This window comes from Adiantum capillus-veneris, chromosome 24 (genome assembly GCF_014529385.1).
Source record: "Adiantum capillus-veneris isolate H3 chromosome 24, ASM1452938v2, whole genome shotgun sequence".
NCBI classification, from domain to species: Eukaryota; Viridiplantae; Streptophyta; class Polypodiopsida; order Polypodiales; family Pteridaceae; genus Adiantum; species Adiantum capillus-veneris.
In genome coordinates, this window is record NC_140954.1 from 6373783 (window position 1) to 6445871 (window position 72089).

General features: G+C 41.3%; 2 pseudogenes; both read left to right on the top strand.

Moving 5' to 3' along the window:
• The first annotated feature begins 25893 nt into the window (after window positions 1-25893).
• On the top strand, window positions 25894-31520 carry LOC147425878 (uncharacterized; annotated as a pseudogene).
• Window positions 31521-31536: 16 nt separating this feature from the next.
• Window positions 31537-32135, top strand: LOC147425879 (uncharacterized; annotated as a pseudogene).
• The last annotated feature ends 39954 nt before the right edge of the window (window positions 32136-72089 follow it).

Genomic DNA, 72089 nt, shown 5'->3' on the forward strand with positions numbered 1-72089 from the left:
ATATGATTTTGGATTGTCCTAAGAATCCAAGAAAAAAAGGTAAAATGCAACCACATGTTACCTTTCCTTCTACCATCAAATCAGAGAAAGAACGAGCCGCAACAAAAGGAGAGACGACAACAACAACAGAGCAAGAAACAATTGCAAAAGAACATGTTCTTAAACAACAAGAAGATGAAAGTAATCAAGTTGCTCCAGTAAACGTTGTCACAAGAGCACAAGCAAAAGTGCAAGAGCAGAAGCCTACAGATGGAGAGACTAGTAAGAGTTCCAAAAGCCGTAGAAACTCTAGACGAGCAAGAAGGACTAGAATGAAAGCGAGACTAGAAAGGGAGAAAGAAGTGTTACCATATACATGTGGTAGTGATGTGTGTGAACACACTAGGACCGCCGGGGCATTTTTTCCCTCTTTAGGAAGTTTTTTCCCCCGTGCATTGTATATACGCCCATCACTCTAGGGCTATCTATCTTTCCATTGCACACTAAGTAACACACTCGCTATTGTGTGCCTTGAGCTTCCTTCATCTTCTCCAAGCTGTGTGTGTTTCTCTACAACCCTAATTCCAACAATTGGTATCAGAGCAGGTTACGTCCTCCCGGGCTTAGTCGCCAGCTGCTCCAGCACACGCCTGCTCACTTTCTTCGATTTCAGTGACCTTTGGCGAGCGTTCGCAGGTCGACAAAAATTTTGGGCAAGCTCGAAGAGCTTGGTCTGCTCAGAATTTTGATTTGGTCTCATTTCGGCCTCCGTTTCCACTACAAGCAATACTGCACATGCTATTTTGTCATTTTGTGCAAAATTTTTGTCAGTGCTATTTCCTGCATTACAGGTGCCTTATAGTCTTCTATGGTTTGTGCTATATAGCACAGGTTGTTCCCGCTCCGTTTGTCCTATTTTCGGGCAGTTTTCACATCAGGTGCAACATTTATCATGGCTGACAACAACAACACAGATGTGTTCAAGATGTTTGCTACTGAGGACAGGTTGGATGGGGACAACTACCCTATGTGGGCTTATATGATGCAACATGTTCTTGTGTCAAAGGGTGTCTGGAACATTGTGCAAGTCATTGATGCACGTCCTGGTTCTAATGATGTAGGCGATGTTGAGGATGTTGTAGGTCTTGCTGCAAGGATTGCAGCTGTTAGAGTTGTTTTGCCTACAACAGAACAAGCTCATTGGGATGTTAAGGATGCGCAGGCTCATGCATTGATTGCGTTGTCTGTGAAGCGCACCATTGTTCCTCACATCCGTTCAGCAAAATCTGCAAAACAGGCTTGGGATATTTTAGCAAGTCTTTATGCAAGCCGCAATGAGGCTAAAATTGCTTTGCTGCGTAAAAAGATGGAGTCGAAGATTATGCATGAGGAAGATGATATGGACACTTTCCTTGCTAGTGTCAAGGATATCAATGAGCAGCTTATTTCTGCAGGTGAAGTCATTTCAGACAGTTTCCTTGTGCAGACTGTTCTTGATGCCTTACCAAATTCCTACCAGACTTTTGCTAGTACTTGGAGACTGATGACCCAAGGAAATCCTGAAGTTGTCAAGTTTGATGCATTATGCACATTGTTGTTGCAAGAGTCACTTTCTAGAAAAAACAGGACTAGGCAGCGTGCAGTTGAATAGGCTTTTATTGCTTCTCAAAGAAAGGGTGGTAACAGTAATGTACCCACTTCTTATGGTTCTGCTGCGAGTGGCAAAAATTCTGTTCCTAATGCTTCTGCTGGCAGTACTTCGTCTGGCAATTCTAGTGATAAGGGCAAAAAGAAGATGCGTTGCCATTATTGTAAAGCCAATGATCACTTGATCAAGTCATGTCCTAAGTTGAAGGCCAAAGAGGCTAAGAAGAAAGAGGGTGGTTCCACTGCAAATGCTGGCTCCACTACAAATGCAACCATTGTTGAGTCTTCTGTGAAAGGAGACTGTGTTGCTAATGTTGATGCAGAATGGGCTTTTAGCGCAGAGTGCACTTACAATCCTGCTGTCCATGATGCATGCTTGTCAGTTGCTGCAGATTCACATGTGTGGTATTTCGACAGTGGTGCTACAAAGCACATTACCTCACATCGTGAATTGTTTACCTCTCTTGAGTCTGTCCCTCATGGAAATTCAGTCACTTGTGCCAACAACACCTCTTATCCAGTTCAGGGAGTTGGAAAGATTGTGCTCACTGCTGCTAATGGCAGTTCCTTCACACTTGTTGATGCACCTTATGTACCTGGGATAAAGAAGAATCTCTTGTCTGTATCCGCACTTGCTAGACTTGGACTTGTAGTCAAATTTGTGGATGACAGATGTACAATTCATGATCTCAGTTTTGGTGATGAAATTGTTGCAACTGGGCTTTTGTGCCGTGGGTTGTATAAGCTCACTTTGTATGACAAGTGTGGACAAAATTTTGCAAATGCTGTTGCAGATTCAAGGGCTATTTCAGATGTAAAACTTTGGCATGCACGTTTTGGTCATCTGAATTTTGCTAGTTTGCTGCGTTTGCAGAAATCTGATATGGTTGCTTCTTTGCCACCTCTTGAAGCACCTGTCAAACATGTTTGTGAAGGTTGTATTTTGGGTAAGATGAAGCGTTCTAAGTTTCCAAAGGATGGTTCAGTTCGAGCCACATGCAGGTTGCAGCTTGTGCATAGTGATGTTTGTGGGCCCATGCAAACTCCGTCCTTGGGCAATTACTTGTACTTCGTGACTTTCATTGATGATTACTCCAGGCATGCATGGGTATTTCCGCTTAAAGTGAAGTCTGAAGTTTTTATGTGCTTCAAACAATTTCTGGCTATGGCTGAAAATGTCTCGAAATGTACTATGGGCACCCTCCGTTCTGATAGAATTTAATGCATTTCTGGCTAGTTGTGGGATAAAACACCAATGTACAGTGCCTTATACACTTCAGCAAAATGGTGTTGCTGAGAGGAAAAACAGGTCACTGACGGAAATGGCACGATGTATGGTCAAAAGTCAAGCTTTGCCGCATTCTTTTTGGCTTGAGGCCATTATGTGTGCCACTTATGCACTTAACAGGTGTCCTATGAAAGCTTTGCAGTGTATTACTCCATATGAAGCATGACATGATAGAAAGCCTTCTATTGAGAACATGCGTGTTTTTGGCTGTTTGGCATATGCTTTGGTGCCACAAGTGCAGCATAGAAAATTGGATGATAAGGCTGTCAAATGTATTTTTGTTGGTTATAGTGCTGAAAGCAAAGGTTACAGGTTGTATTATTTGCAAACAAAACGTATTCTGGTTTCACGGGATGTAGTGTTTGTGGAAGATTCTGTTCAGCCCTTGCTGTAATGTACTAGAGACAGTAATGTAAGCTCACAAGACATTTATGACACTTTGTTGCCTCTTTTCAGTGGTGGAAATACGAATGTAAGTTCCAATGAGGCAAATGTACAGCCTATGGGGGTTTCTGAAAATGTTCTAGATCAGCCTATTACTAATGCAGATGTACATGATGTACTTGATGAGGAAAGGGCTGAAAATGAGCAGGCTAGAGGTATGCCAAAATGGCTGGTGCACACTTTGCGTGATAGTAAATTGGATGTGAAGGAGTACGAGCGGAAGTGCGACGCGAGAGAGAGTGCGAGAAGAAGAGCACGACGATATGGTGAACTCGCTCTACTGTAATGTGTAGAGCATAGTGAGTTCTTATTAGGTTTTTACAAAAGAATATGTGTACATACCTGGCGGCCCGCCCACTTACCTGGGCGACCACATTGGGCTTTATACCCCAACAACCTCCCACTTAAAGTCCAATGTGGTACTTTAAGTGTGAGAGAAGCTACTATACAAGCTAATATACAAGAGATGTAGAGAAGTGATGTACTACCCTAAACCTAACTGCTTGCGAAAATGCGCAAAGCTCTCTTAGGGAAGTCCTTTTGTAAGCAGATCAGCAGGATATTCTGTGGTGTGAACTTTGACAAGCTGAAGTTGCTTATCCTCGAGCATTTCCCTGATGAAATGATACTTCACATCCACATGCTTTGTCTTTGAGTGATAAACTGGATTGCGAGCCAATTGTATAGCACTTTGACTATCACAATATAACACATGCATCTCTTCTTTGATTCCCAAATCTTTTACTAGTCGATTAAGCCAAATTGATTATTTTCATGCCTCTGATGCTGCAACATATTCAGCCTCTGTAGTAGACTGAGTAACACAATCTTGTAATCTAGAACGCCATGATACTGCTCCACCAGCCAATGTTAAGACATACCCTGACGTAGACCTTCAGTTGTCTAAGTCACCTGCATAATTTGAGTCTGTAAAACCCTTTACACTTAGCTCCTGACTCCCATAGCATATACGCATACTCTTTGTAGCTTTCAGGTATCTCAATATTCCTTTCACTGCCTCCCAATGTTTCTTGCCTGGGTTTGACATGCATCGACTTACTACTCCCACTGCAAATGCAATGTCTGGGCGAGTAGCAATCATTGCATACATCAAACTACCCACTGCAGATGCATATGGAATCTTATCCATTTTAGCATGTTCTTCCTCAGACACAGGACAATCTTGTTTGCTAAGTTTCACATATGGTGGCAATGGAACACTCAATGCCTTTCCCTTCTCCATATTGAAACGTTGCAAAACCTTGTCAATATACTCTGTTTGAGATAACCAAATCAACTTCTTTGATCTGTCTCTCTCAATGCACATACCAAGTATATGACTTGCCTCACCCATGTCTTTCATGTCAAACAATTTTGCCATCTTTGACTTCAAAGCTAAAATTTCTTCCAAGTGCTTGCCAGCAATCAACATGTCATCCACATACAAAATAAGGATCAGCCAACTACCATCCTTAGCCTTCTTTGTATATAGACAATGATCGAACTCACTACGTTTGTAGCCTTGAGAAAGCATAAACTTGTGGAATTTATGGTACCATGCCCTCGGTGATTGTTTTAAGCCATAAAGACTCTTTAACAACTGGCATACCCAATCTTCCTTGCCTTTCTCAACAAACCCTTCTGGCTGCTGCATGTAAATTTCCACATCTAAATCACCATGCAAGAACGCTGTCTTGACATCCATTTGGTGCAACACCAAATCTAATATGGCAACCAATGCAAGAAAGCATCTCAATGTAGTCATCTTGACCACCGGAGAGAAGACTTCATCAAAGTCAATGCCTTGTTCTTGCTTAAAGCCCTTGGCAACAAGCCCTGCTTTGTACTTTGGCTGACTATCATGAGCGGTGATCTTATACCTGTAAACCCATTTACAAGGTAGAGCCTTTTTGCCATGTGGTAATTTAACTAGCTTCCATGTCTTGTTTTCATGCAGAGCTGTCATCTCTGACTGCATGGCCAATTACCAATTCTTGGAGTCCTTCATTTGCACTGCTTCCTTGTAACATGAAGGCTCATTGTAATCAGTCAACATGACATAGTTCATAGATGGAACAAACCTATCAGGAGGTCGCGTGACACGTCCATATCTATGCACAATAGGTGGCTCAGGCTCAACCACAACCTGTGGTTCCACTCTATCCTGTCCTTGCTCCTCTTGAGCCTTGACATTTTGTCTTGCACGTGCAGGTCCATCTTCTTGGAAGACAACTCTTCTAATCTCCTCAACCCTCTCTGGTTTAGAATGATATTTGGATTCATTAAAGTGAACATCATTGCTGCGGACAACCTTTCTGGATTCGGGATCCCAAAGTCTGTACCCCATCTCACCAAAATTACCATAGCCTAGAAAGATGCACTTTCTACTCTTTGGCTCAAGTTTGTTCCTAAATTCCTTTGGAACGTGAGTATATGCCTCACAGCCAAAGACTCTGAGATGCTTGTATGAGGGCATTTTGCCTGAACATACCATCTCTGGCACTGAATCCTTCTGCAAAACCTTGCTAGGAGATCTAATACAAGATGAACAGCTGTTGATACAACTTCAGCCCAAAACCCATTTGGCAGCTGTGCATTAGACAACATACTTCTGACCTTCTCTTGTATGGTCCTATTCATCCTCTCAGCAACACCATTTTGAGGAGGATTGTAAGGAGCAGTAAGTTCACGTTTTATACCTTTTGACTCACAAAAGTCCTGAAAGGCCTTTGAAACATACTCTCCACCATTGTCAGTGCGTAAGCATTTAAGCTTCTTGCCACTCTGATTCTCCACAAGTGTCACAAACGTTTTGAAAACACTAAACGCTTCATCCTTGTGCTTGAGAAAGTAAACCCATACTTTCCTCGAGTAATCATCTATAAATGTCATAAAGTAAGAAGCTCCCCCTAGAGATAGGTTAGGCATAGGTCCACACAAATCACTATGAACAAGTGCCAACTGTGTATCTCTTCTACTGCTTCTATGCTTACGTGGCTGCTGTATTTTCTTACCATACAGACAATGTTCACAGAATTCAAAATCATTAAATGAAAAGCCAGGAAAATAACCAGAACGAGACAAGATTTCCATTCCCTTCTTGGACATATGTCCTAACCAGCTATGCCACAAAGAAACGTTCGGCTGCTCGGTTACATTGATTACATTTTTAGAGACATTTGATACATAAATCATGTAAAGTCCTCCAGACTTTACTCCATGTGCTACTGTCATCGAACCCTTGGATATCTTCCACATGTTTTGTCCAAAAGTGGTGACGTATCCAGCATCATCAAGTAAACCTATGCTGATCAAGCTCTTTGTAATTGCGGAAACATGTCTCACATTCTTCAGCGTGAAAGAAGAGCCATTCTGAAACTTCAATTGAACATCTCCAACACCTAAGATCTCACATGTCTGCCCATTGCCTAGCCGAACATGATCTTTAGTGGGCACATAAGAGGTAAACCACTCCTTGTTTGGAGACACATGAAGTGATGCCCCTGAGTCTATAATCCAGTCACTCAGTGCATTTCCATCAGATGCTGTAAGAAGAGCTGAGTCCATTGTATTCTTCAAGAAGTATATGTCTCCTGACACTAGACTGTCATCCACTGCAACAGTGTTTGTCACATTTATTTCTTGAATCTTCAATGAGGACTTGTTCTTCTCACCATGGTCTTCAGCTTTCTCTTTGCCTTTTTCTGCTTTCCATTATTTGCAGTCTCTTTTCATGTGACCCTTCTTGCCACAATGGTAGCATTCTACGTCACTCTTGCCTTTAGCACTGCGGGACTTGCTACGAGACTGATTCCTCTTTCCACCTTTGTACTTTTCTTTGGTCCTTCCCCTGACAACTAAGGCTGTTCCTTTGCCTTTGTCCATTGTCTTTCTATTGGTTTCTTCAGTAAGCAGACTTCCTTCTACACCTGCTATGTTCAAACCATCTGGAGGTGCAGAATTACTCAAAGCTGTGCGAAAAGTGTCCCAACTTTTCGGCAATGTGATCAACAGGAACATAGCTCTAACAGGTTCATCAAACTTGACACCTTGAGCTGACAACTGACTGTAGATTGTGTTGAATTCATTCAGATGATTGGACATAGGTGTCCCTTCTTTCATCTTCAAGTCAAAAAGCTTCTTAAGCCAGTATACCTGTGAAGCTGCACTCTGATTCTCATAAAGATCACTCAGCTTTAACCATGCTTGATAAGCCGACATCTCGTCTGCTACATTGAAGTAAACGCTTTCTGCCAAAGTCAGCATAATGGTAGAAAGTGCCAATTCATCCATTTCGCTCCATTCATCTTCGTCCATATCTTCTGGTTTTATCCCCTTGAGCTTTATAGGTTTTATCTGCTTCTTTTGTACCAACACGTGCCAAATCTGCTTCTTCCACAATGGGAAATTGGTTCCATCTAGCTTCTTGATATTGTAAAGAGCAGTGTCCTGTGATCCAGCCATAGCTACGCTTCACAGTGGTTTACTTTCCTGGGAAAAATTCGGCAGAGTTTCCCCTGTAAACTGACCTCTGAACCAATATCAACCTGTCAAATGAACCAAGAAAGCTTCAGATTCTGCATAAATTTTGGCAGAGTCTCCTTTGTAAAATGGCTATGGTGTACTCAAAAACAGACCAAAAACCAGCTCAAAAAACACTGTCTCTCTGACACTGTAAGCTGCGGGTAAACGTGTCCTGCACCTGTACTATCTCTCACTGTCTTGTCACTGTCATGTAAGCATAGACTAGGACAATGCCTCAACGGTAGTAAAGCAAAGATGCAATCCCAACTGTCTAACTCACAGTCAATACATCCTAGCTGCCTATCTAAGGGTGCTCGAGGGATCGCTCCAAGACCTGTATCAGCGAAAGGATCTCAACATTCGAGAATCCCCTAGCTCAATAAAACCTCACTCGACCCTCAACAAAGGCTGTAGTAAATCTGACAGTACGTAGACTTCCCACAAAGTCTTACATCCACAAATTTCCCACTATATGTTGTAACCGCTGCGGCGGTTGTTTGCTGCGTGACTCACAGCCAGCAGACCCTCAACAAACATACATCATCTCTGACAATACATCCCATGTGGAAGTACCTGCAATGTCAGGATGAAATCTGGAATATCAAGCAGCAAACACAAGCTACCTGATGAACTAGTGGATGTCGCCTACAGTCTGTGTGTAGATGCGCCCGTGTCGTATGTGACACGCCTCCAAGAACTGTGAGCCGTCCTTCGATGTGTAGACAGCCACAAATCAACACTCTGGGAGTGTCGATATCCTCAGCACCTGCAGTCGTAGGCCGAAAACCCCAAATTTGCAGAGTCGGATTTGCACCCGCCGAGACCACGTAGTCGAAAATGGCCTGCGCAGACCTTTGTTGAAGCCGAACGGTGACCGAGATGACCTCAGAATGAAATTCTGAGCACACCAAGTCCTTCGGGCACTCCCACAAGATTTGGGGCCGTGTCTTTGCCTGAAGAATTTCACTCCAATCTGAGCTGGTGACTCTAGCCTCCTGCAGTGCTGCCGCGAGCCTCGATCTGAGCTCTGATACCAGTTGAAGGAGTACGAGCGGAAGTGCGACGCGAGAGAGAGTGTGAGAAGAAGAGCACGACGATATGGTGAACTCGCTCTACTGTAATGTGTAGAGCATAGTGAGTTCTTATTAGGTTTTTACAAAATAATATGTGTACATACCTGGCGGCCCACCCACTTACCTGGGCGACCACATTGGGCTTTATACCCCAACAGGATGCACCTTTGTCTAGTTGTACTCATTCAAGCTCTCGCCATGCATCTTATGCATCAGATTGTTATGCTTTGTCTGTGTCTAGCTTACATGATGTTGAGGAGCCTCTGACTTTTGATGAAGCACAAAATTCAGAAAATTGGATGGCTGCCATGCAATCAGAATATGATGCACTTATAGAAAATGACACATGGACTTTATGTGATTTTCCTCCTGGCAAAAAGGCCATTGGTACGAAGTGGGTTTACAAGTTGCAACGCAAGCTGGATGGTGAGATCGATCGCCATAAGGCTCGACTTGTTGCAAAGGGTTATGCACAACAAAAAGGCATAGATTATGAAGAGACTTTTGCTCCCACTTGTCACTACTGTGTGTTTTGTATGTGCATTGGCAGCTCATTTTGGTTGGGATGTACATCAATCAGACATTGTTACTGCTTTCTTGAATAGTGACATATTTGAGGAAGTTTATGTAACGCAGCCTCGCGGTTTTGTCTAAAAGGGCAAGAGGACAAAGTGTGCAAATGTAACAAGGCTTTGTATGGGTTGAAGCAATCTCCTCGTGCTTGGTATGAGAAAGCTGACACTCATTTGGTCAAACAAGGCTTTTGTAACACTCCAACAGAAAGCACATTGTATGTAAAGCGTGAGGGTGATGTACTTCTCATTGTGGTTCTTTATGTTGATGATTTGCTGATCACTGGACCAAATGAGAGACATATTGCTGAATTTAAGGCTGATTTTAATGCTACTTTCAAGATGAAAGATTTGGGGCTGTTGCATCATTATTTGGGTATACAATTTAAGCAGTGTGATGGTGGTATTGCCTTGTGTCAGAAAAGTTACATAGAGACATTGCTATGTAAGTTTGGACTTGAGGATTGCAAACCTATTGCCACTCCCATGGAAACAGGTTTGAAGTTGAGTCTACATGATGCTGGTGATCCTACTGATGTCACTCTTTACCAAACTGATGTTGGCTGCCTCATTTATGTATGCAACACGAGGCCAGATATTCAGTTTGTAGTCTCACAGGTTAGTAGATTTATGCATAGCCCAGGGTCTAAGCATTGGCAGGCTGTCAAGAGGATTTTTCGCTACCTTAGTGGCACTTTACATCTTGGCTTGTTTTATCCCAAGGGGGGATCATTGCCGCCAGACTTACATGCTTTTTCATGACTCAGATTGGGCTGGTTGTTTTGACACGCGAGTGTCCACAAGTGGTTTTTGTTTCATGCTTGGCAATTCATGTATATCATGGTTGAGCAAGAAGCAACCTACTATGGCCACTTCGAGTTGTGAGGTTGAGTACAGGGCAGTCTTCATAGCTACGGTTAAGTGTGTATGGCTCAGATGCCTTATGGCTGATTTGGGTGTTGGACGGGACACTGCCAACACTATCTACACTGACAGTCAGAGCACATTGGCAGTTGCGAGGAACCCAGTTTTTCATGCTCGCACAAAGCACATTGAGGTGCATTACCACTATGTCATGGAGAGGCTCTCAGCAGGAGCGATCAGCTTGGCTTATGTGCCAACACAGGACAACCTTGCATATCTTTTCACAAAGGCATTGTCTTGTGAGAAGCTTGAAGCTTTCCGCAAAGCTTTGGGCTTACTCCCCTTTGTGGACTCATCCTGTCCTCAGGGCATGGCACTTCCCTTTACTCATGTGCCAGCTCTCATTCACCGCATCACTCCAGGGGGGATTTGTTACCATATATGTGGTAGTGATGTGTGTGAACACACTAGGATCGCCGGGGCATTTTTTCCCTCTTTAGGAGGTTTTTTCCCCCGTGTATTGTATATACGCCCATCACTCTAGGGCTATCTATCTTTCCATTGCACACTATGTAACACACTCTCTATTGTGTGCCTTGAGCTTCCTTCGTCTTCTGCAAGCTGTGTGTGTTTCTCTGCAACCCTAATTCCAACAAGGAGAAGAAAAGGCTGTTACAACTGAGTTGGAAACAACTCAAGAGCAACAGACACAACAAAGGGAAGCTGAAACCCTTAAACCAGTCGAAGCACCCAAGAGTGCTAGTTCAGGAGGATCTGTCCTAGTGGACAAAGTGAATGAGCCTTTAGACGCGATTTTATAGGCTTATGAGGCTAGATTGAAAAATAGACAGACCTTAGAACAAAGTTGGATGACCCATCCTTATCCTGAACTAGAGAAGCAGAGGCTAGAAATGTGTAAGCAGCTCATTGAAACTGCTCAAGCATTGCTAGAACCACCTCCACCAGAATTGAAGGATAGGATAGTCACCCCAGTGCACAAAGACGAGAGCATTAAAGTAGACGAATTGCCTAGAGAAGAAGTGGATCATAGGGAAGAACCACTGCCAAGGTCGCAAGACTCGAGGGTAGTCCAAAATACAACAGATGAATCAATGAGGGATTTCCCACCCTATGTTCCTATAGTTGAGGAGCAGTGGCCAGAGGAGTTATGGAAGGCTGTCCGAGATGCCCAAAAAAGAGAAGAGGATGCTGGACCAGCACCATTTCCTGAAATCACATTAGATAGACCACAAATGAGTGTTGATGCAAGGTCATATCATGGTGACGTAGGATCGATAGCCTCTGAAGACAGTAGACCTGCATCGTTAAGAACTTTGCCACAGTACATGGGAGATTTTGAGGCAAAGTCTGAGATTGTGAGAGTTCCATCACGAAGGCTAGGGGGGACAAAAGAATTGGACACAAAAATTTTGACTGACTTGCTATCCACGCCAGTGAACTGCACAATTACGTTGGCAGAACTTTTGAAAATCAGGCCAAGTGTGTGGACGGATATAGGAAAATGCTTGGAAAAAATTGGGATCAAAAGCCCGTTAAGGTTCCTGCAAAAAGAGCTAGATGAGATCGAGAAGCCTAGATCAAATGTAAGACCGATACCTCTGAACAAAGTAGGAGAGTACTGTGAAGGAGAAGATGGTAATGCCACTTTGCCTATCGAGTACAATGGGATTGAAACGAAAGCTATACTTGACAGCGGAGCAGGAATTTCCATAGCAACAAAATGAATATGGGAGAAATGGGGTAGGCCTGCCTTTAGAACAACCAGAATAAAATTATAGTTAGTTGATGGGCATGTGGAAAGACCCATGGGATTGCTAGAAGTGATAGTGGTGTCTTCTTGTGGTATAGAGTATGCACATACTTTTGCCATAGTTGACTTTGGCAAGAAAAATAACTATGAAATCATCCTTGGAAGACCATTCATGAGGCACCTCAAGATGGTACAAGATTGGGGTTATGATTATCTATACTTTGAGACATGTTGAAACCACAACACGTGTAAATATGAGAAATCATAGTTACCGAGATGTAACTAGAACGCCCGTGGAAGATTTTGATTCTGCAACACAAAGTGGATCAACAGACCATACGTGGATGGGCAAAAAGAAAGAAATTTGGATGTGAGGAGCATCGGAGTGTAGTGACTTTGGGAGAAATGAGAATGCCTTAGAAAGGGTCTTAGAAGATGATGCTTACATAAGAGAACCTTTTCCGGAAGAGGCGTTAGAACCGCTAGAGTGGACTTAGATATTGGCTACTTTGGATGTCTGTGTTAATGAGACCACACCAACAAAATTTTGCGATGAGAATGGGTATGCCATAGTCCCCTACTACATGCTAAGGGTTATGTGTGAGACAGATGAAGAATCTGAGTATGATGAACTCAAAGTCAAGACAAATGACTGTATGGGTGATCCTGCTTGTGATTCATATAATGAAGGGTCAGATAGACAAGAAGTGAATACCTCAATGATGTCTACAATATCATTGGGTGGTATTGCTACACTTGCTACAACGGAGGGAGGTATGAGAGCTATCCAAAGTGCTAGATGCAAGTCACCACCACATGATGCATCTCTCACCACTGGAACCTCAGACGCAAGGAGCCCAAACAAGGAAGATAATCAGCCAGGAGAAGACAAAGATGGATTAGATAAGATGCAACAAAGTCAAAGAGGTGCATCTACCTCATTCATGAAAGTCAAAGTAGAAGGGATACGACTGACATTAGTGGGTTTCCACAAGGAAATACCATGCTATGTGTTGGGGTATAAAGCCCAATGTGGTCACCCAGGTAAGTGGGCGGGCCGCCAGGTATGTACACATATTCTTTTGTAAAACCTAATAAGAACTCACTATGCTCTACGCATTACAGTAGAGCGAGTTCACCATATCGTCGTGCTCTTCTTCTCGCACTCTCTCTCGCGTCGCACTTTCGCTCGTACTCCTTCAACTGGTATCAGAGCTCAGATCGAGGCTCGAGGCAGCATTTGCAGGTAGCTAGAGTCACCTGCTCAGATTGGAGTGAGATTCGACAGGCGAAGACACGGCCCAAATCTTGTGGGTGAGCCCGAAGGGCTCGGTGTTCTCAGAATTTCATTATGAGGTCATCTCGTCCACCGTTCGGCTTCGAAAAAGTTCTACGCAAGCCATTTTCGACTACGTGGTCTCAGCGGGTGCAGATCTGACTCTGCAAATTTGGGGTTTCGGCCTACGACTGCAGGTGCTGAGGATATCGGCACTCCCAGAGTGTTGATTTGTGGCTGTCTACACATCGAAGGACGGCTCACAGTTCTTGGAGGCGTGTCACATACGACACGGGCGCATCTACACACGGACTATAGTAGGCGACATCCACTAGTTCATCAGGTAGCTTGTGTTTGCAGCTTGATATTCCAGATTTCATCCTGACATTGCAGGTACTTCCACATGGGATGTATTGTCAGAGATGATGTATGTCTGTTGAGGGTTTGCTGGCTGTGAGTCACGCAGCAAACAACCGCCGCAGCGGTTACAGCATATAGTGGGAAATTTGTGGATGTATGATTTTGTGGGAAGTCTATGTATTGTCAGATTTACTGCAGCCTTTGTTGAGGGTTGAGTGAGGTTTTATTGAGTTGGGGGATTCTCGAATGTTGAGATCCTTTCGGTGATACAGGTCTTGGAGCGATCCCTCGAGCACCCTTAGATAGGCAGCTAGGATGTATTGACTGTGAGTTAGACAATTGGGATTGCATCTTTGCTTTACTGCCGTTGAGGCATTGTTGCAGTCTATGCTTACAGGACAGTGACAGGATAGTGAGAGACAGTACAGGTGCAGGACAGGTTTACCCACAGCTTACAGTGTCAGAGAGACAGTGTTTTTTGAGCTGTTTTTTGGTCTGTTTTTTAGTACACCATAGCCATTTTACAAAGGAGACTCTGCCGAAATTTCTGCAGAATCTGAAGCTTTCTTGGTTCATTTGACAGGTTGATATTGGTTCAGAGGTCAGTTTACAGGGGAAACTCTGCCGAATTTTTCCCAGGAAAGTAAACCACTGTGAAGCGTAGCTATGGCTGGATCACAGGACACTGCTCTTTACAATATCAAGAAGCTAGATGGAACCAATTTCCCATTGTGGAAGAAGCAGATTTGGCACGTGTTGGTACAAAAGAAGCAGATAAAACCTATAAAGCTCAAGGGGATAAAACCAGAAGATATGGACGAAGATGAATGGAGCGAAATGGATGAATTGGCACTTTCTACCATTATGCTGACTTTGGCAGAAAGTGTTTACTTCAATGTAGCAGACGAGATGTCGGCTTATCAAGCATGGTTAAAGCTGAGTGATCTTTATGAGAATCAGAGTGCAGCTTCACAGGTATACTGGCTTAAGAAGCTTTTTGACTTGAAGATGAAAGAAGGGACACCTATGTCCAATCATCTAAATGAATTCAACACAATCTACAGTCAGTTGTCAGCTCAAGGTGTCAAGTTTGATGAAGCTGTTAGAGCTATGTTCCTGTTGATCACATTGCCAGAAAGTTGGGACACTTTTCGCACAGCTTTGAGTAATTCTGCACCTCCAGATGGTTTGAACATAGCAGGTGTAGAAGGAAGTCTGCTTACTGAAGAAACCAATAGAAAGACAATGGACAAAGGCAAAGGAACAGCCTTAGTTGTCAGGGGAAGGACCAAAGAAAAGTACAAAGGTGGAAAGAGGAATCAGTCTCGTAGCAAGTCCCGCAGTGCTAAAGGCAAGAGTGACGTAGAATGCTACCATTGTGGCAAGAAGGGTCACATGAAAAGAGACTGCAAATAATGGAAAGCAGAAAAAGGCAAAGAGAAAGCTGAAGACCATGGTGAGAAGAACAAGTCCTCATTGAAGATTCAAGAAATAAATGTGACAAACACTGTTGCAGTGGATGACAGTCTAGTGTCAGGAGACATATACTTCTTGAAGAATACAATGGACTCAGCTCTTCTTACAGCATCTGATGGAAATGCACTGAGTGACTGGATTATAGACTCAGGGGCATCACTTCATGTGTCTCCAAACAAGGAGTGGTTTACCTCTTATGTGCCCACTAAAGATCATGTTCGGCTAGGCAATGGGCAGACATGTGAGATCTTAGGTGTTGGAGATGTTCAATTGAAGTTTCAGAATGGCTCTTCTTTCACGCTGAAGAATGTGAGACATGTTCCCGCAATTACAAAGAGCTTGATCAGCATAGGTTTACTTGATGATGCTGGATACGTCACCACTTTTGGACAAAACATGTGGAAGATATCCAAGGGTTCGATGACAGTAGCACATGGAGTAAAGTCTGGAGGACTTTACATGATTTATGTATCAAATGTCTCTAAAAATGTAATCAATGTAACCGAGCAGCCGAACGTTTCTTTGTGGCATAGCCGGTTAGGACATATGTCCAAGAAGGGAATGGAAATCTTATCTCGTTCTGGTTATTTTCTTGGCTTTTCATTTAATGATTTTGAATTCTGTGAACATTGTCTGTATGGTAAGAAAACACAACAGCCACGTAAGCATAGAAGCAGTAGAAGAGATACACAGTTGGCACTTGCTCATAGTGATTTGTGTGGACCTATGCCTAACCTATCTCTAGGGGGAGCTTCTTACTTTATGACACTTATAGATGATTACTCGAGGAAAGTATGGGTTTACTTTCTCAAGCACAAGGATGAAGCGTTTAGTGTTTTCAAAACGTTTGTGACACTTGTGGAGAATTAGAGTGGCAAGAAGCTTAAATGCTTACGCACTGACAATGGTGGAGAGTATGTTTCAAAGGCCTTTCAGGACTTTTGTGAGTCAAAAGGTATAAAACGTGAACTTACTGCTCCTTACAATCCTCCTCAAAATGGTGTTGCTGAGAGGATGAATAGGACCATACGAGAGAAGGTTAGAAGTATGTTGTATAATGCACAGTTGCCAAATGGGTTTTGGGCTGAAGCTGTATCAACAGCTGTTCAGTCATATACTTGGTATGCGCATTGAGAGAGACAGATCAAAGAAGTTGATTTGGTTATCTCAAACAGAGTATATTGACAAGGTTTTGCAACGTTTCAACATGGAGAAGGGAAAGGCATTGAGTGTTCCATTGCCACCATATGTGAAAGTTAGCAAACAAGATTGTCCTATGTCTGAGGAAGAACATGTTGAAATGGATAAGATTCCATATGCATCTGAAGTGGGTAGTTTAATGTATGCAATAATTGCTACTCGCCCAGACATTGCATTTGCAGTGGGAGTAGTAAGTCGATACATGTCAAACCCAGGCAAGAAACATTGGGAGGCAGTGAAAGGAATATTGAGATACCTGAAAGCTACAAAGAGTATGCGTATATGCTATGGGAGTCAGGAGCTAAGTGTAAAGGGTTTTATAGACTCAGATTATGCAGGTGACTTAGACAACCGAAGGTCTACGTCAGGGTATGTCTTAACATTGGCTGGTGGAGCAGTATCATGGCGTTCTAGATTACAAGATTGTGTTACTCAGTCTACTACAGAGGCTGAATATGTTGCAGCATTAGAGGCATGCAAAGAATCAATTTGGCTTAATCGACTAGTAACAGATTTGGGAATCAAAGAAGAGATGCCCGTGTAATATTGTGATAGTCAGAGTGCTATACAACTGGCTCGCAATCCAGTTTATCACTCAAAGACAAAGCATGTGGATGTGAAGTATCATTTCAACAGGGAAATGCTTGAGGATAAGCAAATTCAGCTTGTCAAAGTTCACACCACAAAAAATCCTGTTGATCTACTTACAAAAGGACTTCCTCAGAGAGCTTTGCGCGCTTTCACAAGCAGTTAGGTGTAGGATAGTACATCACTTCTCTACATCCCTTGTATATTAGCTTGTATAGTAGCTTCTCTCACACTTAAAGTACCACATTGGACTTTAAGTGGGAGGTTGTTGGGGTATAAAGCCCAATGTAGACGCCCAAGTAAGTGGGCGGGCCGCCAGGTATGTACACATATTCTTTTGTAAAACCTAATAAGAACTCACTATGCTCTACACATTATCGTAGAGCGAGTTCACCATATCGTTGTGCTCTTCTTCTCGCAGTCTCTCTCGCGTCGCACTTCCGCTCGTACTCCTTCACTATGTGGACGCTGAAGAGAATGTCTACCGCAAGACCAAGCAAGACACAAATGAAACCCCGACAATTCAGGTAGTGCAAATAGAGACATGCACAGGCACACCACATCCACATCCTAGTTTGGTTCAAGACTGGTGGGGATCAGACTACATGGAACTAAAGCAAAATATTGAAACAAAAATAGAGTGGTTGTCCCGAGAGGACCTCTCAGAAGTTGCCTATTATCCAAGGGAAGTTAAATTGGTCCAAAAAAACCAAGGAAAGCGAGAAATTAATGGTTTATACAAAGATAGAGCTGATCGTTGGTACAGAGCGATAACAAATCATGACAACCTTGAAGAAAATGATACATACTTTGATGCCATTGAAGATGGATCAACATTAGGCATAAACTACAAGTCTCTAGCTGGTAATGTTTATCGCCTAGTCATGAGTTTAACTCTTGTACACAGAAAAGATTTTTGCCAAATCATTTTCTCACTTCGTGACCTAGAAATACCATTGAGTGATGAGATTTTCACTGATGAAGAAGAGGAGGCCCAACTTATGGACGAAGGGCAATTAGTTTTATTTTGGGACGGTGAAACCAGATGGAAGGACCCAATTTACTCAGATTACTTTTCGCAAAGATGGATCACACAATACGATGGAAACCCTGCACCAAAGAGCCTATGGGTCGAGCGTCGAATGAATTGTTGCATGACAAAGGATAAATTCTATTACCCAGATTTTATCTCTCAAGAATTCTCAGCCAATGAAGTATCTTACATACTACCACCAGGACCAAATGCAGAGGAGATGAACCAAACAAGTGGAATAGCTACGAGTCAAGAAGTGTGTGTGTCTAACCCTACTTCACATATCAATGATCACTCTCAAGAGATTGGAGTACAACCCAGAATGGAAATAAAGCCATCACTCACACATGATCAGTCAAAGCACTTGCATGAGCACACATCCCCACCGCAAGATGACACGACACAAAGTGAACCACTACAAAACACTGAACAAGAAAAGTTCAAAACAGGGTTATCAGCTATGGGGATATCACAAAATGAGATACCTAGCCCGAATACTAGTAATATAGAAATAGGTGCTCTTTGCGATCGATGTGCGATAACACACTTGATTACAAACTGTCCAACTCGAATGCATAGTACAAAGGAGGAGCCGCAAGTCAACGAAGCAAAGTTGCAAGAAGAAGGACTAAGATCCAAAGAAGATGCTTCAGGTCCAGCGCCTACAAACGAGCAATATGAAGACGTGGAATCAATCAAAGAAGAGGTGCAACAAGTGACAGGAAGTTCAGACACTATTGGTGACATTTCAATAGCTGAAGTCGAGGAAGAAGAGCCTATGACTCTACAAGAACCAAATGCTGATTTTGTCTCTCCAAAAGACATATAAGAGGAAATGGTGGTCAAGCAGGAGCTAGAACACACAGATGAACTCACAAGTGTGAACAATGAAGAAGAAGACGACAAGGAGTCCAGGCCAAAGATTGCTCAAGTTACTCAAGAGAACACATGCAATCTAGTACCAAAGGAGATCAACTTTTTGCTAAGTGCACAAGACGGAGTCAAGATGAATTTTATGGTAGAAATTGAAACAAATTACACTACTAATGTCATGTCATATGGCATGTGGTTACTTCTAGGTAAGCCAAAGCTTTATGATATTCAGATAAAGGTAAATCTCTCACCTGAAGTAGATGTATAAGTATGGGGATTGCAGAAGCTACTCTCCAACCACACTCACAGAATGTCAAAGAAAAATTCTTGGTGGTAGATTCTCGACAAATGGGAACACACTTGATTTTGTCCAAGCCATGGGCACAAGTCTTTGAAGACGAGCCTGAATCTTCAACAATGGTCATCACGACAAGCTATCAAGTGGCAACATAGGTCAAGCCTACAACAGTTCAAAGATTCTTGGCTATTGAAAAATGCAAAGCTAAAGTAAGCCCACAGTCTCTAGCCCAGCCAATGCAAGTGCAAGACAAAGCCTCTACATCAAAAGCCAAACCATCAACAAAACAATGGAAACCCAAGCAAAAAGTCTATCAACCAAAGTTTCCATCGCTCGAAAGTCTCCAAAGGAAGTCAAAACAGGTCAACAAATGCTAGTATCCAAGGCACAAATTAAAGTTAATGATCCAATTTGGATACAATCACAGGAACAACCTCAACAAGCAAAGGTAACAGGATGGATCACATCAAGTGAGTCAATTATTGCAGGCTACAAGAAAGGAAATTCAGATGTTTGGGTCAACAAGCCCAAGATAATAGCCTGGCGATTTCCATCCCATGACAACCACTCAGCCAGGAATCGACAAAGCTGTCAACATCAATCACATAACTCAACCAAGAGAAAGGACAGGTATAAAAAGCAAAAGAGAAGGTCTTCCACTGGACAAACCATACAACAAGTCTGGGTAATGAAATCAGAATTCTACCAGACTACCCAACAAAGTCAAGTGAAGATCACCTCCAAGCAAGTCCAAATATTCATTCCAGTCGAGTTACTCGAAGCACAAGGATTCTATGAGGGTAACTTTCAAATCTCGTTACCTAAGGTAGTAGCTTATCAAGAAATCACCCAGGAAAAGCAAGAAACATCAAGAAATCAAGAGCAGCCGCCCGCTACACCCAAGAGTACTACAACCTATAGATGGATCCCTCATCAATTACTACAAGAGCAAGGCTTTTACAAAAGTAACAGTCATATTTCGAAATTAAAGACAAGGTACCATCAAGTCAAAGAAGAAACAAGGCAAGTGGCAAAGGAGATCACACCAGGCCCAAGAACAATGTGGGTTCCAAAATCCGCGATTGAGGCTCAACAACAAAAAGATACATAACTCATTTACAGCCTCTTAACAACAAAAAGAAAGCAACGATAAATGCGGAGGTCACAGTTTTGAAGAACACTATCTGGAAGAGGAAGACTTCATCAACCATTGCTTCAACATCATTACCTGTCTCATCAAGCAACCACAATTTGCTACCAAGGAATGAAGAGAAGATATATGCCAATGTATTGGACAACATGGCATCTCAAACAGAAACTAACGAGAAAGGCCTAGACATCAAAAGCATATGGAATTGGATTTCAGGCTACGATCAGGTAAGTCCAAGTCGCCATTAAACTTACATGGCATAAGAGTCTAGAGTCGGGCAGCTAAGCCACTAAATGAGCAAAGTGTCAGACCCAAGCTTCAAGTTAATATTTTTCTGTGGTCTATGAGTCTAGCCAATAGGTATAAGCTCAAGCTGGAGAGTTGAGCATACATAAAGTCATGTCGCTCATGCTGGAAGAGGTGAGCATAAGAGTCAAAGTCCATATAATATATAAGGTGGAGAAGGCGGAGTAGTCAAAACAAAAACACTCACACACTTGACACAGTGAGGAAGAGTGGAGAAACCTTGACAGCAAAAACCCTTCTTGTGAGTAGTGAAAGCTTTTGAAGCACTCATGCTATATGTTTTGCTCGCTACACTAACTCCATGAAGAACCCATCAATACTCTTCTCTCGCACCGCATCTTGTTTAACATGCATAACTCTGTGCAAGCATATAGATGTCCCATCATTGGACATATGCATTAGGCACTCTTTTTTATTCCACCCATGCACTTGCACAAACAAATGACGATGACCAAGCAGAAACAGGTTTTATAAGCCTTTGCTCAACAACAATGGCTCTGACTTCAAGCTACTAACACTTATCCATGTATATCAAGCCCATACTAGTAGCCATATGGCCATATGTACTTTAACTCAGCATAACTCTATAACATCAGAACCTAAGTACATATAGCCTCGCATTTATTTATGACTAAAGACATTTTTTCCCACTGGGTTTTTCCCTTTAGTCTTATCCAGGTATCCAAGACCTTCATTTTGTATATACGCTACATTTTACTTTTACTCTTTTATTTTTTATAACAACAAAAACAAGAAGAACCACGATATCCCCACACTACTAATTGCAAATCTACTGACAAGTCAAAAGGGAGAGGCCAAAAAACAGCTTGACAAAGCTTCAAGTCAACTTACAGGTACGACTACCAGATAACAACCACAGGAAAAGCAAATTCTAGAGCTACAATGACACCTGCTTCACCAACAAGTCGATACAACCTCATGCAATTCAGGATACAACAACCAATCGGAGGGGGAGAGTTCCAGGCTTCAGATACACTACAGATACAACTTCAATTTAGCTATAATATCACACAAAGCAACCAACTGCAGAAGAGGCAGCCACAACAACTTCAACCAACACCAAGACATCAAGAACTCGTCAAGGCCAGCAAAGACATAGGGTCTTCTCGGGGAAGACAAGCATTCGGAGGGGGAGAGTGTTGAAAGGACGCCCTTTAAACAACATTTCCATAAAGATTTCATTAAGATTCCTCAAAGATTCCACATGAAGATGGTGATGAAGTAATGAAGATGAAGATGGTGCTGCAACATGAAGATACGAGTTCATGGACGTCATCGAATATCTCGTTATTATTATTTTGAGCCATTACGGCCACTTTTGTAATGTTTATGGGAACCTCATATTTTAAGTCGGCACTTGTATTTTGGTCGCAGATGCTTGTATAATGAGTAAAGCCAACTCAGTTTCTTGTAATTAAGCTCTGTAGAAGCCTAGGGACAATTCAGGTCATTTGGCGGGACATTAGGTTTGAAGGCTTTGTATATAAGCTGAAACCTAAGGCTTTGTAAAGGACACATTACGTTATCTCAATTAATATACAGTCGTGGGTTCTGCAGCACAGGGTAGTGAGCTTCACGCACACACACCGTCGCACACACTAATCACATTGCAGGTATGAGAGTAGGAGCGTGTTAGCATCGAGGAGCTCTCCGCGTCGACGCAAGCAATGCAAGCCGAGGACCACATCGCGAGCCCTTCTGCTACGAGCTATATTTGGTCGTATGTACCTAAAACGACATCCGTTCTGAATGATCAAGTAGTCGTTAGAATCAGGGCGAGAAGCTCTTCATGTTGATGTCTTTGTAGATCAATTCCAGACACTTTGGAAATTATTGTTTTGAGCTTATTGCGACAACGATTAGACGTCTTACAGTTATGGTTTTCAGGGCTTAGGTGTTTGTCCATATAGGATATGTCCTTGTGAGTCTTGCCCTCCGATTTCGAGTCATTCCGATATGATTTGAGACTGTTTCGAGCTTGTAGTGTTTCGTAGGATGCGTTGTCTGTTTCTTTGGTTTATGGTAGTGTTGTGGTAGGATTAGTGACTGTAGAGTGTTGTTAGTGTCTAGCTCAGGGTTGACAACCCAAAGATTGCCTCCATGCCGTAGTCGGGTCAGCTACATCCTCAGATTGACAGTTTGTTGGTCTGTGTTCTCGTTATGCTCCATCGTCCGTCGCGGCGTACACATGTGCTAGAGGCTTCATGCATGGAAAAACATTAAAAACTACTTGGTGTTGATCTACTGGGGCCGGTTGTGCATCACATGCCTGGTCTTGCTGAGCCATAGTGCCTTAGAACTGTAATTGCCAAATAGACAAATATTAAATAGACATTTTTCTCCCGAACATCTACTTTCAAATCTTCAGTTCAAAGTGTTTATCAACCATGACAAGACCACATCAAACCAAAGATATCAAAATAATTAAACAGAGTAATCAATACAATTATAGACAATTCACCCAATCAACTCGGTTATAGACAATTGGTGCAAACACACATGAGTACAGTAGTCAACACGATTGATTATAGATAGATGGTCCAAATAAAAAACCCATACAAAAATGAGTTACAATAAATGATGGTAATTTTCAAGTGCTTAAGCCAAATAAATATACCACATACATTTAATGAGAGGCCATTGAACAGGGTTAAAATCTGTCTTTAAATGCTCTTTGAAAAATAGCAAAATGTCTGAAGCATTTCTTTTGGCTTCACACTCTCTTAACTTCATCCATGTGTCCACCTTCTATTGAATGGCTTTGAGAGTCTAGTGGTCAAGGTGACAAAACACTTCATTTGAAAAGTATACTCTCCTAGCTGCACTCCAAAAATCTATAAATATTTTGTACAAAAAACCTAGTGCATCTATATCATTGGCCTTTGTGTATACATTCAAACAATGTGGATCGTAAATTTGTGAAGCAATCCATGGCTGCTTTGATAGCTCATGTTCTCCTACTTCCTTTGCTCCAAAATTGCAAACAAAGATTGAGCTGCATTATATACATATTTATTGGACAACCGCTTGGTTGAGATTTTGAGCATCATACCCCAATCAATAATGCCGATGCAAGGTATATTTGCATGTTTGAAATCTAACATTACGTTATAGGGATGTAGATCACAATTTATAATTCCAACAGAGTAAGCGGTCATGAGGCCAAAAACCAAAGCATGCAAATGGCTCACATGTGCTCAATCACTGCTCTGAGGTGTGCATACTCTATCTCCTATGGTTGTTAATTTATAGGCGGCAATTTTTTTCCAACCATACTACAGTCTATGCATGCAACACCAAAATGTGCCTTGCAAGAAGGGTACTCCACACATTAGATCTCCCAATGAGCCCCCATTATAGTATGGGAAGAGAGTGATCGAGGGGACCTCTGTAGTGACACCGATGCATGTGACAATGGAGGGGTGCAATGTTTGCATGTCCTGCTCTATTTGGAAGTTGTCAAACTTTGCTTCTGCCCCTCCTTTATAACATTTTCCTACCTAATTGATGTACTCTGGAAAGAAGGATAGCTCTTAATGGTATATAAGCTGCAGACACCAAATGAGCATACTCCAACCCTGGCACCTTCTACTAGGGCTTTGTGGGGAGTGCCAATCAAATGCAATGACTTAGCATTCAATGTTGTGTGCATGAATTTTCCCGTGCCGCTCGCATCCAATCACCTATTGATGGCTCCTTGTGGATCTTGTGCTATCTTGACTCACTTGGGCAAAGTAATTTGATCGTGAACTTTCACTCTCTTCATCTTTACCTTCTTCTTCTCCCAATGTTTGTCCCATAGCTCTACTTTGGCCATATTGCAAGTGGAAGGAAGGTCTTCTTTTAGGTCTCTGCAACATATCTTCATGCTGCCAAGCACCATTTTGATTTTATGATGCGAGTCAAATTCTTTGATTCTTGCTAGCACCAGTAACTGGTAGTGGCCAGCTTTACGTAGTATGTGCTTTGTATTCTCCCAAATAGTGCTAGTGAAATCTTTAATAAAAATGTCTCTCTCATTTATCTGTTGGATTCTGGCATCTACACACAATGAAATTGCATGTATACACTCCTTGCAAATGGCCAACGTGATGATTTTCGTTTGTTCAGGTGTCATTTTTGCACTGGTCAAATAGAAAAATGATTTAAATTTAACTGCATATCATGCCGACCAATGCCCATTTTATTCTTTTTGCATGAGGAAGGGAATTGACTCACCATAATGATACTAGTATCGGCACGTTAGCGACGTAGTACCCATACAATGAGCCAATACTTACCACAAGGACACCATATTGCCCATGTAACCGAGGCGATGTCCACGTGGTAAGCACGGCTCCATAGAACGACTAATGCACACACCCACATTATGTGGTAAGGTACCTTGCTATTTCTGTACAATATGACACAAGGCATGCTACCACACAATGCACACACAACACAAACACGAGCTGTGAGGTCAAGTACTCTGCTACATTGTGATGTAGAGCACACTCCCACGTAACCCCCTCACTCCATCGCTCTTCTCAACGTACCTAAAAAGGTCCTCTCTCTCTCTCTCTCTCTCTCTCTCTCTCTCTCTCTCTCTCTCTTTCTCTCTCTCTCTCTATGGCTCTAAAAATGCTTCCACGTAGGCCCGTCTTTTCATTATGTTGTGAGTCCCTTGGGCTTTTAGATTTTCTCGGTGGGGCCGTTGGGAAAGTTAAAATCCCGGTGGGCTTTCCATTTGTTCAAGTTTCAACTCCGTCTCTAGGTCTTTATTTCTTTTCTCTAGAGCTTGATAGGTCAAGTTGGACCCTTGGAGTGTGAGGATGGCCGGGTTAGTCTATAGCTTATCTAAAAGCTCATTTTGGTCCTTAAGCTTGGCCTCGGCTTGTGCTATCTAGATGTTGGCCACATCTAATTGCATCTGGAACCACTAGGCATGAGCACTTGTGTCTACTAGTAACATATAATATAATTTAGCTCTTCAATTTTCTTTTCTTGCTCTTCACTTGCAGTGGAAAGTTGTTCCATAATCATTTCTTCCGGTTGCTTTTAATTGGCCTCTTGTAAGCTTTGTATCTTTGCCTGGGATTGGTCGTGCAAGCCACTGTAGTCTTATAAAAAAACATCAACCAATTCTAGAATAGAAGGGTGGTTAGATAACGATGTGTGCTCTTCGGGTCTGTCCGGACTACAAACTGTAGAGTCTAGAAGTTGAGACGGCGGACTGCGAAGTTTCATTCAACTTTCAAGCGAGCAGGTACACATCTTTCACTCTCACACTTGTAAACCTGTAAATGTAATCCTTTCAATTCTTGACACAACTTACTTCAGCTGGTTCGTCGTTTCATGGAATTCCCGCCAAACCTTTGCATGTTTGGATTTTGCCTTTTCTTTTGAACCAAAAGAATTTTCTGTTGTTTGTGAGCATCCTTCTTGTTTCTAGGCGGATGTCAGATTGTAGCGTCTGCCATGATGTGCAAAACTTTTTCAGAGCATGTGAAAAGGGTTGGACAAGTCTGCTAGGGGACTGTGCAAAAGAGTGGAAAACGGTTGAATACTTTGAGCTTTAAAATAGTCTCTCAGACCATTTTCACAGTCAAGGTCTGAACCTTATAATCCTCTTGTCTTAACGGTGAATACTTCAATGTAAGTCCTGATGTTCTGTATCTATTCAGACCTTTATAATCCTCGTCTTAACGTTTGAATACTTCAATGTAAGTCCTGATGTTCTGTATCTATGAAATTGTTGATGCTTTGAACTTTTGCAACCTTAATATACACCTTTTACTGTGAACCTTTTAGTTGCAACTTTTGCTATGGTATCGTATTTGCTAGAGTATGTGCAACCTGGTGCTTGTGTAGATGTGGTAGCTGTTTGCAAATGCAGTCTTGGCATCTTTCTACTCTTTTACGGAGAAGCTGTTTTAAGCAAAGCCGTGTGGCTATAATTGGGGAGACAGCAGCGAGCCAGAAGGTCAACATGAGGAGCGAGATGGTGAGCCGAGAGAAGATAATGGCCTAGGCAGGTGAAGAGACGAGAGAAGTCAAAGAGGCAGACGTGTTGAGATTACACAGCTGCTGTGCCACAAGTGCCTGTCGTTTATTTCCAGGGTAATGTATCAAAGATGTATTATCTCTCTACCGGCCTCTCGAGCCTCACATATTTCGAAATAAGTTGGAGTGAGAAGCTCGAGAGAGTGGAACTCTCTGCTGGCTTCTTGAGCCTCACACACCACAATTTTTTTTGGGTGTGAAAGCGTTGTGGGGTTCAAGCTTGGCTTGCTGGCTGTGCCCAACCTGCGCTCACTTGATGTTGAAGGTTGCGGAGAGCCATGTGTTTTGAGAGGTGTTGAGGATTTGAAGCTGCTAGAGCATTTGAGAGTGAGTTGTTGTTCCATGGTGCAGCAGAGTGGGCTTAAATTGTTACCATATACATGTGGTAGTGATGTGTGTGAACACACTAGGACCGTCGGGGCATTTTTTCCCTCTTTAGGAGGTTTTTTTCCTCGAGCATTATATATACGCCCATCACTCTAGAGCTATCTATCTTTTCATTGAATACTAAGTAACACACTCTCTATTGTGTGCCTTGAGCTTCGTTCGTCTTCTCGAAGCTGTGTGCGTTTCTCTGCAACCCTAATTCCAACAATTGGTATCAGAGTATGTTGCGTCCTCCCAGGCTTAGTCGCTAGTTGTTCCAGTACACGCCTGCTCACTTTCTCCGATCTCAGTAAGCTTTGGCGAGCGTTCGCAGGTTGACAAATATTTTGGGGAGGACCTCGTAGAGCTTAGTCTACTCAGATTTTTGATTCGGACTCATTTCGGCCTCGTTTTCACTACTGGCAGTACTGCACAGGCTATTTCGTCATTTTGTGCAGAATTTTTGTCAGTGCCGTTTTTTGCATAACAGGTGTCTCATAGTCTTCTACGGTTTGTGCTATATAGTACGTGTTATTCCCGCTTTGTTTCTCCTATTTTCGGGTAGTTTTCACATCAGGTGCAACATTTACCATGGCTGACAACAACACAGGTGTGTTTAAGATGTTTGCTGTTGAGGACAGGTTGGATGGGGACAACTACCCTATGTGGGCTTATATGATGCAACATGTTCTTGTGTCAAAGGGCGTCTGGAACATTGTACAAGGCATTGATATACGTCCTGATCCTGAGGATATAGGCGATGTTAAGGATGTTGCAGGTCTTGCTGCAAGGATTGCTGCTATTAGAGTTGTTTTGTCTACGGCAGAACAAGCTCATTGGGATGTAAAAGATGCGAAGGCTCATGAAATGATTACGTTGTCTGTGAAGCACATCGTTGTTCTTCATATTCACTCAACAAAATGTGTCAAACAGGTTGGGTTATTCTAGCAGGTCCTTATGCAAGCCGCAATGAGGCTAAAATTGCTTTGCTGCGTAAAGAGCTGGAGTCGAAGATTATGCATGAGGAAGCTGATATGGATACTTTTCTTGCTGGTGTCAAGGATATCAATGAGCAACTTATTTCTGCAGGTGAAGTCATTTCAGACAGTTCCCTTGTGCAGACTGTTCTTGATGTCTTACCAGATTCTTATCAGACTTTTGCTAGTACTTAGAGACTTATGACCCAAGGAAATCCTGAAGTTGTCAAGTTTGATGCATTATGTACATTGTTGTTGCAAGAGTCACTTTCCAGAAAAAACAGGACTAGGCAACGTGCAGTTGAAGATGCTTTTATTGCTTCTCAAAGAAAGCATGGTAACAACAATGCAGCCACTTCTTATGGTTCTGCTGCGAGTGGTAAAACTTTTGTTCCTAATGCTTTTGCTGGCAGCAATTCGTTTGGAAATTCTGGTGATAAGGGCAAAAAGAAGATGCGTTGCCATTATTGTAAAGCTAATGATCACTTGATCAAGTCGTGTCCTAAGTTGAAGGCCAAAGAGGCTAAGAAGAAAGAGGGTGGTTCCATTGCAAATGCTGGTTCCACTACAAATGCAGCCATTGTTGAGTCTATGCTGATGTTGATGCAGAATGGGCTTTTAGCACAGAGTGCACTTACAATCCTGTTGTCCATGATGTATGCTTGTCAGTTGCTGCAGATTCACATGTGGGGTATTTCGATAGTGGTGCTACAAAGCACATTATCTCACATTGTGAGTTGTTCACCTCTCTCGAGTCTGTCCTTCATGGGAATTCAGTCACTTGTGCCAACAATGCCTCTTATCCGGTTCAGGGAGTTGGAAAGATTGTGCTTATTGCTGCAAATGGCAGTTCCTTCACACTTGTTGATGCACTTTAGGTACCTGGGATCAAGAAGAATCTCTTGTCTGTATCCGCACTTGCTAGACTTGGACATGTAGTCAAATTTGTGGATAACAAATGTACAATTCATGATCTCAGTTTTGGTGATGAAATTGTTACATCTGGCCTTTTGTGCCGTGGGCTGTATAAGCACTTTGTATGACAAGTGTTGACAAAATTTTGCAAATGCTGTTGCAGATTCAAGGGCTATTTCAGATGCAAAACTTTGGCATACACATTTTGGTCATCTGAATTTTGACAGTTTGCTGCGTTTGCAGAAATTTGATATGGTTGCTTCTTTCCTGCCTCTTAAAGCACCTGCTAAACGTGTTTGTGAAGGCTGTATTTTGGGTAAGATGCAGCGCTCTAAGTTTCCAAAGGATGGTTCAGTTCGGGCCACATGCAAGTTGTAGCATAGTGATGTTTGTGGGTCCCTGCAAACTCCGTCCTTGTGCAAATGCATGGGTATTTCGGCTTAAAGCGAAGTCCGAAGTTTTTATGTGCTTCAAACAGTTTTTGGCTATGGTTGAAAATGTCTTGAAATGTACTATGGGCACCTTCCGTTCCGATCAAGGGGGGGGGAGTATATGTCTCATGAATTTAATGCATCTCTGGCTAGTCGTGGGATAACACACCAATGTACAGTGCCTTATACGCCTCAACAAAATGATATTGCTGAGAGGAAAAACAGGTCACTGACGAAAATGGCACGATGTATGGTCAAAAGTAAAGCTTTGCCGCATTCTTTTTGGCTTGAAGCCATCATGTGTGCCACTTATGTACTTAACAGGTGTCCTACAAAAGCTTTGCAGTCTATTACTCCATATGAAGCATGGCATGATAGAAAGCATTCTATTGAGTACATGCGTGTTTTTGGTTGTTTGGCATATGCTTTGGTGCCACAAACACAGCGCAGAAAATTGGATGATAAGGCTGTCAAATGTATTTTTGTTGGTTATAGTGCTGAAACCAAAGGTTACAGGTTATATCATCTGCAAACAAAGCGTATTCTGGTTTCACGGGATGTAGTGTTTGAGGAAGATTCTGTTCAACCCTTGTTGTCATGTACTAGAGACAGTAATGTAAGCTCACATGACATTTATGACACTTTGTTGCCTCTTTTCAGTGGTGGAAATACCAATGTAATTTCCAATGAGGTAAATGTACAGCTTATGGGGGTTTCTGAAAATGTTACAGATCAACCTATTACTGATGCAGATGTACATGATGTGCTTGATGAGGAAAGGCTGAAAGTGAGCAGGCTAGAGGTATGTCAAAATGGCTGGTGTACACTTTGCGTGACAGTAAATTGGATGCACCTTTGTATAGTTGTACTCGTTCAGGCTCTCGCTATGCATCAGATTGTTATGCTTTGGTTGTGTCTAGCTTACATGATGTTGAGGAGCCTCTGTCTTTTGATGAAGCACAGAATTCAGAAAATTGGATGGCTGCCATGCAATCAGAATATGATGCACTTATAGAAAATGACACATGGACTTTATGTGATTTGCCTCCTGGCAAAAAGGCCATTGGTACGAAGTGGGTTTACAAGTTGAAACGCAAGCCGGATGGTGAGATCGATCGCCATAAGGCTCGACTTGTTGCAAAGGGTTATACACAGCGAAAAGACATAGATTATGAAGAGACTTTTGTTTCCACTTGTCGTATGACTACTGTGTGTTTTGTACGTGCATTGGCAGCTCATTTTGGTTGGGATGTACATCAATGAGACTTCCCTTTACTCATGTGCCAGCTCTCGTTCACCGCATCACTCCAGGGGGGATTTGTTACCATATACATGTGGTAGTGATGTGTGTGAACACACTAGGACCACCAGAGCATTTTTTTCCTCTTTAGGAGGTTTTTTCCCCCGAGCATTGTATATACGTCCATCACTCTAGGTCTATCTATCTTTCCATTGCATACTAAGTAGCACACTCTTTATTGTGTGCCTTGAGCTTCCTTCGTCTTCTCCAAGCTGTGTGCGTTTCTTTGTTCCAACATAAATGTCTCAATGGTTTGACTCGCTTGAGGGAGCTTGACCTTAAACAATATGCAAGTGCATGGAAGTAACAAAGAGACTGGGATTACAAAAGTGCAGGATTAGAGGAACTAAGGTCTTTGGTGCATCTAACAATTTGGTCAACATGCAGAAGTGCTCCTATCAACCTTGCAAACATATAAATCTAGAGGAGTTGGGGATGCAGGGAATGGTGTCTTGGGAGAGCCTGGATAATTGAGGAGATTGAAAAGGCTTCAATTGCATTCTTTAGATAATATATTGGAGTGTGCATCAGATGAGACTGAGGAATATGATAGACGTGGGTGCCCCCCTTGGTTAGCTGAGGCCTGTGTGCTGAGTAATTTTCCACAGAATCTCAAAGTCCTGTAGGTGTCCTGTCTTAAGCACCTCAGATTGCTGGATGGCATTGACCGCCTTATCCATCTTCGTACTCTTACGTTAAATGCATGTCCAATGTTGGAATAACTACCTTGCTTGCATGTCGGTTGAGAGAAAACCCGAGGTCATGCCTACTTTTGCATCGTGGCCTCGCGTAATTGTGAGCTATGATCATGCAGCAAATGTTGCACTACCATAGACAAGAGCTTTTGTATGCTCGCCAAGTTCAGACAAGATATATAGGGTTCACTGATTTGGGTTGAATCTTTCCAAGGAGGCAAATGTGTGTTGAAAAAATGGCATCACACATCGAGACCAACAGCTGCCCGATCTCTCATCATCGCAAAATGTTTGCAAGAAAGATTTGCGACCCCTACAATATAGCACTGAGCCGGATGAGTCTATTGGATGCTCATGAGTACCCAAATTTAGGGCCTAATTTTGGCTTGGAAGCAACGGCAGAGTCCGCGAACTCTACGTCGAAGGTGCCCACAATGCCTCCAATGGATCAGCAGGCTACGGCTGTGCTCAACCCCATGGCTTGCATTGGGGAGATCAATGTACCTGCCTTGGTTATGGCTCTTCATTTTGAGTGTCCATAATGTCATATCTTCTGCTGGTGTCTCTCAAGTTGAGCCAACTTTTGCTGTTGCAGGTATGGGTGCCATGGCTAGCATGTCCCCAAATAACCCAGTGTCTGCAGTAGCCATGGGGGCTATGCCATAGACCGGTAGGCCGGATGACTGAGCAGAGCAGTACATCACCACAGGAGAGCTGCACAACAATGAAGACGGCCCGATCCACCACACATCGACGGAGAGGACGACAATGCAACAGGACAACACCGAGGACAAAACCATTGAAAGCACTGAGGATTGCGTTTAACTCATCATCGATAGTCCCTTTGCCTACTATCAGACCAACCCAACATTTCGGACATCCAGCTTTGTTTTGCAACATCGATTAGCCTTGATAAAATGAGGATGAGAGAGAGAGAGAGAGAGAGAGAGAGAGAGAGAGAGAGAGAGAGAGAGAGAGAGAGAGAGAGAGAGAGAGAGAGAAATGAAATGAAATGTTACATTAATGTCTTCAAAAGGCCAAAATGACGTAGGAGACTAGAGCATTACAATGTGGTGAATCTGATACAAAGTCAGAGTAACAAAATGAAATGACAAAATGATATAACAAAATGAAATTCTATGAAATTCTAAGGTGGTAGGTGTGAACGAAGAAGCTAGCCGGGATAGCTAAATCACAAGTCACAAGAGATCCAGCATTGGTCGCTGGCGGATCTCATCAATCTCCTCCATGGTAGCAGCAGTCTGACCGGGCGTCGTGCATGTCGGGCCAAAGTGATCCGAATCCTCTGATGTAGCCTCCGTGGATGCTGTGTAGTCCTCTGCAGTCGTGGGTGTCTGGATCTTCCCAACTCAGTCGCTCGGTCGATCAGTGTGCCTCTGGTGTGAGGCGACAAGATCTGTTGTGGTAGTAGCTCCTCTGGTGTCCAGTGTCTGCTCTAAAGAAGTCGGTGATGTGTCTCTGAGACTGGCTGGCCTCTCCTCTCATCATGCTCTCTTTGTGTCTGCGCAGCTCGAGCAGAAACAAACCCAGGCATCTCTGATTCTCATACCTCATGACTGTGGAGAGTGGTCCAAAGCCCTCTCTGAACAAGCAGTGGAAGCGGCCTCGTATCGCGTAGTAGACGGGGCAGTGGCATGTGTAGTGTAACTCTGTCTCATGCTCCATGTCACATAGGGGGAATGTCCTGGCCTCTGTTGGTACTCTCCCAGTCTCGATCTGCAGCTTGTGTGAAGATGTGTGTATCTGGCCAATAGCACACTGTATCCCATGAGACAAGTGGGTGTCCATGTATCTGGGCCTCGTCACAAAACCGTCCGCTGTAAGCTGGAGAAGATGCTCTCTGCAGAAAGCCATTTTGGTGCCCAACGCATGTGCTGGCTCTATCCATGTCCTCCTGGTGTCTAGCTGAGTCGGGTCCTGGCGGAGAGAGAGGTAAATCTAATGGTTATAAACAAATAAGATTGGAGTTAATTGCTTACAAATGATTTGATTAAATTTATTGATGAAAATGAAAAGGATAGCTACATTGTTTTTTGCACAGTGATATGTTCATTTGCCCTCACTTTTGAGCTCAAAAGTTAATATTATGAGTACAACTCTTGGTAATTTCAGTGTGGATCTTGGTTGTTGAAGGTGTTTATTCTCAAAAATAAAAGATATGACCACCTTACAGACAGAAAGTCTGCTTTTTCATTGGTGATTCGGTTTAGAGCATGGAAGTGTTTATAAGTTTTCCTTTTCCTTCAACAAGGTGAAAAGTCACAATAGCCTGCATAAGTGTATGAGAAAGAGGGTGTGTAACCCACTACTGTATACCCTTCTTTATACAATTAAGAAAGCGGGTGTTGGCATAGACATGTCACGAGTCAGGATGGATTACTATCTCGAATCTATGCCTCGCTCTCTCTTCCTCTCTCTTTGTCGGAAAGGGGTAAGCAAGACTCAGTAAGGGGAGTTGTTGAAGAGAGTCAAGCTTAGTAAGCAACAAAAGAAGGGAGTCGACGATGGTAACCGAAGATGTAAAGTGAAAGATAATCGATTTTGGAAAATCGACACAGAAGAATTTTTGTTCACCGGCAACAACTTAAGTTTAGTTAATCTTTTTGATGAATCATGAAGCTGTTAATGGCCCGAGAAAAACTGTAAAGGGAGCTTAAACTCCTAAACCATCGCTTGAATTCGTTAGTAAGTGTCGTTAACGGCACTGCTTCAGTAATAGTGCATCAGTTCGTCAGTGTTAACAAATTTCAAGTGGTAAGTAATAACTACCTTATTATGAGGTGCGGCAACTCTTGGCTCTCAATTTTCCCCACAGCTAGCAGCCGTGACTTGGCTCACGTTCCAAACCCATATCGCCCGACACTGGCAAGGACCAATAGGGTGCAAGCATGAGTTAGGAGAGAGAGGGGTCGACCAAGGCAAGAGGGGGGACTCTTTTGTGAATTCACAACACACACTCACACAATCTCATGTGTTGAGCAAGGAATCCATCTCCTTCTCCAAGCTTGAGAAGTAGAGAGCTTACACCAACAACTTTTGACTATGGAATGCAAATCCAAGCAAGATCCAAGCTTCAATGGCATGCTTATCTCTTCTACCATCTATATTACTATGCTAAGCTAATCTCTAAAAGTATTCTATGTGAAGATAATACTTCTTTCTCATATGTTACATCTTCTTCCTCTTCACGCCCCTCACTCCATGCCAACTCTCTCCACCTTTGAAGGTGTTTGAGGTCTTGGAATTGAGGCTGGGGACAAGTTTATGCTTTTGCAAGTAAGTTTAATTGTTGATTTAGGCATAATATTGGTGCATGAAGCTTTCCATCTACATGGAATCAACAAGGTCTCAAGGGACACAAAGAATGTATTGTACCGAGTTTCTCTTTATGGGATAACATATAATACAAAAGCCTTTTGGAGGGGAGACCGGCTCCAAATACATCGGGTCCTCAACTGTTGTCAACTTCTCTAATTCTCTCTCTTTTGCAAGTTTTGTTCATGTCAAGCTAACTAGGGGTAATGTCTATTTTGCTATCTTCTATCAAGTACTCTCCCTATATGCTCATTAGAAATTCTCTAAAGAAATGCTCACTAATGTCATTTTAATTCCACTACAATCTATGCTAATAGCCCAATTTTGTTACATGTGATATCTCTAGTATTCCACGTTTTTTATCCTTCTTGATATGCATACCAAGAAAGTGACTTGCATCTCCCAAATCCTTCATAGAAAACTGTGTGCTAAGTGACTCTTTTAGGATGGCAATCTTGTCTTTATATTTTTTGACAATGAGCATATCATCAATATAAAGTATCAAGATGATAAGTCAACCATCGTTCAACTTTGGGTATACAAGCAATGATCTTCTTGGCTCCTTTCATACCGTTGGGACGACATGTACTTGTCAAACTTCATGTACCATTGCCTTTAGCCTTATTTTGGGCCATACAATGCCTTACATAATCTACACACCAATTTTTCCCTCATAGGCTTCTCATGTTTGACGTACGAGAACCCATCTCTTCATCTACACCATAGCCAATAAAGATGCATTTGTGTGACTTGGGATCCAACTTCTTTTTAATACCTTTAGGCACATGAGAATGCCTCACACCCAGACACATGTAATCTATCATAGGCTTCGTCCCTATCCACATCTCCTACAAAATCCTGTCATTCAATGGTGTACTAGGTGACCTATCCAAGTTCTTGCGTGATTGGTTCTTGACCATACCTAGGAACTTCTGGAAGACACTAAAGACTTCGTCTTTTCTCTTCAAGAGGTAGACCCACACCTTTTGAGTAGAGTCATCCATGAAAGTTAGGAAATATAATGTCCCTCCTAGAGACTTATGTGGAATAGGCCCACATAGATCGCTACGAACCAAATTTAGAGGATTTTCTAACTCTCCATCTAATGGCGATGAGGTAAGCCTAGTCTATTTTTTGTATATGTAATGGTCACACAAACTAAAATCAAAATGATTCAACACAAGAATATAGCCAAAATGTTGTAACTGCTTCATTCTCTTCTTACTCATATGACCAAGCCGTCTATGCTACAACTCAGGAGAAGGAGGCTCAGCTACATAGATAGAGTTCTCTTTCATAGAAGAGACATACAACAAATATAATGAGCCAGAATCTTTGCCTTTTAGTATGACCAAGTTACTTTTTTTGATTGTCCAAGAACCATTGCTAAACATTGTAGTGTTAAGTATGGAGCCTGATTTATCCTTGTAATTTTTTGTGGTAAAAGCGCACATTTGTAAGGCTCCCATTATGAGGAGAAGCCATTGTGCGTGAAGGAAAATCACTCACCGGAAACCAAAATTTTCACGGACAAGAATCAGGGGCAACTTTAGAGGCCTCGGGGTGGAGGCCCTCGAGACTTTTTTTGCCGGAATATTCCTTTTCGTCGGAATATTATGGCCGGACGGCGGCCGGAAAGTGGTCGGAAAACAACCGGTCGATTGGCCGATGGCCGGTAGTCAATGGCCGATGGCCGGTGGTCGGAAGTCAATGGCCGGTGGCCAGTGGTCGGAAGTCAATGGCCAGTGGCCGGTGGCCGAATTCAATGGCCGGTGGCCGATATCAAAAGCGGACTTGTCTTCTCAAGGGCGGCCACACATGGGCGCATTGGAGGGTCCGATTTAGACTTATTCGCACAAGGGCGGCTACACATGGCTGTCTCTTATAAGAGAGGGCAGCCCTTTTGGCCTATAAAAGGAGGCCATTTCTTTCTACACACATTTCATAGTGTGAAGTTGATGCAACAAGGTGAGTGTGAGGTGGTGAGAGTGAAGCAAGGCGGGAGCTCCATTAAGGGTATAATCCCTTTGTAAACTACTTCTTGTTTTGAAGTACTAAAGCCATTGAGTGGCTGCTTTCCCGTGGACGTAGCCCACATTGGGTGAACCACGTATATCGTGTGTACTCTCTCTCTCTCTCTCTCTCCACTCTATAATCTCGTGTATATAAATTTGTCTCTCTCCATTAAGTAATCTACTCAATTATCTATTTAGCTACGTCTTATTTCCTAACAAATGGTATCAGAGCAAGGTTTGCTTGTAGCTAAATTATCTCAAGGAAAGGATTCCTTGAATTGAGTGGGAGTTATGGCGGAGGAAGGAAAGCTCAAGATTAAGAAGTTCGACGGCAAAAACTACCAACATTGGAAGATGCAGATTGAAGACTATCTCTACCAGAAGGACCTCTATTTGCCACTAGGCGGTCTTGCAAAGAAGCCCGCAACAATGGCAGATGAAGCATGGATTGTCCTTGATCGAAAGGCACAGGGAACAATCCGGTTAAGCTTGGGGTCAAGGGTGGCCTTCAATGTTTCGGAGATGAAGACCACGGAGGACTTGATGAAGTCACTTGACGACTTCTACGAGAAACCATCGGCATCCAATAAGGTATTTCTTATGAAGCGCTTGTTTAATCTAAAGATGGCAGAGAATGGTTCAGTTGCAGAACATCTAAATGACTTTAACACAAACATAAGTCAACTTCGATCAGTGAAAATCAATTTTGATGACGAAGTGCGAGCTCTCCTTATACTATCATCTCTACCGGATAGTTGGGACAGCCTTGTGATGGCTGTAAGTAATTCTATCTCTGGCACAAATACTCTTAAGTTTGATGATGTTGTGGGTGTTCTCCTAAGCGAGGAAATGCGAAGGAGAAGCACAGGAGAATCATCAAGTGCTGCACTATCAGTGGAAACAAGAGGAAGGCTTAAGGAGAGGTTCAAAAACCAAAAGGGTCGTGATCGCTCAAGGCGGAGCAAGTCACGCACAAAGTCAGTTCTTGAATGTTGGAACTGCGGTAAGAAGAGCCACGTCAAGAAGGATTGCTGGTCCAAGAAGAAGAAGGAGACAGAGTCTCAAGACAACAAGCCAACATCGGAGGCCAACGTGGCAGGTAAAGTAGAGCAAGATGCTCTAATTCTTTCATTAGACAATGTGTCTAATTCCTGGATAGTAGATTCCGGGGATTCATTCCATGTGACACCACACAAGCAACATTTCCAAAACTACACCAAAGGTAATTTTGGGTATGTATACTTGGGAGATGATGAAGCTTGTGAGATTGTCGGCAAAGGTACAGTTTCTGTCAAAACTGCTAACGGAAATGAATGGAAGCTTAAAGATGTTAGGCATGTTCCTTCTCTTCGCAAAAATTTGATCTCTACAGGACAAGTGGACGATGAAGGTCACAACATTGCATTCGGAAACAAACGATGGAAGATCTCAAAGGGATCTTTGGTGGTTGCCAAGGGTAAAAAAGTCGGTACACTTTACTTGTGTACTGTTAGCATGCAACCTTTAGCTTGTGTAGCAACTACAGAAGTTGACAGCGCGGTGTGGCACTACCGACTTGGGCATATGAGTGCCAAAGGAATGCAAATTCTTCAAACAAAGAAGCTTCTACCAGGTTTGGAAGACGTGGACTTAGAGTTCTGTGAAGATTGTGTTTATGGTAAACAAAAGAGGGTAAAATTTCAAAAATCAGGAAATGAAGAAAAAATAAAAAACTTGAGTTGGTTCATTCTGATGTTTGGGGTCCTGCAAGTACACCATCACTTGGTGGCTCATTGTACTATGTAACATTCATAGATGATGTGACTAGAAAAACATGGGTTTATGTCATGAAGAATAAATCCGATGTATTTTCCATATTTCAAAGGTGGAAAGCCTTTGTGGAGAATGAAACAGGTACTAAGGTAAAATGTCTCAGATCCGACAATGGAGGTGAATATTGCAGCCAAGCTTTTGAAAGCTTTTGTGCTAGCAATGACATTCGGAGGCAAAGGACAACCCCAAGGATACCTCAACAAAATGGGATTTCGGAAAGGATGAACAGGACAATCATGGAACGAGCACGAAGCATGCGGCTACATGCAGGCCTACTGCTTGAGCTTTGGGCGGAAGCTATAAGTACGTCTGTATACTTAATCAATCGGTCACCCTCAACGGCATTGGATGGGGGAGTTCCAGAAGAGGCATGGACAGGTAAACCGGTGAATTATGCATTTCTCAAAGTGTTTGGGTGTGAGGCTTTCATGCACATAGATAGAAGCTTAAGATCAAAGTTAGATGCAAAGTCCAAAAAGTGTTTCTTCATTGGCTATGGAGAAGGAGACTTTGGGTATCGCCTATAGAATCCTGAAGATGGTAAAATCTTAAGGAGTAGGGATGTAATTTTTAACGAACAAAATATGTACAAAGATTACTTGGAAAGAAAACAAACAAAAGAAACAGGTGATGAGTACATGGAGCTTGAGGACGGTGAAGACTCAAGGACTGCAAACGGTGACAATGTGCAACAACGTCAACCAAATGAGGAGCCTCAACCTATTCCCCGAGGATCTACAAGATCAAGTAGACCTCCAGAAAGGTTTGTTCCTTCCTTCAACCATCTCTTGATCTCAGATTCTGGAGAGCCGGAATCATATGAAGAAGCTATGCAACATGAATCCAAAGAAGAATGGACGAAGAGCATGCAAGTGGAGATGGACTCACTACATCGCAACCAAACATGGGAGTTGGTTGAGTTTCCTAAAGGTAAGCGGGCACTTCAAAACAAATGGGTGTACAAGCTAAAGGAAGAAGAAGGTGGGAATAAAAGTACAAGTCTAGGGTTGTGGTAAAAGGTTTTTCTCAAAAGAAAGGTATTGACTTCAATGAAATATTTTCTCCTGTTGTAAAAATGAACTCAATTAGGCTTGTCTTAAGCCTTGTGGCTGCTCATGAGCTAAATCTCGAGCAAATGGATGTAAATACAGCATTCCCTCACGGTGACTTAGAGGAGGAAATCTGCATGCTTCAACCAAAGGGGTATGAAGTAAAAGGTAAGGAGAAAATGGTTTGCAGATTAAAGAAGAGCTTGTATGGTTTAAAGCAAGCATCAAGACAATGATACTTGAAGTTTGATCGATGGATGTTGGATCATGTATTCACAAGATACAACTCTGATCACTGCGTCTACACGAAGAATTTGGGAGATGGGAAATTCATCATCCTAATGTTGTATGTTGATGACATGTTGATTGCAAGTGCTAACATGCAAGACATCAAAGACCTAAAAGAAGAGTTGTCCAAATCTTTTTCAATGAAAGATTTAGGTGCTGCAAAGAGGATACTTGGTATGAAAATATCAAGGGACAGGACGAAGAAAACAATAAAGCTATCTCAAGAAGATTACATCAAGAAGGTACTAGAAAGGTTTGCAATGCAAAATGCAAAACCAGTTTCTACACCTTTGGCTGGTCATTTTAAACTAACGAAGAATATGTGTCCAAAGACACAAGAGGAGATAGCCTATATGTCTAAAGTTCCATATGCTGCAGCGGTAGGTTCTCTAATGTATGCTATGGTCTGGACAAGGCCAGACATTGCACATGCAGTGGGAGTTGTGAGTAGGTTCATGGACAACCCAGGTAAAGAGCATTGGCAAGCTGTGAAGTGGATACTTAGGTATCTAAAAGGGACAACAACAAATGCTTTGTATTTTGGAGGAACTGATATTTTTCTAGAAGGGTATGCTGATGCAGATATGGCAGGTGACAAAGATACTCGAAGGAGCACTACTGGCTATGTGTTCACGGTTGGAGGCACAGTAGTAAGCTGGGCTTCAAAGCTGCAGAAAGTGAAAGTGGTTTCACTTTCTACCACGGAAGCAGAGTATGTAGCAATGATGGAGGCAAGCAAAGAAATTCTGTGGCTCCACAGATTCTTAGAAGAGCTTGGATTCAAACAAGACAATTGTGTCTTGTACAGTGATAGCCAAAGCGCTATCCATCTTGGGAAGAACTCAGCCTTTCATTCAAGGACAAAGCACATTGAGGTGAGATATCACTTCATACGCACTCTTTTGGAAGAGGGACAGCTAAAGCTAGGAAAGGTGCATACAAGTGAAAATCCTGCAGACATGTTTACAAAGGTGGTCAACAAGGAGAAGTTGAGCTTTTACTCATCTTCAATCGGCATTCAAGGATAAGAAGCCAGAATGGAAAGCAGTCACAGGTTTGGTTTGGAGATCAGTCTCCAAGTGGGAGATTGTTAAGTATGGAGCCTGATTTACCCTTGTAATTTTCTGTGGTAAAAGCGCACATTTATAAGGCTCCCATTATGAGGAGAAGCCATCGTGCGTGAAGGAAAATCACTCACCGGAAACCAAAATTTTCACGGACAAGAATCAAGGGCAACTTTAGAGGCCTCGGGGGCGGAGGCCCTCGAGACTTTTTTTGCCGGAATATTCCTTTTCGTCGGAATATTATGGCCGGACGGCGGCCGGAAAGTGGTCGGAAAACAACCGGTCTATTGGCCGATGGCCGGTAGTCAATGGCCGATGGCCGGTGGTCGGAAGTCAATGGCCGGTGGCCGGTGGTCGAAAGTCAATGGCTAGTGGCCGGTGGTCGAATTCAATGGCCGGTGGCCGATATCAAAAGCGGACTTGTCTTCTCAAGGGCGGCCACACATGGACGGATTGGAGGGTCCGATTTAGACTTATTCGCACAAGGGCGGCTACACATGGCTGTCTCTCATAAGAGAGGGCAGCCCTTTTGGCCTATAAAAGGAGGCCATTTCTACACACATTTCATAGTGTGAAGTTGATGCAACAAGGTGAGTGTGAGGTGGTGAGAGTGAAGCAAGGCGGGAGCTCCATTAAGGGTATAATCCCTTTGTAAACTACTTCTTGTTTTGAAGTACTAAAGCCATTGAGTGGCTGCTTTCCCGTGGACGTAGCCCACATTGGGTGAACCACGTATATCGTGTGTACTCTCTCTCTCTCTCTCCACTCTATAATCTCGTGTATATAAATTTGTCTCTCTCCATTAAGTAATCTACTCAATTATCTATTTAGCTACGTCTTATTTCCTAACATGTAATGTATCCAAGATCATGAAGTTGTCTTGGTGAAACCAAGCTCTTAGTTAGCTTTGGCACATGTTCAACACCTTGCACCATGAACTCTCCCATTGCGCATATGCAATTTCACATCTCCAATGCCACATATCTCAAGCTGGTGAGAATCACCCAGTTTAATTGAACCATATGTAGAAGCCTAAGAATCGCTCCTTGTGAGGGGTAACATGAAACATGGCACCTAAGTCAATAATCCAATTCTACATATAGCGTTCTTCAAGAGATAACAACACCTCTAGGCTCAAATCAAAAGCAAATAGTAATATATTTGACTGTTGTGGCATGTTAGGGACAACATCAACATGTGGAGACTCAATGACATTGAGCTCTTCTATCTTCACATTGCTCTAAGGAGTGGAAAACTCATGACAATGTCTTTACCTTCTCTCTTTGCAACAAATGGAAATCCTTTTTCATGTGTCTTTTCTTGTGACAATGGTAACATTTGATGTTCCTCATGTCATGTCCATGGCTCTTACTATGTGCACTCTTGGAATCTTGAGAACGACCCGCGATACAACTATGACCTCTTTGCCTTTAATGGTTTTTTTGGCTACTTTCACTTGCCATACAGGCATTGCCATGCCCACTAGAGTCAAGACATTGACATTGAATCTCTTTTGTGAGCAAAACACAAGTAACATCATTGAAAACAAGTTTTCATTTAGGAACAATGGAGTTACTAATGGCAATGTTAAATGTATCCTATGGTGCACGCAAAGAACATTTCAAGAAAATGGGTTTCATTTCATCATTGAAACTAAGCCCCTTTGATGTCAACTGGGTAAACACACTACTAAACTCGTTCAAGTGTGAACTAATACTACTACTTTCTTTCATGTTAAGACGCATAAGCTTCTTCATCAGAAACCCTTTGTTCAATGCACTCTTACCATCCCATGTTGAGCATAAAGACTCCCACAGTTCTTTAGTGTTGGTCTTGTCCATAATCATGAAGAATATAGACTCACCAAGATGCAACCTAATAGTTGCCATGGCACGAGCATCAAGCTCCTCCCACTAATTATCACTGTACTAATCCTCTTTACGCTCTTTCAATGGTGTTGCACGTCCTTTCTTGATTAGGGCATCATGCATTTTCTGCTTCTATAGGGTGAAATTTGTGCCATAAAACCTCTTAATGTAGTAATTTTCTTTCTCAAAAGATCCAGCCATGATAACAAGAGCTAATTGCAAGAGAGTAACGCTAACTTATGACAATTTTTTAACAAAAAATTTAGCAGAGTTTCCTCTATTTAGAGATCAAAATCTCAATCGAAAACTCAACAAAAAATGCAATGTCAATGCAAAAAAGTGTTGTAGGCAAACAAGAAGACTCGTGGAAAATATCCGATAAAGTCTCCTTTGTATTGAGATCAAAACCTCAAGCAAAAATGAGCAAAGAACAATGCATAAACCAAAAAAGAATGTTGACTAGGCATAAACTGTGTCGACGAAAGACTACCAACTTGGTGTCAAAGCACCTATATTTGTATGTACATGTTCTATGGCGAGGCCACAAATGGGGATCTCCACCAACCTAATCCACCTCACACTTGGTAACCCAGCCCCCAATGCTCGTCTTAAAAAAAACTTATACAATGACCCTCACAAACGGTTATGTAGACATGACTAGCCACAATCTTAGAAAGGGCTCTTTTGGACCAACTTTCAAAAATAGTTGAAACTACCAAAACAAGCCAAAATCTGCTCCACAACCTGGTGCAATGGTAGTATCTGCAACACAACATATATCCAAAACGTGAAATCGTCATTGTAAAACCACAAGGCATGCACTCAAACATGCACCAATAAGTATGCAAGAAAATTATGGACTCAATTGACTCAAGTGAGCTCCTTACATAGAGTAAAACACTCTTATTAGAGCATAAGCACTCTAAGAGTGCTGCATAAACCAACTGCATCCAAAATCCGATTGGAACCATAATAGCTATCACTGCCACAGATGCTCACAAATTTGTTGTGTCAAGAGAACCTATGATTGTGCATATAAATCTATGTCGAAGAGCTATCTCTGAGAAGCCATTAATGGCTATACGTAGGCAATACCACAGAGACCATACATCATGGCCAAACACATACGGGAAACAAAAAAAAACAATTGATCTCAAGTGTTGTTAACAATAATCTGTAGCATTTCTCCCGCTGGTGACAAATTGTCTCTCTGTGTCACTCTCTTCAATGCTAGAGCACGTGTGAAAACCTATAGTCAATGTCACCACAGGTGATGTTGATACTAAGTGTCACTCCTTGGAAAAGACACCTCACTCGTGCACGTTGATGTCGATGGAAAAGCCGATGCCACAAGTCGGGAAAACCGGTTCTATATGTTGACTTCCACCAACAAACAATAGTGTCTTGCTTGCTCAAAGATGCTAGAGTCATCGAAGCCAAAAGTGTGTGTGTGTGTGTGTGTGTGTGTGTGTGTGTGTGTGTGAGAGAGAGAGAGAGAGAGAGAGAGAGAGAGAGAGAGAGAGAGAGGATATTGATGTCGTGCACATTGATGTAAAAAATGTGATCAAAATAGGTCAAATGGACACCACCATTGCATCTAGAACATGCCAGAACTCCCAAAATGACTCCTAGGTTGCACAGATTTGAGTTTGTATGAGGAAATTATGGCCAAAAAAGTTTTTTTTTTAATTTTTAAAGTGCACCTACGGAAGCCTATTTCTATCAATCTACCATAATATGTGTTGAATAACCATGGAAAAATGGTCCCAAATTTCAGCAAAATCAGCTCCTAAATAAGTTAAACACAAGCTGAAGATCTCAACTCCACACTCTCATAGATGGTTGCAAATTTCCTTCTCGAGACCCCGAGGTAAAAAGCACACACTATTGCAATTAAAGGACATCACTCTGGCAGAATTCTCTCATCTTATAAAAGCACTCAAGAATGGCCACAAATCAACTCCAAATAGTGCAAGAAGCACTCATGATGATGAAGCTCTCTCGTCGGGTACCAATTGGCTATTATACCACTTGTGAAGAGTGTGTACGTGGATGCAAGAGTGCTCGGCATGTTGTCCAAGGAAGGAAAACACAAAGAGTTTTGGATGGAACTCTCAATGAGGATTGTCCCTAACTACTCCTTATTGATCTAGACTATTAATGAATAGAGATAAGGTTAGTACGGTCAGTAAGATGGGTGTCTAGCCACTTGGTCTAAACCCTAACACAAACATACCTTACCTTGCAAACAGAGATAGGGTTAGCACGGTCAGTAAGATGGGTGTCCAACCAATTGACATGAACCCTAACACAAATATGCATTACCTTGCAAATATATTTACAAAAATACGTTTACATTTGACGATCCCAAGCCTAAGCACCATGCTAGATTGGTTGCTAAGGGATTCAAGTAGCATAAGGGAGTCAATTCTGATGAAATCTTCTCACTCGTGGTCAAGATGACTACACTACACATAATGCTTGGCCTAGTAGCCATTGAGGACATGGAGCTTGGTCAAATGGATGTGAAGGCAACCTTTCTTCATTGGAACCTAGAAGAGGATGTTTACATGAAGAAACTTTAATGTTTTAAACAACCTACTAGGGAGGATCTTGATTGTAAACTAAAGAAAACACTTATCAATTAAAGCAGGCTCGAAATAGTGGTATTAAAAGTTTGATGCTTTTATGCGGTATTGGGGATTTAGAAGGAGTCAAGAGAAACACTACTTGTTTACAAAGAAACTAAGTGATGGTTCTTCGGTCATTCTCATTTTTTATGTAGATGACATGCTCATTACAAGAAAGTCCATTGAGAAGTTTACCAACTTTGAAGCAAATATTGAGCAAAAAATTCGATATGAAGGATTTGGGCAAAGCAAACCATTTTCTTAGTATTTCTATCAAGAGAGACACGAAAAAGGGCATTCTTGAGCTACTTCACAATCTTATATCCACATGGTCTTGCAACGTTTCAATATGTGAGGGGGAGGCAGTGTCCCACTACCATCATATTTGAAACTGAGTAATAAAGATTCTCCAAGTTAGATGTTGAGAGAGGAAAAAAAGGAAAATGTGCCATATTCTTCAATTGTAGGCAGTCTTATGTAAGCTATGGTAGCTATGACGCCATACATTACATGGAAGTGGTTAGTCGGTACATGGCTAATCCTAGCAAGCAACATTGGATAGAGGTGAAACACATCCCTTAGATACTTGAAGGGTATAACAAGCAAATGTTTATGCTTTGGTAGCAGCGCTGCAACTATTGTTGGTTACATAGATGCAAATTATGCGGGTTGCAAACATAGTGGGAGATCTATGTCTGGCTACATTTTTATATTTGTAGGAGGAGCCATTTTTTGCAGATCATCTCGCTAAGATTGTACACCTGCTTCCCCTTTAGAAAAAATTGAAAATCTATAGGTTTTAAACGAATAGGAGTCATTTAATTCATGAGAGTATGTATGTGAAGAGGGGTTATTTAAATGTTGCTTGAATGCACGTTTTATAGAGGATCTTCTAATAGTGGAGGCCCTGGGTTTCTCACTAAGGCCTTGGAGCCATTTCTTCCTATTACACACACAATAAGCATTGAAAATAGAGGTTTAAAAGGAAACTCAACCATCTTCATTTTCAACTTTGTCAAAAGTCCTTCATCATTCAAGACTCCTAATTGAGCTGCTCCATAGCCTATATTAGAGCATGTGGACTTTGGAAGTAGTGGATGGACTTTGGAGGTGGTGGAGCCAAAAAATCAAAGGTCAATAAATCATTAATATCCATATCCTTAAGCTACAAATTTATATTGCCCCAATTTATTCTCTAAATTTCACACCGCTAGTAAGAATCATTCATGTACACACTCTTAGTGTACAAGTGATAGCACTTTCCTACTCCCATTCTACTCGCTCACCCTACTCTTTGATTTGGAGAAGCTTAAGAAATGGGCATGATGACAAGTGAATGTAGCCAAAGCTTGGGATTATAGACATCAATTAGGCAAAAATTGGATATAAAAAAGGAGGTTTGATTCCATCAATGTTAAAAGATGCCTCTGCAATGTTGGTTGAAGCCACCACTTTCCATGTTGCTGGCGGTGCTAGGTCAAAAATTAATGGGAGCGTTTCATTAGGAAAGACACCAAAAAGTGTGACTATAATCAGATCTAGAACATTGGTACCCAATCTCACATATCAGTCCATCATACAAGATTTGGTACATTGTATCAATTTCTTCCTGTCCTCTTAAAAAGATAAGGATATCTCCTTCTTGCTCAATTAAATGTATCTGCATGACATGAACAAGTGCAACATCTAGATAATGACTTTTTGGTTGCTTTTGCATACAAAATCTTGATAGGAAATATTCCTTAATCATGGAGCAGTAAAATGTTACACTAAAGAAAAAACCAAAAATTTATTAGCATCAAGTGTAGGTGACTATAAGATGCAAATCTTTTCACCATCTTACTCAGTCCTTTAGCAACTCAAAGAGGTGCTCTTTCAAGTTCTTCATCAAGCATGATGACCAAATACGCTAAGAGTTGACTATCCACAAGCTCTTCTCTCATATTATTTCATTTTCCATACACTTGATTACCATCTCATGCCCTCCTCGATAAAAATTGAATAGCTCAAGCTCAAGTTCCTTTGGTTTAGGCCTTTTTGAAGTGCTAGGTTCCCTCCTGATCCGATCTTTGCATTCAGCAGCATCATTGTCACTACCAGCATATCCATTGTATCTATCCTTGTAATCATCATGCTCTTTGTGAGTCCTTATATATTCATCCTCTCTACCATGGTCTCTTTGTCTTCCATTCCTTTTTTGTGCATCGTGAATCAATAAATGGTCATAAAACTATCAAATTATTAATTTTATCGATTGATTATCTTATCGATCGACGAGCATATCGATCAATAACTTGGAGGTATATAGCTATGAAAAACTATCGTTTGGTGTACTAATTGATCAATCTCTCTCTCTCTCTCTCTCTCTCTCTCTCTCTCACACACACACACACACACACACACACACACACAATTATATTGATTGTAAAAAGCCATTTAGTATTCAAATGTCTTGTGCAAATTTAGGGTTGGAATGAAACTTCATTCAAAGTAAAAGCTTGGGGCAGTCACTTTTCGAAATGTGTATCATATCACGTGTGTTAATGAGAAAGGATGATTAATTATCCAAAATGTATACTTTTATGTATACATTAGAGGGGGTGGCGTTTTTTTTAATAGGTCCATAGTGTAAATATAGTATGTATATTGAGGTATTATTAATAACCTCTTGAATGCACGTGGTATAGGGAGCTTTTGATAAGTGACCGCCCTAGGAGTAAAAGGGATGGATTTGTATTCATGCAGCAAATAAACTTATACAACAACTACTTTTGGTAGAAACATAAGGAAGATCCTCACATGCACCCATACAACCAATCAAAACACCATGCTAGACTATGTAAATGTATGATAGGTATCAACAGACCACTCCAACTATTATCCATGATAGGTATCAACAGACCGCTCCAACTATTATCCATGTTACTTTTTATGCAAAAAGCAAAATTATTGTACATTGAGGAAAGCATACTTTACCACAAGTGGTGTCTACCAATCTTAGAATCCCATAGCTAGGTAAGTTTGGTAAATAATGCTTAATGAAAGTTTTTTTGAGTTCTTAAAGAAGTGCATGTATTTTGGTTGGTCAAAATCAAAGAAGTAGATATCAATTTCCTATACTCTTAACACATGGCGTTATATGGCATATCAGCCCATGTATTGTTCAGGTCTATCAAAATAATGACCAAATGTATCCTTAGAACTAGAAGACCTTTGGCAAGAAATTATTTTTCATCATACACAAGCTGAATATACTAAGATATCAAAGATTATAGTTTTCCAAACAACCAACATCATTTGTCCACTAGTAAATTCTTCTTAACATTTGCAAAAGCGTATGAAAGTGGTCTTCACTAGATTGTTGATTACTTGTTCATACAAAACCGAATTTTAAAAGTGATTTTAGCAAATTTTTGCCCTACAAGCTCTACAACTTCATTAAATTGTTGATTACTCGTTCATACAAAGCCAAATTTTAAAAGTGATTCTAGCAAAGTTTTGCCCTACAAGCTCTAAATTGGTCATAACTAGTTCATACAAGGCCAAATTTTAAAAGTCTTTTAATCAAAATTTAGCTCTTTTCAAACTCTACAACTTTGTAGAAGCAATCAAAAGCTAATTTAGAGATTACATCAATCATAAGATAGGATTAAGAGAGACCATTATGAATTTTAGGAACATTTACTAGTATTCCATTTACGATTGTCTGATGGAGCTTCCTTTTTTCAAGCTCATAACTGAAGCCCCATAGATTCCACTCCTTTTCTCTGTAATATACTTGTATTGATTATTTGTTGATGCTTTGAAGAAGACGAGAACATCATACGAAGATCAAGGAAGCCGTTAAGTTGCTTAGACCATAGAGATCTTAGCCCCCACAATTGTATCTTTTCTTTGTTGTAGAGAGCTCCAAGAGCATGAGTAATAAAAGAACTTTTGAGGGGGGGTCGACATTATGAAATACAGTCCTCAATTTTGCATCATCTCGTGTGAATCTTTTCCTTGGTTCTGGTTATAAGCATACACGTAATATGTGTGCAAAAAAATTACATGGTTATGCACTCAAAAATGTAATCTATGCTTAGTATGTTTATGCTTAAAGAAATTTAATTCTAATTAATATTTCAAACCCCTGTTAACCCAACAAGTGGTATTAGAGCCACAAGAGAGTACTTATTGCTTTGGGCCTAATTAGTTTAGTAATAATTACTCTCTCAAGTCACTTGGGAGATTAACAAAGTACGATTACATTCTTGGGTACAAGTCCCATGAGTCACAATTTTCATAGCATTTATCAATCCAATAAAATATTGCTTTAATTTCCCCATCCACTCTTTAAATGTATCTCTAACTTAAAGCATTATGAGTCACATTAATCCCTCAACGATCAATTGATGGCAACTAAAGAGAGATTTGAAATTTCGTATTTATTTGTCATCATCTCATGTTAATTCAATCATAATTGAGGCCATTATCCTCCTAACTTGCATGTGCTACTACTTTCTTTGAAGGTGTGATGGAATTACCTTGATGTGTGCTTCAAGAGCTTTGCTTCAACTTTATGTAAGAGTGCTTAACCTCTGGATTTGGAGGAGCTTAGCATCCCTAATGACATTGCTATTCTTGGGTGTGTAAGTGTGGGTGTGATCCATGCAAAGACATGCTTATAATTCACTATGTTGGAAGTGCTCCACATGGAATCTCATTTGGGCTAGTGGCAAGCTCACCAATCTAAGGGTATTTGACCCTTTGGCTGCTAGTTCAAGGCCCTACTTTTTTAAATAGAAATTGTGAGGAGGACTCAAATTGCAATCAATTGGCTCTATGAGCTCGATTGGGGTCTAAGGGGAGGAGACACCTGGTCACATTTTTTCACATAGTGCTCAAACACCACCATTTATGAATTTTGGCTGTGTCACATTGCGATCTTACGAGAGCCACTCTGGTGGGACTCCTAAGAGCATCAATGGCATTTTGTTGATAAGGGACTTGTCTCACCACAAGAAACTGGTGCTATTCTCTAAACAAGAATCTATATAGAGACCTACATAGGATCTCACTAAACAAGAGATGCTACACATGAAGACGAACAAGATACAAGGTAAGGTTCACAAACAATAGTTGGATGTTTGGGGAAATTGTTTGTCAAAGTAGGGATCAATGTAAAACAATGTTTCTCATCTCCAATTTTGTAATTGCCATCACAAACCTAAAGAAGATTAGCTAAGATAGGGGAACTAAAGGGTAGGTATGACACAACAAGCGAGCATAAGGTTAGCCTGTGGGTTTAGAGGAGGTGGTGGAAGAGTGTTAGAAGCTGAACACACCCTACGGAAAATGACTGCTCGGCGGAATATTATTTTTTGTAACTATTCTTTGAGAAAAACCGACATTTCACCTTTGTAAATATTGGGGCTTACAGAAGTTTCCAGATTGTGTCCCATTTTTTACATTTAGATTGAGTAGATGGTTAAATTGGAACATTAGGGTTTGAGATTGTAAGGTATTTATACCACTTTTGACCTTATGAGAAAACCTTTGTCATTTTAAAAAGTTATGTCTGTGAGTGAGCGTATTGTGTACGAGAGAGAGTGAGAGTGTCATCTTGACGCTATGCGCGCATCGGTGGTTGGAATCAAGTGCGGAGAAGTGAACCGTGTTGTCCCCGACGAGAGCTATGCAACGATACCTACATTGTGGGTGTACGGTCTGGTTTTGCGAGCTCGACCTACGAGCTTCATCTGGTGATTCGGTGAGCATACGTTATCTGTTTTCACATTTTAACATATCCATGCGTTCGCATTGAGTAGAGCTACACATTAGGCACTTTAGTTTTCGAAAACAACGACCTGCAAATTTCGACCAGACATCCTACGTGATTTTTCACTAGGTGTTTAGGCTTGGGATTTTGGTTCATGGACCTTAGGGAGAGCGACCTATTGGCGTTAGTGGGGTCTCCTTCAAGTTTTGTGGCGTTTCGAGACCGTTTGATGGGTATTTGGCTCTTGAAAGCGTTGTAGGAAACCTCCTCTTATGCACTCGTGAAAGCTGTAGCTTAGACATTGGATAGAGACCTCTGTAAGAATTAGTTGAGAGTCGGTCGAGTGTAGGTTGACACCCTATGCTTACTTCCACGCGCCTGCGGGTCGAGCTTTGTCTTTAGTTGAAAAATCTTGTTAGGTGAGTTCTTGCTGTGCTGACGTCTGTCGCGGCGTATCCGCCAACATTGGCGCCGTTGCCGGGGACGAAAACCCTAGGTAGGTGACCGAGACTAGTCCTTGAGGATAGGGATTCTCTGGCTTGCCAGAGTCTCGTTTTACATTTAGATAGGATCAGAGGGTGGAGGACTCTCTAGGTCTTAGAGGGAGTCTAGGGAGTGTGCGTCTGGCCTAGATCCTTTGACTTAGGTAGACTTAGATAGTTTTAGGTATTAGTTGAGTTGTAGAGAGTAGGAGTTGGAGTGGTAGAAGCGGTGAAAGGAGAGCTTGAGAGTCTGGAGAGGCCAAGAAGCAACCAAAACACCATTTCACATGATGAGTAGGAGTAGGGTAAGTAGAACATCATGATTTATGATCTGGAGCACTTCATGCATGTTATACTTGCCTATTAGGTTCATCACAAGGTTGTAAAAGACACAAAAGAGTGTTTGAAAGCTGAAGTGAAGTTCAAAAGTTGATGTGAGTGTATCTGAGAGAACTGCAGAGCATCCGAAGCATTTCTATCAGGAAAAAAATTAAAATTTAAGCCAAGAGACATCCTACGCGTAGGATGTCTACAGGCTGATCTGGTGGAAATTTTGAAATTTTGAGTCGACCAGTATGTTCAGAAGGTAGGTTTTACCATAGTGTCACCTGGAAAGTGGAAATTTGACCATATCTTGACAGGATAAAGCCAGATAGACAGAAATTGCCAGACATCCTACCCAAATTGTGCCAAGGCATCATTTTAAGACCAAAACCATAGGGTGGCTGCATGAGCATGATCTGCATGATTTATTGAGTGCCTGAGAAGGGTTTCATCTCAATTGGGTGAGAAAATTGGGTTTTAAGCAGACTTTAGCACTTTTGACTGAAAAAGGCTAGGACAGCTAAAATTGGGGTCTTTTGAAATCCAAACCAAAATCTAAGCATAGCACTGAGTTGCTGACATCAATTGGAAGCTGTGGCTCAAGTCTGGGGTCAAACAGACCAAATAGACATCCTACACGTAGGATGTGTTTTGTGTGATTTGGCACACAAAACACACAAGGGAAAGCTGTGGCTCAAGTCTGGGGTCAAATAGACCAAATAGACATCCTACACGTAGGATGTGTTTTGTGTGATTTGGCACACATACCAAATAGACATCCTACACGTAGGATGTGTTTTGTGGTGTGGGTTTGGCACTCCAAACCCATATTTGAGCATACCAAAGTGATCAGCACCTTAAGGGGAGTCTGTTCTTTGCATTTGAAGTCATTTGGATTAGTTAGACATGCTACGCGTAGAATTGGAGTTGATTTGACTGGTCAGACCAACAGCAGGCTGTTGGAACAGATTTCTGATCCATTGACCAGCTTATAGGTGTCCAAATCAAAGAATAAAAACAGTTGTGGACTCAGCACATAAGGGGAATCAATAGTGCAAAAACCAGGCAAAACAGAGCAGGAGACATCCTACGCGTAGGATATCTATTGGGGCTTAGGGAAGTAGAAAATTTGATTGAGGACATACTATTAGGAAATAAGATGTAGCTAAATAGATAATTGAGTAGATTACTTAATGGAGAGAGACAAATTTACATACACGAGATTATAGAGTAGAGAGAGAGTACACACGATATATGTGGTTCACCCAATGTGGGCTACGTCCACGGAAAAGCAGCCACTCAATGGCTTTAGTACTTCAAAACAAGAAGTAGTTTACAAAGGGATTATACCCTTAATGGAGCTCCCGACTTGCTTCACTCTCACCACCTCACACTCACCTTGTTGCATCAACTTCACACTATGAAATGTATGTAGAAATGGCCTCCTTTTATAGGCCAAAAGGGCTGCCCTCTCTTATGAGAGACAGCCATGTGTAGCCGCCCTTGTGCGAATAAGTCCAAATCGGACCCTCCAATCGGCCCATGTGTGGCCGCCCTTGAGAAGACAAGTCCGCTTTTGAATTCAGCCACCGGCCACCGGCCATTGACTTCCGACCACCGGCCATCGGTCATTCACTACTAGCCACCGGCCAACCGACTGGTTGTTTTCCGACCACTTTCCGGCCGCCGTCCAGCCATAATATTCCGGCGAAAAAAAGTCTCGGGGGCCTCCGTCCCCGAGGCCTTTAAAGTTGCCCCTGATTCTTGTCCGTGAAAATTTTGGTTTCCAATGAGTGATTTTCCTTCACGCACGATGGCTTCTCCTCATAATGGGGGCCTTACAAATGTGCGCTTTTACCACAAAAAATTACAAGGGTAAATCAGGCTCCATACTTAACAATCTCCCACTTGGAGACTGATCTCCAAACCAAACCTGTGACTGCTTTCCATTCTGGCTTCTTATCCTTGAATGCCGATTGAAGATGAGCAAAAGCTCAACTTCTCCTTGTTGACCACCTTTGTAAACATGTTTGCAGGATTTTCACTTGTATGCACCTTTCCTAGCTTTAGCTGTCCCTCTTCCAAAAGAGTGCGTATGAAGTGATATCTCACCTCAATGTGCTTTGTCCTTAAATAAAAGGTTGAGTTCTTCGCAAGATGGATAGCGCTTTGGCTATCACTGTACAAGACACAATTGTCTTGTTTGAATCCAAGCTCTTCTAAGAATCTGTGGAGCCACAGAATTTCTTTGCTTTCCTCCGTCATTGCTACATACTCTGCTTCCGTGGTAGAAAGTGAAACCACTTTCTGCAGCTTTGAAGCCCAGCTTACTGCTGTGCCTCCAACCGTGAACACATAGCCAATAGTGCTCCTTCGAGTATCTTTGTCACCTGCCATATCTGCATCAGCATACCCTTCTAGAAAAATATCAGTTCCTCCAAAATACAAAGCATTTGTTGTTGTCCCTTTTAGATACCTAAGTATCCACTTCACAGCTTGCCAATGCTCTTTACCTGGGTTGTCCATGAACCTACTCACAACTCCCACTGCATGTGCAATGTCTGGCCTTGTCCAGACCATAGCATACATTAAAGAACCTACCGCTGCAGCATATGGAACTTTAGACATATAGGCTATCTCCTCTTGTGTCTTTGGACACATATCCTTCGTTAGTTTAAAATGACCAGCCAAAGGTGTAGAAACTGGTTTTGCATTTTGCATTGTAAACCTTTCTAGTACCTTCTTGATGTAATCTTCTTGAGATAGCTTTATTGTCTTTTTCGTCTTGTCCCTTGATATTTTCATACCAAGTATCCTCTTTGCAGCACCTAAATCTTTCATTGAAAAAGATTTAGACAGCTCCTCTTTTAGGTCTTTGATGTCTTGCATGTTAGCACTTGCAATCAACATGTCATCAACATACAACATTAGGATGATGAATTTCCCATCTCCCAACTTCTTCGTGTAGATGCAGTGATCGGAGTTGCATCTTGTGAATCCATGATCCAACATCCATCTTCGTGTAGATGCAGTGATCGGAGTTGCATCTTGTGAATCCATGATCCAACATCCATCGATCAAACTTCAAGTACCATTGTCTTGATGCTTGCTTTAAACCATACAAGCTCTTCTTTAATGTGCAAACCATTTTCTCCTTACCTTTTACTTCATACCCCTTTGGTTGAAGCATGTAGATTTCCTCCTCTAAGTCACCGTGAGGGAATGCCGTATTTACATCCATTTGCTCGAGATTTAGATCATGAGTAGCCACAAGGCTTAAGACAAGCCTAATTGAGTTCATTTTTACAACAGGAGAAAATATTTCATTGAAGTCAATACCTTTCTTTTGAGAAAACCCTTTTACCACAAGCCTAGACTTGTACCTTTTCTTCCCACCTTCTTCTAGAATCCTTCAGCTTGTACACCCATTTGTTTTGAAGTTCCCGCTTACCTTTAGGCAACTCAACCAACTCCCATGTTTGGTTGCGATGTAGTGAGTCCATCTCCACTTGCATGCTCTTCGTCCATTCTTCTTTGGATTCATGTTGCATAGCTTCTTCGTATGATTCCGGCTCTCCAGAATCTAAGATCAAGAGATGGTTGAAGGAAGGAACAAACCTTTCTGGAGGTCTACTTGCTCTTGTAGATCTTCGGGGAATAGGTTGAGGCTCCTCATTTGGTTGACGTTGTTGCACATTGTCACTGTTTGCAGTCCTTGAGTCTTCACCGTCCTCAAGCTCCATGTACTCATCACCTGTTTCTTTTGTTTGTTTTCTTTCCAAGTAATCTTTGTACATATTTTGTTCGTTAAAAATTACATCCCTACTCCTTAAGATTTTACCATCTTCAGGATTCCATAGGCGATACCCAAAGTCTCCTTCTCCATAGCCAATGAAGAAACACTTTTTGGACTTTGCATCTAGCTTTGATCTTAGGTTCTATCTATGTGCATGAAAGCCTCACACCCAAACACTTTGAGAAATGCATAATTCACCGGTTTACCTGTCCATGCCTCTTCTGGAACTCTCCATCCAAAGCCGTTGAGGGTGACCGATTGATTAAGTACACAGATGTACTTACAGCTTCCACCCAAAGCTCAAGCGGTAGGCCTGCATGTAGCCGCATGCTTCGTGCTCGTTCCATGATTGTCCTGTTCATCCTTTCCAAAATCCCCTTTTATTGAGGTGTCCTTGGGGTTGTCCTTTGCCTCCGAATGCCATTGCTAGCACAAAATCTTTCAAAAGCTTGGCTGCAATATTCGCCTCCATTGTCGGATCTGAGGCATTTAACCTTGGTACCTGTTTCATTCTCCACAAAGGCTTTCCACCTTTGAAATATGGAAAATACATCGGATTTATTCTTCATGACATAAACCCATGTTTTTCTAGTCGCATCGTCTATGAATGTTACATAGTATAATGAGCCACCAAGTGATGGTGTACTTGCAGGACCCCAAACATCAGAATGAACCAACTCAAGTTTTTTATTTTTTCTTTCATTTCCTGATTTTTGAAAATTTACCCTCTTTTGTTTACCATAAACACAATCTTCACAGAACTCTAAGTCCACTTCTTTCAAACCTGGTAGAAGCTTCTTTGTTTGAAGGATTTGCATTCCTTTGGCACTCATATGCCCAAGTCGATAGTGCCACACTGCACTATCAACTTCTGTAGTTGCTGCACAAGCTGAAGGTTGTGTGCTAACATTACACAAGTAAAGTGTACTGACTTTTTCACCCTTGGCAACCACCAAAGATCCCTTTGAAATCTTCCACCGTTTGTTTCCGAATGTAATGTTGTGACCTTCATCGTCCAATTGTCCTGTAGAGATCAAATTTTTGCGAAGAGAAGGAACATGCCTAACATCTTTAAGCTTCCATTCATTTCCGTTAGCAGTTTTGACAGAAACTGTACCTTTGCCGACAATCTCACAAGCTTCATCATCTCCCAAGTATACATACCCAAAATTACCTTTGGTGTAGTCTTGGAAATGTTGCTTGTGTGGTGTCGCATGGAATGAAGCCCCGGAATCTACTATCCAGGAATTAGACACATTGTCTAATGAGAGAATTAGAGCATCTTGCTCTACTTTACCTGCCACATTGGCCTCCGATGTTGGCTTGTTGTCTTGAGACTCTATCTCCTTCTTCTTCTTGGACCAGCAATCCTTCTTGACGTGGCCCTTCTTACCGCAGTTCCAATATTCAAGAACTGACTTTGTGCGTGACTTGTTCCGCCTTGAGCGATCACGACCCTTTTGGTTTTTGAACCTCTCCTTAAGCCTTCCTCTTGTTTCCACTGATAGTGCAACACTTGATGATTCTCCTGTGCTTCTCCTTCGCATTTCCTCGCTTAGGAGAACACCCACAACATCATCAAACTTAAGAGTATTTGTGCCAGAGATAGAATTACTTACAGACATCACAAGGCTGTCCCAACTATCTGGTAGAGATGATAGTATAAGGAGAGCTCGCACTTCATCATCGAAATTGATTTTCACTGATCGAAGTTGACTTATGTTTGTGTTAAAGTCATTTAGGTGTTCTGCAACTGAACCATTCTCTGCCATCTTTAGATTGAACAAGCGCTTCATAAGAAATACCTTATTGGATGCCGATGGTTTCTCGTAGAAGTCGTCAAGTGACTTCATCAAGTCCTCCGTGGTCTTCATCTCCGAAACATTGAAGGCCACCGTTGACGCCAAGCTTAATCGGATTGTTCCCAGTACCTTTCGATCAAGGACAATCCATGCTTCATCTGCCATTGTTGCGGGCTTCTTCGCAAGACCGCATAGTGGCAAATAGAGGTCCTTCTGGTAGAGATAGTCTTCAATCTGCATCTTCCAATGTTGGTAGTTTTTGCCGTTGAACTTCTCAATCTTGAGCTTTCCTTCCTCCGCCATAACTCCCACTCAATTCAAGGAATCCTTTCCTTGAGATAATTTAGGTACGAGCAAACCTTGCTCTGATACCAGTTGTTAGGAAATAAGACGTAGCTAAATAGATAATTGAGTAGATTACTTAATGGAGAGAGACAAATTTACATACATGAGATTATAGAGTAGAGAGAGAGTACACACGATATACGTGGTTCACCCGATGTGGGCTACATCCACGGGAAAGCAGCCACTCAATGGCTTTAGTACTTCAAAACAAGAAGTAGTTTACAAAGGGATTATACCCTTAATGGAGCTCCCGCCTTGCTTCACTCTCACCACCTCACACTCACCTTGTTGCATCAACTTCACACTATGAAATTGTGCGGAAACTGATCCTTTACCAGGTGAGTGGTTGGATTTGTGATAAATTGTATTGCTAAGTTTGATGAATTTAAGATCAGGAAGACACATTTTTAGAGACCAAAAGGTGGCAGGAGATCAGGGTAGCTTAGTGTCCACCGAAGAGAGTGTAACTCAGGCAAGGCTAGATCCGCTAGCACCGATTATTGAGGAGGGTAGTGATACTGACACTTTCTCCGATAAATCCTTCTTCATGATGGGTAGTCAACAGCCAGGAGGTTTCTCCAATGAAGGAAGGACCAATGCTAGGAGGAAACACCTCCTTAAATCCTTTGAACGATTCCAAGTTCACTATAATTTTCTTAGAAGGAACAAACTCGAGGGGAGCCCTAGTTTACTCTGACTATTGAGGACTCAAGTGTATTTGTAGTGAAGAAAGGCCGGCTCAAAGACTGGAGATAATTCGAGTCTATGATGATGGAGATAGATTCCGAGATGAAAAGAGGAACCACTATCTGATAGTTAGTAACCCTGAGGATTACAATAGATATGGAGATAACGTGGCAAAAGGAAAAATGGTTTCAGAAACGCAAGAACCACCTCAAAACATTGATCGACCTGGAGCTCTTTTTATGTATGATAAGAAAACAACCAGGGTCTCAACCTATAATGAGAATGTGGGGATTTACAAGCATGAGAGTGAGAGAATAGTCTCTTACTTCCGTTGCAAAGAACCCTACCCAAATGAATTAAGCAAAGGATATCATTTTTGTTGATAGGTACGGGCGAGAATACAAATGGATTCTCCCAGAGGAGGTAGAAAAGGCAACAGTTCCAGAAGCATCAACATATGCCTCCGAAGAAGTGCCAAGGGCCACCTACATCCCTAGCAAGTCGATAAATCCATTTTCAGAAGAGTACGACGCGACCTCACATTCTACCCGACAACAGACATTCAACTACCAAAACTAACGAGCAACCCGGCCATCATTGCAGGCATGGCTTCGACAGAGTGCAACATTAGAACAAGACCGAAACCAAGATGGTTATCTAGACACACAAGGGCTAAGGGATTTACAAGAACCACCTCTCTGTTTACGGTATCAAGGTGAGAGTAAGCCAAAAACTCAAGCGTCAACAGAGCCTGAAAGACCACCCATAGAATGAGTTCGACGAGATGAACCATCTCTTGCAAGAACCGTCAAAAATTACGGCTTAGAAGTACCACTGGGAGAGGAACCCGCCCACTACCGAAGGCTAGAGGAAGTATATCGATTAGGACGAGGAGATCCAAGGATGAGATTTGTAGACCATCGTAGAATTAGACCTTCTCAAGTGCAAAAATGGGTAAACAAGAAATACACTGGAAACATAGATCCTAGAGATCATGTAGCAGCCTTTCTGCGTGTAATTAGAGCTGAAGAGGTGTTAGACTTTCCTACCCAATTTGCAGGGTTTAGACTAACCCTAGAGGATGATGCTGCTACTTGGTTTGACTCTATGGAGCGTAGAGACTTTGAGTCTATGGAGGAGATGTTTGATGAGTTTATTGAGGAATTCTCACAAAGGGGGATAGCTCATAATACAGTCTCACAAATCCATAAATTCAAACAGAAAGACGGAGAATCTGTGCGAAAGGCAGTCCTACGACTAAAAAGATATGTTAAGTTCTGTCCTGTGGAAGAACTGCCAACTCAGTCCAGACTTATGCTTATATTTATCCAAGGACTGGGGAATGCGGGTCTCCAGAAGGACTTACATATGAAGAGGAGCACGATGTTAAATGAGTTAACTAAGGAGGCTTTTTACCTTGTAGACAATTGTGTGGTCTACAAAGAGGGTGAATTCAAGGATCTTGACGACGATTCATCCTCACAACAAAGTGGAAGCAAGTTTGCTAAGACAACACCGAAAGGACAAGTAGTTGTAAACCAGGGAAGTGCTAAAAAAGATTAACTTGTACACCAAACCTCAGGCTAAACAGCCAAAGTGGTGTGCTATTGAACAAAAATGGACAAACCATGGGACGGAGGAGTGTTATTATAACAAGGGATATGTGAGAGAGAGACCTTATGCTCCCCAGGCTTAGGTAGCATCTCCTCAACTTCCACCAATGCCTAGGTATCAAGAAGGCAACCTACCAGGACCTGTAGGTGTAGAAAGACCACAACCAGTGTTGGGGCAGCAACCACCCCTACCAGGATTACGATCTGTCGGCATAAGATACACACCAACAGTAATTGAACCAGAAGAGAAGGCTTTGGTGCCTATCCATGCATATTACGAAGATCCCAATGGATATGCTGCAAATCATGTCTATTATCCACCAAAAGAACCCTCAACGCCATAACCATGGAGCATGATGGGAAGTGCAGGACCACCAACAGCTGCACATGCAGCACGAGAAGGAAGATATAGCTTGGATGAATGAACATTGTTGTTCATAGCTAAAGGAGGCATGGGAGGGTAGAGACATGCATACCAACAAAGAGGAGCTCAAGGAGCACCTCAACCACCTAAGGGAGCCTGCTACAAGTGTGGTGGAGACCATTGGCTAAGAGACTGTCCTCATGATGAAATCATTAGTCAACGCATATTGCACTGAGTGTGGAGTTACTCATTTGATTCTTGATTTCCCTAAGAACCCGAGCAAAGGAGCAAAAACTACCTTGAACATACTGGAAGCAGTGCCTTCCAGTGGAGGGTCAGAAAACGAGACAGTAATACCTATTCAGGCAGTGACATGAGCCCAAGCTCAAAGAATGACGAACGAACCCATAATTGAAGAGCCAAAAACCGATGCCCCAAGTTCAGAAGTGAAGAATCATAGAAGCACTTGGAAAGCTAGAAAGGTGCGTATGAAAGCCAAGAGAGAACAAGAGCACACGACTCTATCCGAGGAGTTAAAATACACCAAGGATAGATTAGAGCGGTTAAAGGATCTAGCTAGTCTAAGCTCACACACTGCGGCAACCATAGCACCTAAGGAAATAGCAAAACCCAAAAGTGCAGGATCAGGAGGATCAGTGTTGGCAGAAAAGGTAAATGAGCAGTTAGACGCACTTTTAAAAGCTTACGAATCCATACTAAAAAACAACCAAACCCAAGAGCAAAGATGGATGACTTATCCATATGCCGAAATAGAAAAACAGAGGTTGGAAATGTGTAGAAAGATGATTGAAACAGCTCAATCCCTGATAGAAAACCCGCTTGGTAAACCTGCAAGTTGGCATGAAGTACCAGCTCCAACCCCTATTAAACCAACTATAGAGAAACAAGTAGAAACGAAGGAGAGATTCACGAATGCCTCTGAGTCTAGGAGAGAACCTATCATAGTGCCAAATACAACAGATGAGAAAATTGATGATTTTCAGCCTAAAACATTGGTAGAAATGGGTAAGGATTGTAACGGTCTAGATGACCTGTGGAAACAAATCCGTGATGCCAACGAAGCTAACAAGGCGAGTTACCAAATAAATAGCACGAGAAAAGAGAAAAATGAGATCTTGCTTCCTATTGAAGAATTTGAGGCAAGATCACAAATGAACTTTGACCAGGGATCAATTAGTTTGGGGCACATCCAACCAGACTCGCTAAAAAACTCTACCCTCTTACTTAGGAGAGTATGAAGCCAAGTCTGAGGTGAGAGCAATCCCATCTCAAAGACTTTCTTCTAACAGAGTGATGGATTCACAAGGGTTGATTGAGTTGCTGTCCACCCCTGTGGCATGTACAATCACATTAGCCGAAGTCCTGAGGTTACGACCAAACATGTGGACCACCATAGGCAAATGCTTAGAAAAATTTGGAGTAAAAGACCCCACCTCGAAACTTCAAGAAGGGATCAGAGAATTGGAAAAGCCTCAACTAAACACTAGGCCAATACCCTTAAACAAGGTTGGAGAATATTGCGAGGGGGAGATGGAAACACCAGGCTACCAGTAGAATTTCAGGGAGTAATTTCCAAAGCTATTCTAGACAGTGGAGCAGGAGTCGCTATTGCCACCAAGGAAATCTGGAAAAATTTGGGAAAACTGGCTTTGAGAGCTACCATAATGAAATTGCAATTGGCAAATGGGTTTATGGAAAAGCCTCTAGGACTCTTAGAAAAAGTAATTGTCACCTCATGCAAAATCGAGTATGAGCATACATTTGCAATTGTCGATTTCGACAAAAAGAACAATTACGAGATCATCTTGGGAAGACCATTCATGAGACAATTAAAGATGGTCCAGGATTGGGGTTACGACCACATATACCTCAGACATGGCGAGAATACAACCAAAATACACCTAAAAGACCATAGTTACAAAGATGTGAACTAGACACCAGTGGAAGAGTTTGATTCAGCTACATTGGCAGGGTCCGAACTCCCAGCATGGTTAGGGCAACAAAAAGAGCTATGGATATGCGGAGCTTCACATTGTGAGAGCTTAAAAAGAGAGGAATGCGTTTTAGAAAGATCTATTGAGGACAAGGATTATATTCCGGAACCTTTTCCTGAAGATGCCTTAGAACCTCTGGAATGGGAACACATACTAGCAACATTGGATGTCTATACCATTACAGATAGCCCAACGATAAAATTTTGCGATAAGGATGGCTATGATGTGCTACCCTATTACATGGTAAGCCTTATACGAGGAGGAGATGAGATTGTAGAACCACCAGAACAAGAAGAGTTTTATAACTCCTCTGAGCATCTGGAGGTAAATAACGATGCAGATAATGAGTGTTCAGACAGCTCAAGCGAGCGTGGAGAGAAAACAGCGAATAACAAGTTTTATTATTTTGCGAATCAGCACCCTAGACGCCAGGAATGCTATAGGAAGAAACGAGCAAAAAAACAAAATGAGAGAGAATCCTATGCCCAGGATAAAAGATAAAACTCACTATCTAATGCTTGTCAAAGCAGAGGATTGTGTAAAAGACCAAATATTAGGAAAATTCTCAAAAGTTCAAAGGGAAAGAACGCAAGAGGAAATAAAACAAGTACGGAAAGCTAAAACAGAAACAAAATCAAACAAATCTCAAAAATCAAAACAAGAAACAACAGAAGACCCAGAGTGGACCAAATTGGAGTGTAAAAAGAAATACCATAACATTTTGGCAATCCCTCCAATAACCAAAGTAAAGGTGATGGATGTGAGCACCACACAATGCACATACAACACACATTTGAATGTGGATTGGACCCAAGAGGCACTTGTGGAAGAGCCTCCGGAGGAGTCAAATGAAAGAGAGATGTTATTAGAAATTGACCAAGCTAACAATGACAACCTACGTTTTCTCGACCCAACTTTTGACGTAGCACTCCTTGTATGGGACCAAATTTTGTACTATCATTTCGGCCCTCACTAGATAGGTGTTTTTTTAAATAGTGGGAGGGAGCTTACAAACCAAATGATCAACTTCGGTCTCTGGTATGTTGAATTATTTTTGCAAAGGTATTTATTTGATTTTGGCTTATTAGAGATCCTTATCAATTAATTTTCTCAATTTGCAAAATGGTTTCGAACCTTGCATGGAATCTACAATCCGAGGTAGACGTTTTGGACGCACAGCTGTCAGGCGTGCTTACCTAAAAGGACACTTCCCTGATTGAAATCGTTGATTGGTTTCAACGAGTGAACATGGACACGGTGAAAGTTTTACTTTTAGCTTACAACGAAAAGTAAGTATTTTTTATACCACTAGTCTTCCATATTTTTTATACTACGAATAGAAAACTAATTTCTTTTTTTTTGCAATCAGTTCACATTGGAGCCTTGTAGGCTAAACATTGAGCACAAGTGTTGCTACCTTACAAACTTTGCGCATGGTTTTCATGGGAATGTCCGAAGGTACGTAGTTACTTGTTTCTTGATTGTGCAATTTCGATGCAACGTGTGGTCACCATATGCTATGTATTGTAAGTCTATTCAGAAGCTTGTTGCTACATGGGAAGCATTGACCCAAGACAATGTTTGGAAAGATATATTGATTTTGAGTTGCAAGGTTCCAAAGCAAGACGATGCGCATTCTTGTGGATGGAAAGTTCTTGCAAACGTGGAGCTTCTTCTGGAACGCATTTATGCTAAGGAGCGTAGAAGTGTAAGTGCAATGTTTCGCTTTTGTAATCCTTGCACACATGATTTCTTTCAATTACATATAAAAGCTATGTAATTCATTTGCAGGTAAGAAACCTGGCAGATTATTTAAACTTGCATGTGGAGACATTTAGGAAGACGATCATCTAGAATATGATCAATCTTGTCGAAACTCGTTCTGTAGGAGCCGCCGATGCATTTGTCGTGCCACCGACATGACCACAACCTCGGCCTCTACCTCAAAGGTACGAAGCAGCACCTCCACTAACGACAGACCAAGCACCTGGACCTGCCTCCCCTCATGTTTCTGGCCACTCGACCTCTAGTCTTTTTGTAATACCCAATTTTACTGAGGAAGACGAGGCCACTGCACAATCTTTTTCTCAATCCCAAGCCCATGACCTAACCCCCAGACCGTCTCATGAGCCTTTGCATCCTAATCATGATAATCAAGCCAGGGGGAGCTCCCCTCAATTGTAAATGAGAGCTACGAATATTTAATTGAACATTATTACAATGTACATTATTAAACGCAATGTAAAGACAACTTGAGTCAATTTTGAAGAGATAATTGTTCTCAGACTTTATTTGCAAGAAACTCCTTAACAATGCATTTTTGCATGAATGTAGATTGCAAGCTTGTTGTCAACAACTTTCTATAATATTCGCAATACAGAGCAATTTGATATATTGTGTGAGCTGTTTTCTTCAATCAAGAGTGGCATTGCACTAGAAACAGTTGGTCATCCTTTATCTCTGTGCACAATGTCTTCTTCTCCTTTCTCTGAGGCACTTGCATGACAGTTAGTCGAACAGTTAGATTATACCTATATTTTGTGATGATAACTAGTAGGGAATAATTAACATAGCATTAATGTTTACATACAAAACATACTACCTTTCGCATGTTGCACTGGAAAAGAAATTTTGGAGGCAAGCTAAGGTCAACCTCATTCTCCAAATTGTCAAACACTTGTCGTAGTGTCACATTGCCTCGAATGTTAAGAACAGTTAGCAGATCAGGTGCACACTATACTTCAAGCATTCTCAAAGGATTGTTAAGGTCATTAGTTAAATCTTGGTCCAAAGCTACCAGATGACCATTCACTCGATGCTACCTTATGTAGTGGAAGGAAGCTATGAAATTTTGAGAAGCTATCATGCACTTACACACAATAGACTTCTTATTTACCTTGCATAAGACGCCATCAGAATCATGGACATCCCAAGATTCATCTAGAAAATTGAGGCATTTTTTTCTCTTGCAAAGTAGCATAGTTCCTGTCTTCCTAATCTCTTCATCATGGAAAAAGTCGATGAACACATGCATGGGCATGAAGATTGAAACACGTACCTGTCGACTAGCAATATTTGGTCTTAAGCACTTTTGTATTTCCTGATGGATCTTTAGTCTAAAACACTCAGAGGTTTCAGATGAAGGACTGGCCACTCTGGACTGTTCTTCAAAGGAATCGGGAGATACTCGAGAGTGCCAAAGCCAAGCGCAGAACTCGAGCATTATAAAAGTGGTCGAAGAAAAAAAAAACCCCTTTCAGCCAACACTCTTCGTGCACTGGTGTTATAGAGTATCTCTCCCACAATTGCATGGAATGCATCAAAAATGCCAATAATGCAATCCATCAGTTGCCAGTTTTCTTTGTCGGAAGGATAAATATCTACAACTGGCAGGTTAAACACACAATACACGAGTGACCATTGTGGATGTAAGAAAACTTACAATTTGGTCGATTTGTTGAAAATCCTATCGCGATGTTGTTCATATACGCAACTCTGAGTGCATATATGCGTGCTCAATGAGAACCTCTTTGACTATTTTACCCGTTTGGGACAAGCAAAAGTTTTTCATCCTGTCTTTATAACTATTCACAAACTCGTTGCCCATGCGCTTTCTCTTCCTCGTCTGCAGGAGAACCCAACTTCCAATTGTAATTGTGGTGGAAAGCCATCGACCGCCGTTGTCCAAATCGAAGCTATTGAAAATTTTGACAGACTTAATACTTGGAGATGGTCATCGAGGTCTTATGTTCTCCATTAGTGATTCATCTATGCATGGCAAGATGCGCAACACATATGTCAAAGGGGGAGTGTTTCTGAGTGCAAACACAATACAGTCAAATGTGAGCAGAATAGTTAGTTGAGCGCAAATGAATGAGAATGAGCGGGAGTACTATGAAGTCTCTCCTATCAAAAAAGTACACACAATTGCATTGAGTGTGATTTATGGTACATTTGTCCTATATTCGGTCCTGACAAGAAAGATTCGAGCAAATCACAACGTATACTATTGTTAAGGTTTTTTATGCAACTAAAAACTGTTTTTTTTTTAAATGCCAAAATTTGAGACAAAAACAAGGAAAATCCGAGCTACCGTTACTGTAGCCCACCATCCATTGGTCGCGTTGCATTCTCTCTAGCCCTAAAAGGACCAAAGTTGAGTCCAAACTTTTCCTAATGTCTCCATCAATTGTTGAAAAACAATTGGGATCATCATGAAGGCGGATAAGGAAAAATTGGAGTAGCTCGGGCACGTGGTGAATAATTTTTTACGTGTCGATGACAACACTACTACAAAACCAGGGCCTTTGAACAATTGCTTGAGGATGCAAATTATAAAATGATACCTTATGTACAAGTGATATATGCAATGTAATGCTTTTTATGAATAATGAATGTTCATCTTCTTTATGTTTTGATCAAATTCTCCAATATCTAAACAATGGAGGATTTTGAAAGAAATGAAATATATTCCTTTGTCTCACACGATCTATGTCCTCTCTCTCGCTCTTACATCACAATGGTTGGTAATGAATTTTGACATTGTTCCATAGGGTTTGAGATTGTTTTGACATGTTACATCAGCCACATGTTCACATTAATATTTAAGCAATAGCCTCTCAAGAGCTATAAAATGATACTGTATTCATATTTTTATTAGGTCTACATCAAGTAGCTGGTACAAAGAAATACTTTCTCCACATAATGTCTGACAACCTTTAAATGTCCATCAAGTCTACTTGGGATCCCCTGGAGGCCATCACCAATGATGAAGCAACATATTGAAAACAATGGATCAAGCAAGTAGTCAAGGTAACAATGTAAATGCATGGCTTTGATTGAATCCGCATGGAGCTCAACATGAGCAGGTTGTTGCACTTGAATGAAAAGGGGCAACTTGCTATCTTTTGTTGGAAGACATTAGAGATCATCATAGAGTAGGATGAGGGGAGACTCAAGGAACAACTCGCATAGATGTTGAATAATATCTTACCCATAGAGGGTAGTACTACTACTACAACACCCGCGCCTTCAAGAGAATGATCTTCAATGCAACATATAACTCCAAAACCTTATGCTCTACAAGTAATACTAAATGTAATGTTTTTTTATGCATAATGGATGTCCTTTTTCTTTAAGCATTGTTTTTGTTGTCCAAGATTTGAGTAATGATGTAGTAATACTTTCTATGAATAATGGATACCCATTTTTTGAAGCTTTGTATCTTGCTATTCAAGATTTGAGCAATGATGTATTTTGTTATTTATGATATGTATCTCTATCTCTCACACGATCCATACCCTCTCTCTCTCTCTCTCTCTCTCTCTCTCTCCCTCTCCCTCTCTCCCTCCCATTCTCTCTCAATGGAAAGGGTGAGAGAGGGTGAAAGAATCATGAAAACATAATTAGACAGGTCTTTGTGGTATGCTCTCTCTCTCTCTCTCTCTCTCTCTCTCTCTCTCTCTCTCTCACTCACACACACACACACACATTCTTTGTCTATAATCTTTTTGGAATCTCTTTGTCAGATTCCAAAAAGAAATTGCTAAAAAATGCTTGTCAAAACTCTCTCTCTCTCTTTGTCTCTCCCTCTCTCTCTACTATATGATGCATGCTGAGTTTATATGTGAAGCTACTCTAAATATAGCATTGGGTCCACTCTATATATATATATATACCATCTAGTGTACGTATTCTACACACTTTAGGGTTTCACTCTTTGCGTATCATCTCTTTGTTCTTCTCTTACTCTGTCTTCTCAACATGGTATGAGAGAAATTCTATAAACCAAATAATCATGGCAGTAATGAACGACTAGTATGACAAGCTCTAATCACCATGAAAATGTATCATGACATCACAAACACTCCATAGAAGAATAATCATATCAATAAAATGAACGATCAATACAAACAATTTCTAATCATCATGAAAACACATCATGGCATCATGAAAAAACTCCATGGAGTAATAATAACTTTATCAATCAAATGAACGATCAGTACGAACAATTTCTAATCATCATGGAAACACACCATGGCAACATGAAAAAACTCCAGGAAATAATAATCATATCAATAAAAGAATGATTATCTTAGTGACGAATGATCAGTATGAACAACTTGTATTCATCATGGAAACGCATCATGGCATCATAGAACAACTCCATGAAAGAATAACCATCTCAATAATAACAATCAATATGAACAACTTTTAATCATCAAGAAAACATGTCATGGCATTAGGAAATAACTCTATGGAAGAATGACCATATCAATAAAATGAATGATCAGTTTGGACAACTTTTCATCATCATGGAATCGCATCATGGCATCATGGAACAACTCAATGGAATAATAGCAAATGATCCATAAGAATAACTTGTAATCATCATGAAAATATATCATGACATCATGAAATAACTCCATTGAATAATAGCCATCTCAATAAAATGAACAATCAATACGAACGTCTTGTCATCATCACGAAAACACATAATGGCATCATGGAACAACTCCATGGAATAATAACCATATCAATAATAGAACGATTGATACGAACGATTTGTGATCATTATGGAAACACATCATGGCATCGTGGAATAACTCCATAGAATAATAATCATCTCAATAACAAACGATCAATACAAACGAATTCTAATCATCATGAAAACACATCATGACATCATGGAATAACTCTATGAAATAATAATCATCTCAATAACAAGCAATCAATACGAACGGCTTGTAATCATCATGGAAACACATCATGATATCATAGAAAAACTCTATGAAATAATAACCATTATAAAATAAAAAATAAAAATGAACAAACAATACAAACCACCGCTATTCATCATGAATACGCATCATGGAACAACTCCATGGACTAATAACCATGTCAACAATGAACAATTAGTAGGAACGACTTCCAATCATCACATGAAAACATAAATCTCAATAACAAATGATCATAAGAACTGATGATGAGTAAAAACCATATGTTTTTTATTCTTTGACTCTAAATAAATTGTTAAAATGTATCTCTTTGATAAATCATAGAAAACATAATCATTGACATTCACAAAGAAGAGAAATAATGTGAATTGTCAAAGTATAAGTATCAATATTGACTGAAGATTATAAAATAAATAATCAAAATTGTAAGTATTTGACATGTAACTACATAAATCATTGAAACATAACACTATAATAATCATACAAAAAGAATAAAAAGAATTATCCAAACATATTTTTTAACATGAATCTTCAAATAGAACACAATTTATCAAGATTGTATAACTCTTAGTAATTTCAATTATATATATATATTGATTTGATCTTTGAATCCACGTACACTCTTTGTCTTTTGGGTTACACAGATGCAGATTAGGCAAGCTCACATTTATCCATGCGATCTACTAGCAGCAACAATTGTTTCTTCATCAATGGTTGTCTTGTTTCTTAGGATAGCAAGAAACAACGTTGTGTTGAAGTCCCTACTACCGAATTTGAATATGTTGCTGCATCACTTGCAGCTCATGAGTTGATCTAGCTTCAACAAATGTTGCTTGATATTGGTCATTCTCCTTTATCTAGCACGCCCTTACGGTGTGACAATCAGAGTGCTGAAAAGATAGTTCACAAGCATAGGGGCATCATCAACAGCACCTTCATGTGAAAAACCAAACTTTTCAACATTCATTCTACTCTCTTTATTATTGTCATCCATGCTAATTAAACTTATGTAGCTATACTTTGTGCTTTGATACCCTCAAAACCTTGGTTGCTACCCTTCTCAACTCTTGAAAATTGGCTATCAAGCAACCACACTTGTGGTTTAGAGATTGTTGATTGCAAAGAATAGTGGAGAGGGTCTAACAGTGCCTGCTGGATTATGGTTCCTACTGAGTTTACTATTAACTTAATAATGGTTAAGCCAAGAGCAATTCCCAAAAGATTCCCTTATTAAGTCTATAGTTCTCAATGGTGTACCTCAAATTAGGTTCTTCGCACCAGGATAATAGATCCCTGTCCCACTTACCCTCTTGCAATTAGCACATCCAACCTTTTATGGACAGCTTAAGGACCTCTCTTCTTAAGCAAGAAAGAGAAACCAATAGCTCTGATACTAATGTAACGGAATTGGACTATGAACATTGAAAATAGCGGAATTGGGATAATGGTAGTGAGCATTTTTATGAGAATCTTCAAGAGCATAAAGAGAATACTTGATTAGAGATAGCAACATAATCATTATACCTAATTAGCTTGGGATGAACAATACTTTGCAAGAGAGAGAATTAGAGAAATTGACAACAATTGAGGACCAAATTTTTTTGGGAGCCAATATCCCTCCAAAAGGATTTTGTATTATAGATTCTCCCATAAAGAGAGACTTGTTACAATACAAGCTTTGTGTTCCTTAAGACCTAATTGATGAAATGAAGATGGAAAGCTTCATGCATCGAAACTATGTTCTTAATCAACTTAATGAAAGCATTAACTTGTCCTTGGCTTCAATCCCAATACCTCAAACACCTTCAAAGGTGGAGAGAGCTAGTAGGAATGAGGTTAGGGAAGAGGAAGAAGAAGTATCCCAGTTCCCTACTTATCATCACTCTTGTAGCTTAGCATACAATAGCAACATAGTAATGGAGATGAAGAAAATGGAAAGCTTTTTCTTTGAAGCATGGCTCTTGGCTGGATTTTCATTCCATAGCCAAGAGTGTTGGTGTAGGCTCTCAACTTCTCAAGCTTGGAGAAGGAGGTGATGTTCTTGCTTCACACAAAGTGACAATGAATGTGTGGGTGAGTGAGTGAGAGGGTGTATACCCCCCCAATCATACCCATAGCTTGCTTTGGTTGACCCCTCTTCTTAGGGAAAACTTGGAGATGATTGGACCTTCCTAATCCTAGCCAATCACATGCATTATGCATATCATGAAACATGTCCTCCTTTCCCCTTTGAGAGAGAGGGCTTGAATATTTCTTAGATAATTAGTTAATTAGTCTAAATGATCATTGGACTCCTTTTAAGCCTATCCAATAGGATTCAAGCACGCCATGAGGTAAACATGGGGAGGAGTTTGGCATGTGTCCTTGTTGCCTCTTGTGGAACAGGTGACCTTTGGGGGACTGCATGTGGTATTCTTTATCCCCTACTTGTAGGCCTTGATTGACTTCAAACTCTTCAAGCACCTTACTCATCAAGCATGACAAAGCACCTCAAGCTTGGATAGGGTTCCCACAAGCATCTCAAGCACCTTAGTTAGCAAGCACGACAAGCACATCAAGCACCTTAGTTAGCAAGCATGACAAGCACCTCAAGCACCTTAGTCACCAAGCATGACAAGCACCTCAAGCACCT